The sequence below is a fragment of the Corythoichthys intestinalis genome, chromosome 18 (assembly GCF_030265065.1).
Source record: "Corythoichthys intestinalis isolate RoL2023-P3 chromosome 18, ASM3026506v1, whole genome shotgun sequence".
Classification (NCBI taxonomy): domain Eukaryota; kingdom Metazoa; phylum Chordata; class Actinopteri; order Syngnathiformes; family Syngnathidae; genus Corythoichthys; species Corythoichthys intestinalis.
Genome location: NC_080412.1, coordinates 31,305,570 through 31,377,232, shown reverse-complemented (window position 1 = coordinate 31,377,232; position 71,663 = coordinate 31,305,570). Strand labels below are relative to the sequence as shown.

At 39.5% G+C, this 71,663-nt stretch overlaps 2 protein-coding genes across 3 annotated transcripts; one reads left to right on the top strand and one right to left on the bottom strand.

The window, feature by feature from the left end:
• The first annotated feature begins 22,991 nt into the window (after positions 1-22,991).
• On the top strand, positions 22,992-37,044 carry LOC130906962 (heart- and neural crest derivatives-expressed protein 1-like). 2 transcript variants are annotated; one of them, XM_057821731.1, is made up of 3 exons: positions 22,992-23,715; positions 25,849-25,951; positions 36,515-37,044. In XM_057821731.1, the coding sequence occupies exons 1-2, from the start codon at positions 23,200-23,202 to the stop codon at positions 25,945-25,947; spliced, it is 615 nt and encodes a 204-aa protein (XP_057677714.1). In that variant the 5' UTR covers positions 22,992-23,199; the 3' UTR covers positions 25,948-25,951; positions 36,515-37,044. The 2 variants fall into 2 exon arrangements, with proteins under 2 accessions (XP_057677714.1, XP_057677713.1); XM_057821730.1 differs by lacking the exon at positions 36,515-37,044 and having other exon boundaries at positions 25,849-26,689.
• On the bottom strand, positions 27,944-40,925 carry sap30l (sap30-like). The gene is made up of 4 exons (XM_057821732.1): positions 40,316-40,925; positions 38,177-38,299; positions 37,824-37,922; positions 27,944-30,934 (listed from the first exon to the last, which is right to left on the bottom strand). The coding sequence occupies exons 1-4, from the start codon at positions 40,499-40,501 to the stop codon at positions 30,803-30,805; spliced, it is 540 nt and encodes a 179-aa protein (XP_057677715.1). The 5' UTR covers positions 40,502-40,925; the 3' UTR covers positions 27,944-30,802.
• Positions 40,926-71,663: the final 30,738 nt, after the last annotated feature.

The window sequence follows — 71,663 nt, the reverse complement described above, 5'->3', positions numbered from 1 at the left end:
CCGCATTTGTGATGTAATCCACCCTCTGGGGTCAACCCCAAATGTTGTGATCTGCTAATGCATCATTTATCGCAGGTGGGTGCGGAGGGGGCGCCCCGATGACAAGTTTCCCACCTTATCCCAGCTGCTCTGAGCTGCCAGCTGATTTAGGACGTCCCTCACCCCCACCGCTCAGTCTCACCACCGCCACCGCCCCGGTATGTAAACCATGTGCTGCAGGAATGTATAAGCAAGCCGTAAAAATGGGATTCGCCGGCGAGATGTACAAGACGGATTAGGCCGTAAAACAAGGCGCTCTTTGGGTTGTTTTGGGGGTTCGTGGGGGGATCTTGGTTCTCGAATGATGTGGAGGACTATTGTGGGTGTGGGCGGAGAGCTCGTGTGTTTAAAAAAAGCCCAGAATGGATTACAAGTTGGATAATATACGACTCTCGCGGGGAAGCAGAAGAACTTCGTCCGGCTCGCGTTCACGTCGCCTCACGCGATGTCGGGACGTTGCTCAAACGAGACGTCACCACAAAACATAACAGTACAACACACCTTACACGCTAGGCCTGTGGTTCTTAACCTGGGTTCTATTGAACCTCGGGGGTCCAAGGGGTTCCAGGAAGGTAAAGAAATGCAGAGCCCCATTTTCGTACACTGATTAAATCTAGGTAAAGTGGCTATTTAGACCAGGTTTGTACTGGTTTGCTCCCAATTTATAGGCTTAATCCGTTTCTTTTAACTGCTACTCCTCGATCTGATAGGAGGAGGAACTGGTTTGCTCAGTGGAAGGTTGACTCGCACTTAATATGAGGGAATCCAACAGACCAATGGGCAGCCTGGTCTCAAATTTTGACCTTTTTAAAAAACATGCTGCCAAAATGAGAAGAATTTTGAACGACAATTTGTTAAATATTAGCTTATTAGAGCGGGCCTATAGCTTAACCAATGCCGGGGCAGCTTTTTCACATGTAGGAAAAACAAACTCCAAGAGGAAAATGTCGGCGGTCACTCTGGAAATATTTTATAATCTCCGTCGAGTACAATGCGGCATGCAAGATTTGTGGCCTGAAAGTTTCGGGAGGTGGAGTTAAATCGGCCAGTTTCAATACCTCGACCCTGATAAAACATTTGAAGATGAAACGAACACAAAGAGTTTGAGTCTACAACAGCAGAAACTGCTACCAAAAGAAAGGGGGCTGGACCGGAGCAACAAACCCTGGTCAATTGTATACCTTGTATACTTTACTTTTATTGTCTTTTACTGAAAGAAATACCGCAGTAATTTGAGACCTGTTTCAAAAGTAGGGTTCCTAATTTCAGAAATGGAAATAAGGAACACCCCCCTCGCGCCCAAAGCCGTACAGACGACACAAAAAAAGGAACATTCCCAAAACTCCTAAAATGCATAGAAAAGCAAAGTAAGCTAAGCTTAGTGGCTAAGTGTGCGTTGCTGCTGGTGCAGAGAGAGGGAGGCTAATAGAGAGACATATTCCGTATTGGTTCAATACAGAACGCAACTTTTAAATCCCATTTCGGAACGATTCCTTATTTCAAAGGACGGGTGGCAAGCTTATTCAAAAGTGCTGTAGAAGTAAGCAAAGTAAGCTAAGCTAAGTGGCTAAGTGTTTGTTGTTGCTGGTGCACAGAAAGGGAGGCTAATAGAGAGACAGGATGTTGTACTCAATTATTATTACTTATAATTTCATGAAAGTTGCATTGTTTGGCCTTTGAGAGCCAGAACTCAAGTTTATTCATTATTCATTCATTTATTTTTACTTTCTTACTTTTGAGCTATTATTATACATGTTTTAATTTCACGAAATTAGCATAGCAGGTATGCAATAAAAAGTTTCACTGGATTCACTTTGTGTATATACTGTATGCATGTATGGATGTTTATTAATATATACATAAATGTGTGTATGTATGTATTTCAAACAAAGTGGTATCAGTATCGGCCGATACTGCACAGCCAGGTATCGGTATCGGGGACAAAAAATAGTATCGGTGCAACACTAATAAGAACCACTGCACTAGGAGCTACATGCAAATTTGATTTCTCTGCTGAAGAATGGGATAGACTACCATTTCTAGTTCAGTCATAATAATGTACATATATAGAGTACTACTCAAAAAATTAGAATATCCTGAAAATGTATTTCTTCGATTCAATTTAAAAGGTGAATTTGACATATTAAATGAATGAATGCAAAGCATATAAATATATGTCTGGCTCAATAAAATTTGTTGGTGTCATCCTTAATGTTCAATTGCCAGAATTAAACAGCTCTCACTTGATATTTTAATTGTTCGGGTTGTACTGTATACAGTATATGAATACTGTATAAATTTCTGGATTTTGAATTTATTTGTAAGTAATATTTTAATTATTACTTACTGAAGTAAACATTTTAACTAGTATTCTGTTTTAATGACTAAACTATTTGAATTTACCACAATAAATATTTATTTGATAATTTATTAAAAATTAAAAGCTGCTTTATTTGTATATTTTTGTGTTTTTCTCAGTACTTAAACAAAACAAAAAAAACATTTTATGAGTTCATGAATAGATACTACTGTACATTCCTCTGCCGTTAATGTGCATTTGTTTGCTTTTGACATCTGAGCAAATACGACTTTAAAGCAACATTTGGGTGTAGTAAAGGATGTGGTTTGTTCTTCGTGTGCGTCGTCAGCTCATTCATCTTGTTTCACATACAGTTTTGACTGTCCATCTCAAGCCTTGCGTCTCACATTCAACCAATACGATCGCTCAAATATCCCCCAAAACAAAAAAGCTCGGTGAACCGTTACAGATAAAAGCAGAATCTTGGCGGCGATACTGGGAGACTGAAGCGAACGCAAGAAGCTCATGCCGCGCAAATTTGGCTGATGGATTTTTTTATTTTGATGAAGAAAGTGTCATAAATGTTGACATATCAAACAAAGCCCCTGTGATGATGTCATTCGGATGCTTCTTGTAATAATCATGATAATCAGATCAAGATGGACAATGTTCCTCATAAACCCATAATCTCCTTTTAATCATTTAAAGCTTCCTGAATGTTGGCTTTAATGTTATATGAGTCTTTCTGCAATTTGGAGGCACATACATTTTTATTATAGATTATTTATACAGATTTTTACAGGTATTTTTTTTTCCATGGAAAAGACTTAGAATGTGCAGTTGTTCTGGCAAGGTTTTCATCACATGATTGCAAGTAGGTTAAAACAGGACTTCTGAGCATATTATGACAGGGAAAACTCATACCAGAAATTCTGAATGAAACACAATGTTAATCATATTAAATGTTTGTTGGGTTGGTGTGTCATTATGTTTAGGCTACTTATACTGTAAATGTGTTTTCAGGTGTCTATACTTTCAAAAATATACAGTAGATGGAAAAAATATATATTTTTCTCCTAAATAACATTTTATTTCAATGCTTACTTGCAACTCATTTTGTATCAATCACTTAATATTTAGGATACATGTGAATGTTCAGTCAAGGTAAATCTACAGTAAAACTATATGAATATAGTGAAGTGAAAGATGAACAAAACATAAAATCGCAAATGATCACTGACAGCCCTCCCACATCTGGGATTTTTCAGTAGCACTGAAACATTAGCATTCACAACCTAGTTTTGAATCATTTGGACGCCTATCGTTGTCAATGGCAGGCAATAGGTTTAAGTTCAAATGTCATATTAAATGTATTTGTAATATTATAATTAAAAGACATTATAATAATTCACATTTTTGCATTCAACTATGTCAAATTTTGGAACTATTATAACTATTACCCAAATTACTTGAGAAGTATTCCATACATTAAAACGAACGAACATAAAAATCGTTCTGGTTCGGCAACCCAAAATATTGAAAGAGCCATATTGGAACAAAAAATACAAAAACAAATATCGGCTTCGGCAACCCTAAATATCGAAACAGCCATATTAGACCAAAAAAAACAACAAAAACAAATATGTCTGGAGCCGCAAAAAATGAACAGCCTTATAATGATGGCAACACAAGTTGTATGTATCTATATTAGCTATTTTTGGCTACTAATACTGTACATAATAATTAAATGTGTTATTTTCCCTGCAGTGCATCCTATAGAGAATGACGCACCACGTCACTACTCTGTGGTGCGATGCCGCCTGTCTAATGTTATTACAATATTAATGAATTAGACGAATGTTTATGTCATGTTTGTCCTCCTACAGACACCATAATAAAACAAAAACATATTTCCATTTTCTTCTTCCATTTTCAAACATTTTTTAAAAAGCTCCAGGGAGCCACTAGGTAGGGCTGCAGCTATTGAATATTTTAATAATCGAGTATTCGACTGAAAATTGTATCGATTGATCGAGTAATAGGATAAAACATATTATTTTTTTCAGGTAAACAGCAATGATAAATATACATGAAAAAAAACACCCCAAGGCAATTCACCTAATATTGAACCATTTTCAGTCAATCAATGTCTTTATTTTTGATGTACATTGTTGAAAACAGCCAAAAATTGCATCTCATATGTGACTAGAAAAAAAATCCAGGCTTTCACTCAAAAAACAAAAAAACAAAAAAAATCTTATTTCTTACCTAAAATTGCCATTACGCTCGATAACACACATAACTTAAAAGTTAAGTGTTTTTCCAACGTGTTTCAATTGAATTTCCATTTGTGTCAAGCTATTTGTAAGTCCTGATGGGATTTTGAGTTTTTGCAGTGTTCAAAATAAATATATGATACCCGCCGTATTGGAGCACATTAGGCACCAGTGCTACTTGGTGTTTTATCCAGCAATAACTACTGAGCTAAAATTGACATCTTAATTTTGTTTTTATTTTACACATTCATCACTCTCCAGCGCTGTTTTTACAGATTAAATAAAGCCTGTATGTAAGACATGTTAGCCATGCATCGGCAGTAGTCATAATTAATAGAAACCTAGCCCTCCGAAGGGCTAACGTTATGTTAGCAAGGTACAGCAACGTTAATCGTATTTATTAGCGCTGAAAATACTACTGCTTTAAGATGGTGGCTGTTTATTAACGCCGTCGAGTCTGTTATTTTGCATCTAGTTCAATATACAGTGGGGAGAACAAGTATTTGATACGCTGCCTATGGGAAAACCTATTGGCAGTGTATCAAATACTTGTTCTCCCCACTGTACATGTGCTAACGCCGTCGAGTCTGTCATTTTGCATCTAGTTCCATATATATGTGATATCTATGAGCATGTGGGCGTAGTTTGTAGAAACGTTGGCATCGTTTGTAGCAGCTGTGTCAGCGCGTTGTCCCGCACTCAGCCTTTAAAAGTAGTCCAGGCAAAACGTAATGCTTCATGCTGGAAAAATTAAACGATTCCTCGAGCTGAAAAAAATTACTTGGGTCAATTTTTTAACTCGAGTTACTCGAGTATTCATTTCAGCTCTACCACTAGGGCAGCGCTAAAGTGCCGTATGTGGCTCTAGAGCCGCGGGTAGACATGTGCCGATTACCAGTTTCATAGTATGAAAACGTAAAGGTTTCAAAACCGCAAAAATTTTCCGTCATACCGTCCCTAAGGTATTGCTATTTTTTATGTCCCAAAAATGCATGGAGAAATCCCTCGCTTGCAGCTACAAGGCTCAACTCTTCCCAACCGGTTTTTGCTCAGTGTCAGTGAGTCAGCTGTGCTACACGATGGCTGGAGGAGGTGAAACTCCTGAACTTTTTCCCCCATTGAAGAAAACAAAATCACTAGTATGGGAATACTTCAGCTACAGAAATATTACAGACGGCCGTGGCTTATGGGAGGAGGGCCAAAACATGTAAAACATGTTTGCGGAGGGTGGCTGCCGAGGAGGATATACCTTCAATTTGATTTCGCATTTATACAAAATTAAAGGTTAGCAAACACTATCATGAATGTTTCCCACCAGCTACAAGAGTTAACTCCAGCTTGCTTAGTGTGTCTAGCGGTGGTAAAACTTGGTGTTTTTCTCTTTCTGGCAATTGCCTGTGTTGAGAAAGAGAGTGTGTGTATAATGTAAACGTGATAAGAGTCATACACACGTGCTTTTTATGGAAAATAATTCTATTATTTTTGTTCTGATGGTAATAATGTTGAGCTGCGGCTTTGGGTTTCGGCTTACCTAAAGGACCTTATATATTTTCTATTTAACTTTATACTTATGTTCCAATTTGTTTTGAAAAATCAAAATCCTGTTCAATGGATTTTTTCTTTTAAAACCCAGATATCTCAAAGTAACACATTTTAGAGATGTAATTGCAATCCCGTGATATTCCGGTTTGTTATCATACCGTCAGAATATCATAACGGCACATGCCTAACCACAGGTTGCTGACCCCCGTGTAAACCCAATAATGCCTGACCCCAGAAGTTATGAAAATTCAGAATTTTTAAATTTGAAAGCTTTATGTGGTCTTTAGGCATTAAAAATGTATATATATTTTTTAATTAATTTGTATATATATTTATATGTGTTTACAATTAATTCAACCCGAAAAGGGCTGACGAGAGAAGCCGAAGCTTATTGAAACCCATCCCCAGTATACCATATAGGACGCAGAAAATATCGAATATCAATTTTTGGCATTAGGCATATTTGGGAGGTTTTCTCTCTCTCGTTATCAGAGATAACGGAGCTCAGGAAAATGCGTCCTTCGCCTTCGAGTGTCAGTCAGTGACACTGCAGTTCTCGTGGTAAAACAAATATAACTAAAGGGAGATTGAACACAATAAGGTTTTAAGCAAAGTATTTTTACTGCAATGAAGTCCATTTGGCAATATAGAGTTTAACGTCTCAATTTAATGTTTTATTCAATTATACCTAGAAAAAAAATAATGAATGATATTCAAAATTTCAATACACATCTGAAAAAAAAAGTGCAAATAAATTACAATTACAGAACTTGAACTGGACATATAACACTGTTGCTGGTAGCCAATGAGTTAAAATGCATGGTAGCAAAGGGCGAGCTTCTCCTGCTTGTATATACTTATATTTGATAATAATGACATTTGTCCTCTGACTTGACCCCCCGACTTCCGCATGCACTGACGTCATTGACCTGCAAGTCACAAGTGGAAGGACCGAGAGTCTTTGAATTCACCCAACTTGGCGACAGGAAGCGCGACTCCCTCGTCGGCCAAAATGCCAAAATTAGCACTTGTCATACAGCATCACGCCAATGCTCCACAGCGTTGTACTTAAAAGCACCAGGACTCACTCAGGAGGCGTTGGGTCATCATAATTTGTGAGTTCAAAATCGCATGAAAATATGAAAAAGTCACTTTTATTTCTTATATGGCGTCTAATGCACTACTGAGGTCACGTGTTATAGAAACCCTGCCATTAAAATAAAGCCCAAGGGGCAAAAAATGGAGGGGGTTGAAAGCCAAAAAAGAGGAGGAGGAAGGGCGGCAACAGAGGGGGTGTCTGTTTTTCCTCAGAGGACAAACGGACAAGCGAAGTCGACATGCAAAAGCCGGCGGGATGAGAAAATGGTGCGCAGGGTAGCGGAATCGCGCCTCTGACTGAATCCCAGAAGCCTCGGCCAAATAACACGTTGTTGTTCGCCGCCAGTGACAGCAATAGACGTCTAATCTGTTTAAACCTGGAGGGCTAGCAGCGTAGATTGGACGTCTGTCTCCGTCAATGGCAGATATTGTCAATCTGTGTTCCCTTTAGGTTTATTTGGCTGACACTTCATGACAGTCCATTTGTTTCAAATCTAGACATGACAACGTACCTTTGACAACAAGTCATTTTCGTGGACAGCGTTTGATGATGTCATCACCGTCAGGACGTTTTGGGGGTCGGAGGGGGTCCGCTGGCACCAGCAGGGCTTATCCCAGATTGACCCCCAGCCTCTCATCTCTCCTTTCCCACATGAACGAGTGACCTGGACCGCCACAAAGCACTCAGATTCAGATTTATGGGGGCTCCGATGAGCCCGATCTCAGGTGTAATTTCAACGGGTTGCTCTTATCTTTACAAGTATTTTAACCTAGAAATCCAAGCTAATTTATATCCAACGTTATCAGCCTTTTGCTTCTTCCCACGCTACGATTACATTTGCTTGGGAAAAGCGTGGCGGCTTTCCCGCAAGGACGAGCTGCTATTTTATAGGGATGAACAAAGTGTAGTTCTGTAAAATTGAATCGTAGTATGACCAATGTTAATATGGAAAAAGATGAATTTTCAAATTGTGTGTGTGTGTGTGTTGGGTGTAAACCAGAAAAAAATTGAGCTTTCTCTGAGGTCTTACTTTCCATTAGAGCATAGGAAAATAGATGACTTTATATTTTTTGTAAAAAAAAAAAAAAAAAAAAATTAAAAAATTGAAGAGCACTTGCTTTACTTTGGATTAAAAGGAAAACAAAATAATTGCATAAAGGATAGACACGAGCTTCAAGTTATTTTAATATCTATTATAGAACATTAAAAAAAAAAAAAAAATGGTTTTAACGTCTATTTATGTTTCTTCTTTCTACCAAGAAAGGAAAAGAAAATGTTTTGGTTTATTGACTGTGAATATACTGTACATTTGTCACTAGTCAGCAACCATTTCGTAGAATATTTTGGAAGTTTGTCGCATTTGTAAAGTAACCAAATTAAAAAAAAAAAAAAAAAAAAAGATTATTCATTTTTTATCTGAAACATTAAGAAATCTTCATATTTGTTTTTTTTAAATACACAATTTAGATGTGCATGTGTACGATGTACTATACGTCTTTTTATTCCCCTGTAAGACAAATAGAATCAGTTTTTGTTTAGTTTTGGATATAATATTGGAGATCAGTGTTGTTTTCGTCAACGATGACTATAACGAAAATAAAAAAAATTTTGTCGACTAACAATTTTTTCATTAAGATGACAAGACTATAACAAACTAAACACGTGTATTGGGAGACTAAAACATAATGAGACGAATACCAGTTTATGTCTGACAAGATGAGAACGAGACGAAAATGTGCCGTAGTTTACGTCACGTGTTCACAATGTGTGACATTTTATGTGTAGCTAGCCTGCATCTTTGCAGTTTCTGGTTGTGTCACTAATGTGACGTGCTGCCCAACGCACCAGTGTCCTCTCCAGTATCCACATTGCTTGTTTTGAAACACATGTTAAGGTTGCTTTAGCCTTTAAAGGTCAATACCGAGTCATCATCACACACAAAATGTCACTCGTAGCGTTAGCATAGCATTTACGTTCGTGTTAGCATTGGGCTAATATTAACGACCAGTGTTGTTAATAACAACGTTACTAACGGCGTTATTTTTTTCAGTAGTGAGTAATCTAATACTTTTCTCACCTTGACAACGCCGTTACCATTACTGAGGATGTAAAGGCATGCGTTACTATGTGTTACTACGTTGGTTGAATGACACGAGAAAAGTCAGAGACACGTACTCACGGAGACGAGAAAGCAGAGCGGGAGTGGGGAGGAGAGAAGGGAGTTGTGACGCTGTTGCAAACGCGATGCTAGGTGGTTCCAATAATACCTGACTGTAGCCAATAGCCTACAAACTACGGCCACCCACATAATGCTACGGTAGGGATCACATACAGTGGGGCAAATAAGTATTTAGTCAACCACCAATTGTGCAAGTTCTCCTAGTTGAAAAGATTAGAGAGGCCTGTAATTGTCAACATGGGTAAACCTCAACCATGAGAGACAGAATGTGGGAAAAAAAAATAAACAGAAAATCACATTGTTTGATTTTTAAAGAATTTATTTCCAAATTAGAGTGGAAAATAAGTATTTGGTCACTTACAAACAAGCAAGATTTCTGGCTGTCAAAGAGGTCTAACTTCTTCTAACGAGGTTCTGACGAGGTCTAACAAGGCTCCACTAGTTATCTGTATTATTGAAACCTGTTTTAACTCATTATCGGTATAAAAGACACCTGTCCACAACCTCAGTCAGTCACATTCCAAACTCCACTATGGCCAAGACCAAAGAGCTGTCGAAAGACACCAGAGACAAAATTGCAGACCTGCACCAGGCTGGGAATCTGCAATAGGTAAAACGCTTGGTGTAAAGAAATCAACTGTGGCAGCAATTATTAGAAAATGGAGGACATACAAGACCACTGATAATCTCCCTCGATCTGGGGCTCCATGCAAGATCTCACCCCGTGGCGTCAAAATGATAAGAAAGGTGAACAAAAATCCCAGAACCACACGGGGAGACCTAGTGAATGACCTACAGAGAGCTGGGACCACAATAACAAAAGCTACTATCAGCAACACAATGCGCCGCAAGGGAGTCAAATCCTGCACTGCCAGACGTGTCCCCCTGCTGAAAAAAGTATACGTCCAGGCCCGTCTGCGGTTCGCTAAAGAGCATTTGGATGATCCAGAAGAGGACTGGGAGAATGTGCTATGGTCAGATGAAACCAAAATAGAACTTTTTGGTAGAAACACAGGTTCTCGTGTTTGGAGGAGAAAGAATACTGAATTGCATCCGAAGAACACCATACCCACTGTGAAGCATGGGGTGGAACCATCATGTTTGGGGCTGTTTTTCTGCCAAGGGACCAGGACAACTGATCTGTGTAAAGGAAAGAATGAATGGGGCCATGCATCGAAAGATTTTGAGTGAAAATCTCCTTCCATCAGCAAGGGCATTGAAGATGAGACGTGGCTTGGTCTTTCAGCATGACAATGATCCCAAACACACAGCCAGGGCAACAAAGGAGTGGCTTCATAAGAAGCATTTTAAGGTCCTGGAGTGGCCTAGCCAGTCTCCTGATCTCAACCCCATCGAAAATCTGTGGAGGGACTTGAAAGTCCGTGTTGCCCAATGGCAGCCCCAAAACATCACTGCTCTAGAGGAGATCTGCGTGGGGGAATGGGCCAAAATACCAGCAACAGTGTGTGAAAAGCTTGGGAAGAGTTACAGAAAACGTTTGGGCTCTGTTATTGCCAACAAAGGGTACATTACAAAGTATTGAGATGAACTTTTGGTATTGACCAAATACTTATTTTCCACCATGCGTTGCAAATAAATTCTTTAAAAATCAAACAATGGGATTTTCTTTTTTTTTTTTCACATTCTGTCTGTCATGGTTGAGGTTTGCCCATGTTGACAATTACAGGCCTCTCTAATCTTTTCAAGTAGAACTTGCACAATTTGTGGTTGACTAAATACTTATTTTCCCCACTGTAACTAGAAGCGAAATAGACTCGCCGGTGGTCGTAAACAGCCGCCACATTTGAAAACATTGAGTAAACGTCAACTAAAACTCGACAAAATTAGTCTACTTTTTGGTGACGACAACACAAAGACAAACACGTTTTCAAATGACTAAAATATGATGAAAGCTAATAAGTATTATCGTCCAAAAGACTAAGAAAATTTTAAGGGCTGCCAAAAACAACACTGTTGGAAATACATGTTTTGATGTTTGCAACTTTCTTTTTGGAGCTAGACATTTTTCATTTGTCAACATCAAATATGATTTCCATAGCATCTTTGTTCAGTGAAAAACCGTTATCTCCAAATGTTCTGTTTTCTGATGATATCCCAAACACAAAGAATACTTGACTTGTTTGAACTGTGGATGAACCAAACCTCACAAAATTGGGAGATACATGGCTTTCATTGGAGAATGGGAGCCATCACAAGCATAAGTAATGAAAAAACTTTCACTTAACTATCATTTTGCATGTTGCAGCTCATGTCAGAAGACAAGTCAAAAAGAGCCGAGGTGCGAAAACAATCTGCTGGCCAGTCCGCTGCTTCACAAGGCGGTCCCGGCATCCTGCAACTGATACTACAAAGGTCATCAGCCAACCGACTTGTACAGCCACGATAACCATCCAATGAGAGCGGGCTTTGGCCGCCATGTGCATCCAATCGGAGTTGGGAAAGCCTGGTGTGGCATTCCACGGGGCCGATCAGACGCTATCACTAAAGCTGCGAGACTATTTTTAGATATTTCCAGATAGGGCCGAGTTCCAACTAAAAGCTGGGACGCATAGGAATCGCTTAGGGGGCATTGGCACAGCAACAACTGAGTAACCACTTGCAAAAATGACCGAAAATGCATATTGTATCCTGGTTGGTAGGCAGGGTGACCAAAGAAAGCTCTTAAACTTGTGCTTTGAAAAAAAAAAAAAAAAAAAAATTCACAATCCAGGTAAAACTAATGGCACATCTGTGACCCATTGGTAGGCTTTAATGAGCCTGGATGTCGACATATATGAATGGACTTTAACTAGCTGCTGCTGCCATTAGGGGCCGTTATGTTTGGCCAAAGCACAATGACCTCCAGAGTGTTGCTGCATTTCTTCCTGATTGGATGAATAGCTTTTCGGAAGAGCGGAATCCCACTTTTACACGGTCAACGACCTCTTTGGTTTATTCGTCCGTTGAGGTGAAAAATAAGAAGGAAGGGGGAACATCCTCAGATTCTGATTTATTGATGTTTGTGCATTTTTTAAAATTCATATTTTTAGCCGACACCAGCATTTCTTTATGGCTGCACTGACCATGCATTAAATACGGTCAATGATTACATCATGGTAAATTCCATGAATATTTTCGCTTTCTGCTTGTGTTTGAGTGCTGACAAAAGGAAAGTGTTATACTGTACAACAAAACCCAAGTGGACAATAAAAGTAAATCCCTGCACCTGAAACAGTTTCAAACTGGAAGGCTAGACACAGATTTTGGAGGGCTTCTTCTGTGGATGAAGAACTATTGGGAACTCTTAATTTTACATTAAAATCATTTCATTTAAAACAGAGACATGATTTATAGCTGTCCATGCTTCACAAACCTGTTTTTCATTTCAGCTTCTAGCAACAAAAGAGCTATATGACTATGAAAAAATGACTTTTTCAGGCAAGGATTCATAAATTGTCCGATATTATCAGGCAACCCATAATATCGGCCGATAAGAGCATTTTAAAATGATATCAGATAATCTCGACGCCTTCTGCCTTTGTACAAGGGCTGGTCACAGCTTAGCACAGCAGTTATGCTTATTGACCATTAGATGTCTCTGAACTAAGATGCTTGGGATTTGTCATGTGAGCGTTGTCATTACTAAAGCATCCAATGGGGCATCACAATAAAATTACCATAAGTTTCGGACTATAAGGCGCACCTGACTGTAAGCCGCCACCACCCAAATTTGACCCAAACGGCATTTGTTCATAGATAAGCCGCATTGGACAAACCGTAGCTGTCTTCACTGTATTATGGGATATTTACACCGAAAGATATTAACCAGGAACACTTTATTTGACAGCGGCATCATAAGACTGTCATGAGACCAAATGAACCACCATGAAGCTTTGAACCAATTGGCTGTAAAGCTTCATTGCTTTAAGAAGCTTCATTCATTGCTCCCTTGGGGGAGACAGTCAATCTTTGCTGCCACCTGCTGTCAACACTGTTGTCATCTAACATGCCGCCTAGCATGCATTGCAGCGCTACAGATGTACAGTGGGGCAAATAAGTATTTAGTCAACCACTAATTGTGCAAGTTCTCCAACTTGAAAATATTTGAGAGGCCTGTAATTGTCAACATGCGCACACCTCAACCATGACAGACAGAATGTGGAAAAAAAAACAGAAAATCACATTGTTTGATTTTTAAAGAATTTATTCGCAAATCATGGTGGAAAATAAGTATTTGGTCAATACCAAAAGTTCATCTCAATACTTTGTTATGTACCCTTTGTGGGCAATAACGGAGCCCAAACGTTTTCTGTAACTCTTCACAAGCTTTTCACACACTGTTGCTGGTATTTTGGCCCATTCCTCCATGCAGATCTCCTCTAGAGCAGTGATGTTTTGGGGCTGTCGTTGGGCAACACGGACTTTCAACTCCCTCCACCGATTTTCTATGGGGTTGAGATCAGGAGACTGGCTAGGCCACTACAGGACCTTGAAATCCTTCTGAAGAAGCCACTCCTTTGTTGCCCTGGCTGTGTGTTTGGGTTCATTGTCATGCTGAAAGACCAAGCCACGTCTCATCTTCAATGCCCTTGCTGATGGAAGGAGATTTTCACTCAAAATCTCTCGATACATGGCCGATTCATTCTTTCCTTTACACAGATCAGTCGTCCTGGTCCCTTTGCAGAAAAACAGCCCCAAAGCATGATGTTTCCACCCCCATGCTTCACAGTGGGTATGGTGTTCTTCGGATGCAATTCAGTATTCTTTCTCCTCCAAACACGAGAACCTGTGTTTCTACCAAAATGTTCTATTTTGGTGTCATCTGACCGTAACACATTCTCCCAGTCCTCTTCTGGATCATCCAAATGCTCTCTAGCGAACCGCAGACGGGCCTGGATGTGTACTGGCTTCAGCAGGGGGAAACGTCTGGCAGTGCAGGATTTGAGTCCCTGGCGGCGCATTGTTTTACTGATCGTAGCCTTTGTTACTGTGGTCCCAGCTCTCTGTAGGTCATTCACTAGGTCCCCCCGTGTGGTTCTGGGATTTTTGCTCACCGTTCTTGTTATCATTTTGACGCTAGCCAGGACCGAGCAGTCGCGTCCTGGTGAGGACAGTATATTCGCATTTCGTTGTTCATGCACTGTACACTTATTCAGCCTTTTGTTCTCTATTGTATTTTTATATTAAATTGCCTTTCTAGATGACATATCTGTTCTATGTGTTGGATTTTATCAAGTGAATTTCCCCCAAAAATGCGACTTATACTCCGGTGCAACTTAAAGTCCGAAAAATACGGTAGTTGCTTCGGGGTTTAATTTTTGAAAGATTCACTGGCACCAGTGCCATGGAAAATGCCCTAAAAATTACATTAGGTTGAGTTTTTGAGTATGGAAATCCCTCGAACAGCGACACAATAATTTTAAGTGGACTGTTCTCCCATTACCCCATAATACCAATATTTGGGAGCTTGGAGAAAGGCTCCAAAATGCTTTTAACGACTTTGGGATCCCCGAATTGTCTCCACCTGAAGATCCGCTGGGGGTCAAGCCTTTAGCCCCCCCCACCCGTGTTTTGACTGTCAGCCTGGCCGCAATCCTCACGGGCTCGTCTGACACAGAGCAGCTCCCCACCGCCACCAATCCCCCTGTTAAAGCTGCTGCTGTGAAATCATTAGACCCCCGGCCCGCCCGGTGGTCCACCACACGACGCCATGTTCAAGCACGGGCAACAAACCCAGGATCAACTTCCATAAAAATAACCACTTTTATTGCATATTAAGCAATGAGTCATTTTTACTGGTTTCATATTTTCTTCTGTTTTCAATTGTTTTCTTTGTTAAAAAATTGTGTGCTGCAATAATAATTATGCTTACTAGCAAACAACTAAACACTGCATTCATGAAACTACAAACAACTCATTTTGTTGTCGAATTAAAAAATACGCTCTTTATTTTTGTACAATGTACCGACTTTGCATCCTTCTTTGTGGATTACTTTTTTTTATTGTTGTTTTGAGTGCGCAACATAAATGCAACCTGCAGAGGCGCAGATGAGTCACCCTGCGCTCATTATCCATTTTTATTTTATTTTTGTTCATTTTGAAAGTAAAACAAAGTATTAACACAAACAAGCCTAGATTAACCCTGTAATCTTGCAAAGTACATTTGATAAATTCCTCCTAATGAACACTTGAAATATCAAAATGCTTACGGAGTCGCTTGTGGTATGTCACGGTGCGTCTTTTTCTTCTTTAGTCACCTTCCTGTGGCATTCCAGACGTGCGCCTCTTATCTTTATTGGCTGCGGACGGGCAGAATTACAGCAGACGGGTCCTGCTGGATCACAGACGGCCCACAAAGTCCTTATCAAAGGCCTGCCGGATGAAATATAGATGTAAATGAGCCGCTTTGGTGATGGCCAGCATCGGCAAGGCCGGGCAACACCCTCGACGGCCCAGAGTGGAGTGAAGTGGCTGCCGTAAAAGCTAAAGCTGCCAGATGAGCAGCAGTTGAAAAAGTCTTAAGTTTCTCTTGAGGAAGGCTTGAGAACTGTCTATCAAGCTGCTATTCAATGAAAAGTACAGAAAGAAAAAAATGCACTATTTTGTTTGAATATCATTTTTCTATTAAGCTTTTTTCCCCTAAATGAATGAGCCACTGAAGAGATTTGGGTTTGATATAAAATTAGCTCAATTTAAAAATTCCTATTATGTGTGCAATGATTCACCAAACAGTTACACTTTTTTTTTAAATATTGGGAGACAAAAATGCATTTTTATTCTCAATGAGCGGCTATGAATTTTTAAAAAATTGTCAAATTTATGGTAGCACTAGCAGCAGTATGGCTCGGCGTTGCTGGGCATGCTACATGTGCTGGGTTGTTCGGGCTAAGGTTTGTTAAATTGACACATAAGAAACCTTGAAATGTCAGCTTTCCCATTATTTTTTTAAAATGTATGCTGGGTGGGTTTATCAAGCATAATGACCCTGCGTTCCTCAGGTGAAAAAGGAAACATTTTTTGGATTTTCGAATAAATTTTCCACACTTAAAGGAGACATACAGAGGTCAAACCCATTAAGGACAAGCACGGACACGTAAAATACAAATGTGTAAAATTTCGTCAAAATCCGCCCAGCCGTTTGGGAGTCCGTAGGCAACGAACACACCTAGACACATACACAGACAGTTCCATTTACAGTATATACATACACAGACAAGGCCGAAAAAGCAGTTTCTGCTCTTGCACCCCTCTTTAAAACATACTGCTGTATTTTAAGCCAAAAGAACTGTTGTGTTTGATAGAACAACGTGTCTATATGCTGCCATAACTGATTCATGGTGCAATACGCCCCCGAATTAATTTTAATTTGTCCATTTTACCCTGGAAACCCCTGTTTACAGACGTGGTGCAACGGCTTTTGTTTCAACCCAGCCATAAAAAGAAGGTAAGTAATCGTATTTATTATTCGAAATGTCTGTCATTTTTAGCTTAGAATTATTAATTGATGTCTAATATTTAGTTAAAAAAAAAAGACTTAAAAAAATTATTCACTCGCATATTTTAAACTTTTAAACAAATTACGCCACAATGAAAAAAATTGGCGTCTGTAAAAAAGTCACAGATATCTTATAACTATCGCTTAATTGTATTTTTTTCATTACTGTCGCATTTCCCACAATATTTTAGATGATAAATAATCGATCCAAACAAAGAAAAATTGAAAAAACGTTTAAAAGGGTAAATATATAAAAAAGAAAATCTCAACCATTCCTTGATGTCTGCGATTTCTGCATCGTGACCCTTGTTATATTACCATGTTCACCCATAAAATCCGCAAAAAATCCAGCTGTGGCCATTCACAGCTGTGTCTTGACACTCAGTGATACATGCGACATGGAGTTTTTGGATCAAAACAAGGTAAGTGCGCGATAATATCTCGTTAAAGTCATTGTGTCTGTAATTCTGCTCTCGCGTGCTCTCACCTCCAGATAGGGTTTCGCTGTTTAAAAAAAAAAATGCCCTCCTTATTATTATTATTTTTTTAATTCTTATTTTTCCTTAAATTTTCTTGCCCCAGAAAATTGAGATTTTAAGCTTTCCAATGATGTATCACACATGCATATCGGACAAATTTGAAATTTGGCCAAATTGGGGGTCTCAGAGCGGAACTTCATGTCACCTGAGTGTTTCTTACCTTGTTTGTAAGTCGAAATGGTCGTATGTCGAGCAGGATTTTCCTAAAAGAATACATTATAATTCCATTAATTCGTTCCACAGCCTGAAAGCCTACACTAAATCCTTAATACCGGTAAATACTGCTGGTACGATTGCAAATAGCAATTACACAGAGCAAAACAAATAAATTATGAATAAAAATCCGAATAATAATATGATAATGGTAATAATAATAATAATAATAATACCTTTAATAATGTAACGAATCAGGTTCTAATGTGGTGTATGTGTTTTACATGGTGTACCTGAACGCACCACGTGGCTGACGTGACAGAGTGAGAAAGGACTTTTTACCTTCATTGTTCATGTTCAGCTGCAGCAGACAGTAGGGATGTTGTGTTGTGTTGCACAAGTTCTTTTTTTGGGACAAGCGATTTTTTTGGGGGCGATGTTAAAATAATAATAATCGTCACCTTAACTTATAAAAATTGGTGAACGGAGGTCAGAGGAGGACCGCCGAGATCGTAGACATTCTACGGCCGTATTGTCGAGCCAGTTCACGGACACACTCATATTTTCTATCAGGTCCATCTTCATTTCAGTGGTAAGCCTCACCTTTTTACTTATTTCACCAACTGCACTAACATTCTTGGAACCAGTGTTGATTTCTCGCACAAGAAAATCCGCAAAGAAAATGTGTCTGTCTAGCAGGAAAACAAAGAAACTGCGTCATCGTCATAAATCGTCGTATTTTAAGCATGTCATCCGACGTAGAAACAAATGTCTTATCACGTTTTACCTCAAAGTCAAAAAGATCGTGTGTCGCAGCAATCGTATGTCGAGGTACCACTGTATTCATTGTTTCCCATAAAACCGATATTTTTTTGTGAAAAATTTGCGGATGAATTTAAACAAAATCGCACATAAGAAAATGCATGATTATTTTACGCTTGCACACATTTCTTTCTACAAAAGCAAAATTTTACATTTGCAAAATTTGTGTCAGGATTCACCTAACCGTTCAGAATAATGGGATGTGGGTATTCATTTCAATGTGTAATGAGCTAGCATTAGCGAAATTAGAAAGAAGGCCATTTTTTTTCCCGCAAGTCGACTCGCCAGCAACTGTCGACACGGCGCCACCAGTCGTCTCGATAACCCCGACTCGCCCGTCTGACCTAATACGATCGTAACGTTTGGATAGAAACTTGACAGGATTTTTTTAGGTACATCTAAGGGAGACCGCCGCCGTGACGTGACTGCCGCTTTTTCCCAGAACGGCCAGCTAGCCGCGGTGGCGTCTAATTGAAGCAGTTAGATTGAATTAGCCTAGCGTGGTGTGTTGTAGCGGCGGGTAAACACACTTTGACTCAAGGGCCCGATTATTTGTTTGGGGATGTAGAGTGGAGAGTAAGCACCCTAAATAGTCGGGAAGCGGCGTCTGTTGAAAAGTCGACGCCACGACACAAACAATTACGCCGGGAATTCATAACATGGCCAAGATGGCTGCTCAGGGCCTTTTTAGGTCGTTTCCCGTGGCGATATGGCAAAAAGGGGGGCGTGAGTGTACGTTGGAGTGGGGGGAAACTTCTGCACTCACCCTTTTCAGCACCTCTACGAACTGATATCAAATCCAAAAATATCATCAAGAGAAGTTTGGTTTCGAGAACAAAAAAGTGACGCAACGGGATGTAGGATAAAAGATTTCAAGGAGTGATTCGGGGAATGATGGTGAAATTGTTTTGGGGGTGGAGGCTTATATTTCATGTCTGCGTAGTCCATGTCTTAATCAACAGTGTCAGGTTTGCTTTCTGGACACCGCATGGACTTCTTCAGGCTGACAGCGACGGGGAAGAAGCAAGGCAGCGGCAGCCTTCGCCAAAATATGGAAAATTCTTTCATGTCAACATTCAGATGACTAAGAGTGCTGTAAAAGCAGATAACTACGAATTTGGTGATATCAAATGATCTTTTTTTTTTCAACCAAAAATTTTCAGTAAGCACATTCGTCAGTCGCAAAATGTTGACATGCGTTGTTTTCATGTGAAGAAAAGGCTCGCAGGGAGAGCAAAGGAAATTTTTGTTGTGATTTGTCATTGTGACAAACCAAAGGCACACAGCAACACATTTGCTGTTTATATTTGCAGTTCAATTTCAGTTATTGCAGTTCCTCCAAATATTTTGATTGTACAATCCCAATTATATATACATGTTTTCTAGTTTTTGAATTACATGTTTTCATGCTAAATATATGGCAAGGCTCCTCAAAAATAGCACGTTTTAAACCAAAAAAATCTAAAATTCTGTTTTGGAGTTGGATTCATGAAAAACATTGATGTTTCGAAATTTTTAATTTTTGTTTATGGCAATTATAATGAATGTCTACTTGCTGATTTTATCTACATGAGGTTGGTCCTTATGCCCTGTAACTAAAGTACTATTTTCTTCTCCTATATCTTAAAAAAAAGAATAACTTTTGGGCGGTTTGAGATTTTTGGGAGGAAAAAAAAAAAAAAAAAAAAAATCACAAAACTTGTATATTGAATCTTTTTGTTTAACAGCAACATGTTACGACTAGGAAATATGCTAATGCGAGTATCTGATTAACAGACGAACTGCATGCCAGTAATGAATTCTGCTAACCTTTTTTCCTGGCATGACAAATAAAACATATGAACACCCGGAGCTACAAAGGTTTCGCCAACTTAATTTAGAGGTCATTATAAGTAAATTATGTCTATAAAAAGAAAAGCACAATATGAAACAATCTTTGATTTAAAAAATGACTTGATTTTGCTAACTTTAACCCCCCCCCAAATTGATTTTCTTCAAGAAGGAATAATATGGACCAACTCCCTCAATGCAGTCACCCTGTTGAATTAACAGTGCATGAAAGTGTAAGCAGCACTAAGGGGTTCAACTAACTACAGCTTGTTAGTCACGCGCATCAGCACTTTAAAGGACGCTTTTTATCTCAACGTTCAGAAAGCTTTGTTTTGCTCTTTAACTATAGTGAGCGCGTAAACCTCCCTAAGGTCCTCAAAAAGCAACCCCAGATATAAAAATGGAAGCACAGTTCCTTACAAACTCACCCTAAAGTCTTGACAGATGATTATTTAAAAGAAAAGGCAGCAAAGTGCCGATGCATAAACACAGTAAGGAGAGAGTGAGCAGCTTTTATGGAATATAGAAAAAGACATGGAAGAAGAAAAAAACAGCCGAGGTGATTTATGATTGTATTTAGATATGCAGCCCTTAATGGTTTGAAAATAGCACGAAGGTCGCGCAATGGTTTTTCTTTTGGGATGCCATCAAGATAGGACTGCGGCCAGGAAGAATAAGAGGAGGAGGAGGTGCAACAACTTAATCCCAAAAAATAATTACCCTGGAAAAGCAACTAAGTCAATGGCCGCCATTGACAGCAATTAACGTCCTGTTCATTTGAACTGGGAGAGGAGGACAGGACTAAATGTCCATATCAATGTAAAGTCTTTAATTTTTAAAGTATGGTAAGTGGAGAGTACTTACATAGCGCATTTATCTACATTGTTACAAAAAGCCCTTTACATTAGCACACATTTACCCTTTCACGCACACATTCACACATCAAAGGTGCTGCTCCCATGCAAGGCGCTGTCAAACCATTAGGGGCAAATTAGGGTTCAGTGCCTTGCCCAAGGGCACTTCGAGAGTGGGCAGTCGTAGCTGGGAATCGAACAGCTTTGGTCCCAGGACAACTTGAGCTACCAACTGTTCCATGGTAACCATATAAAAATGGCGGAAAACACTCAGGTGACTTGAAGTTCTGTTTTGAGACCCCCAATTTGGCCAGATTTCAAAATTGTCCTATTTGCATGTGTTATACATCATTGAAAAGCCTAAAATCTCAATTTTCTGGGGGAAGAAACATTTTGAACAGGAGTGCATTTTAAAAAAAACCCTCTAAACCCAAACTCGAGGTGAGAGCATGAGAGTGCATAATCAAAGACAACATGATTTTAACGAGATATTATCGCATACTTACCTTGTTTTGATCCAAAAACTCAGTGTAGCACGTATCACCGAGTGTCAAGACACAACTGTGAATGGTCACAGCCGGACTTTTTGGAGATTTTATGGGTGAAACACGGTAATATAACAAGGGTCGCAATGCAGAAATCGCAGACAGCAAGGAGTGGTCCAGATTTTTCAAATATTTACCCCTTTAAACATTTTTTTTTTCATTTTTCTTGATTTGGATCCATTATTTATCATCTAAAATATCTGGGACAATGCGACAGTTACAAAAAAAAAAAAAAAATCCAGCGATAGTTATGAGGTAGATAGGTAGATACACATATATATATATATTTTATTTTTTTCATTGTGACGTAATTTGTTTAAAAGTTTAAAATATGCGAGTGAATAATTTTATAAAGTGTTTTTTAAAAACTAAATATTAGACATCAATTAATAATTCGAAGCTAAAAATGATAGACATTTCGAATAATTAATATAATTACTTCTTTTCATGGCTGAGTTGAAACAAAAGCGGTTGCACGGTGTCTGTAAAAGGGGGTCACCAGGGTAAAACGGACAAATTTAAAAGAGTTTGGGGGCTTAATGCGTCATGAAACTGCCATGGCAGCATGTAGACATATTTCTATTAAACACAACAGTTCTTTTGGCTTAAAATACAGCAGTTTATTCTAAAGTGGAGTGCAAGAGCAGAAACTGCTTTTTCAGCTTTGTGTTTTCCACCATATATAATATACATAATGTATAATATATAATATAAATAATCATTCACTATCAGCCAGTTTAAACAGATTGGACCCTATCCCTGCCAATGGTTGTGGATGCTGAAAGGATCATTCAATCCTCAAACTGCATCATGTTAAAGCAAATTCATCTTATTTTTTGATCCAGTTAAATGCACAAGTACTTAAGCATACTATTTAAGTATGGATTGATTTCAAACATTTATTGAAGTACATTTTTATTGATTTTTTTTTCAAGTGTTGTTTTTGTTGGACATACACATATTAGTATATTTGGGCATTGTTAAAACTGGACTGTACCTCATTATTAATTAACAAACTGGCCTGTCATGTCAGCCCTGATGATGGTATTTGTTTTTTGTTTTTTTTAAATAAACCTATGTTGGTATATTATATGTAAATTATAAAATTTTTAATATGTACGTATGTTGGGAATTTTGTTTTAAATCTTCAATGTATTTCTATCATCCAAACAAACAGTGATGACGTCGAGCGGCGAGCTCAACAGTGCGTCAAAATTGGAAGGAAAAACAACCCCTCCCACTCTATACAACGCTCCATTCCATTGGCTACCTCCGGGACACACACTTATAAACCTGGGGGGCTCGCACCTTCACCCGGGTCAAATGTTTCCGACCAACCGGTAGGACATCAACGTGTGCGCGAAGCAAAGCAGAGATTTTGGGGAATTTAAAAAAAAAAAATTGGGAATCTTTTTGTGTATTAAAAAAAAGCCAACATGTTGGATAAACACCTGAGTGGCGAATGACTTACGGAGGTCAAGAAGTGAGACGTCAACCGAGAGCAGCAGCAGCAGAGGCCGGGCCAGGATGAACCTGATCGGGGGCTACCAGCACCACCACCACCATCATCACCACCACCTCATGCACGAACCCTTCCCGTTCGTGCAGCGCTGCCACCAGGATGCGCCCTACTTCCAGAGTTGGGTGCTCAACCACGGCGAGGTGCCTCCAGACTTCCAGATCCAGACGCCCTACCCGGCCGGCACGGATCTCACGCCGGCCGCCTCCGTCGCCGCCGCCTCGCAGCACGATCACGGCCGCCTGGAGGGTCTGCAATCGGGCATGACCAAGCGTCGGACGGCGGGGCCCAAAAAGGAGCGCCGACGGACAGAGAGCATCAACACGGCGTTCGCCGAACTTCGGGAGTGCATCCCTAACGTGCCCGCTGATACGAAACTGTCGAAAATCAAGACGTTACGCCTGGCAACCAGTTACATCGCGTACCTGATGGACGTGCTGGCCAAAGACGCCGGAGACACGGAAGGCTTCAAGGCCGAAATTAAGAAATTTGAAAACCGGGATCTGAAACGGAAAAGGGACATGGTAAGTGCATGTGGACGTTTACACGGCCCGCTCCCAAGGAAATTATTGTCAATCATCAACTTTAATCACAGGTTTTCTTTAATTCTCTTATTGTATAACAAAGCTCTGATATGTAAAAACATACAGATTGTTAAATAGGGATGCAAAATGAAAGCTTAATTTTACTTAATAATTTTCTAGAAATAAGTTATTTCAACCGTTTTGATAAGATGTAAACTCTTATTTTTAATATCATCTAAATTAATAGTTTGTTTTTATATTTGCAGGGGATCGCAGCCTCTATTTTTCTAATAAGAGCTTTGTGTTTCAAAATAATTTCAAATTCTAAAATATAGGGGACATTTTTCAGTGCATTTTAAATGCAGCGAGGTAAATATTACATGTACGCTGTATTTTAAAATATTGTAAGCATGCTCTTTAAATTGGGTATTTTTAATGAGTAATAAATAAGCATAAATAAGTTTGTTAGCCTACTGATTTTGTTTGGTTTTTAAAGTTTGAACATCGACACACACTTATAGCTTGCAAATAATAGAGCTTCGCTTTTTACATATGTCAAGTCATCAGATTTTGAAAACCAATCTTTATTCTAATAAGTTGGAAGTTTTTATTGTAATTATTTTTGCCAGATAGGTGTAAATGGCAGTGTCTCTTTAAAATGTCACTTTAAAATTAAAGACTAAATTTGAAAAATTGATCTGAAAAAAGAAAATGGCAATTGTAAATTTGGACGTTTGAATTCCCCACTTCATTGGAAATGAGACCAAGTAAATTTCATTTACTGTTCAATAGAGTCGTTTTAACTGAGGTTTTCATACATCGGCAGATTTCTAATGGGACTCTATAAATGTCATTGAAATCTGGGATCTGAAGGCAAAACAGGGATGGTAAATTTGGACGTTTACATGCTCCACGTTTAAGGAAACAGTAGTGAATATATTCAACTCGATACTATGTAAATGGCAAGGTTTGATTGGAATTTTGGTTAACGTTGGCTAATTTTATCTGTCTGGAACTTACAAATTGTTGCCACGTTTAAGCATTTGGATCTGTAGAGAGAGAAATGTATGAGAAATGTATAGCTGGCATGGTCCCCCATGATTAAAAAAATAATAATTTAACGGTCGTCGAAAACTCAAATTCGAAACCTGACATAAAAAATTTAAATAAAATAAAAATTAAATTAAAATAAAAAAGAAGGTGCCCAGTTTGACAGTTTACATCCACCGCAGTTTGATTATCGAGTATGGACGGAGTTAAATGTCTCTCAATAGTGGCATATTTTTTACATTTTAATTAAATTGAATAAGTCTCCTATCCTCAAATAGCATTAAAAAAATATGCGCAAAAATGTGCAGAAATAAATGTGACGTTTTCTCAGGACCTTTTAAATAGATGTTTGAACTTATAGCAACCATGAATGGAGGTCTGATATTAAAATGAGTCAAAATAAGGAAGCGGAGCATAGACATTTACATGTTCCACTTCTTTAAAAATAATTGACAATACATGTACATAATCGATACATGTTATATTTTTAGCAGAGATTTACTTTCAAATCACAAGATTTTAAATGTAAGCGTGGTGTTAATACAACTTGGACATTACTTTCGGTTAAAAAACCAACAACTCCACTTGAAACATGTTCTTTTTTTTAATCTAGTCCAATTTGGAAATTAATGTTAGTATTACCATGTCATATAGTATTTCGTTTTATTCTCAAAAACGTGCAAAATAAAGCAAATCAAAGCAATCAATGACATTGTAAACATGTGTTTTTGTTGGTATATCTCTATAGACTCTTTAAATGATGATTAAAAAAAACTGTTTTATACTGTATGTTAAAATATAGGCAATGAAGATAATGTGTTTATTTTAATCTGTTATGATAAATATGAGTATAGGCCTAGAATGGATTTTCAAATTTTTTGAATAAAGGATGATTCAAATGTTTTATTTTATCTTATTTTATTACAACTATTGATCAGATAAACTCAATCAATTTATTTGAAAGCCATGTGCAGATATAAACAAATGATTTTCCAAACATTTTGACCATTGGATATTTCCTGTGTGTTTGTGCTTTATGTCGTCACTAATTACGATTTTTGTGGTTGTCTTCCTCTGAACCAGAACGAAGGTCCACCACAGGACTCGTTCGGCACCGAGAAGAAGGTGAAGGGTCGGACCGGGTGGCCGCAGCAGGTTTGGGCTTTGGAGCTCAACCAATGACACCGTACGTTCCCAATAAAAGAGCGTAAAAACCACTTGTGCGAACGTACGTGAACGCATTAATCGCCTGAGCAAAAAGGACCGTTATCCGTCTGTACTGCTTTGTTTGTTTGATAAAAAAAGGGAATGACTTATCCCTCAGTCTTGTTGTAATGCAAACATCCCATGGAATAAGTTTAAGTTATGGTTAAAACAAAAAAAAAAGTAAATTATTCTTTTTCTTTTATCACAAGTTTTGTAATTGCATCACGTGTACTGTCTTTTTCGCAACTTTATTTTGGGATTTAGATTAATCTGTACGTTATTTTTGTGGGGCACATCTTCTTTCATGGTATATTATTGGTCATTTTTTTGTGAATTCTGTGTTCATTACACATATTCAAGTTGCTCAGTTATGTTAAAAGAATCGAACGGTAAATATCAAAGGACAGTGTTCGTGCTATTTTCATAGGAGTGTGAAACCATACTCAGGCAAAAATACATAATTGTATTGTTTTTTTTCTTTTGGCTGTTATTGTATTTGTTGTATAATAAGAACGCCAATCTACCTCAACGTGCTTACTGTCCGCTTGAATCGACTGACCCACGAGAATGTTGTTCACGTTAAACAGCCGCTTGCCACTCCCAAATGACAAGGAAAACCACCATTTCAACTGTTTATGTGTATTAATTGTGCGAAATGTGGATTTATGGGAATGTACGTTAGACGTGAAGTTATATAATAAATTGATATTTTATGGGGTCTGTCATTTGGTGACGTGTTTTGGTTTTGTTCAACAATCTAATGACGGGGTCATTAGAAAAGAAATCTATATTTTGGAGTGCTTGGTTTGTTTTTGGAATTTCAGAAGGACTACGACTCGAGATTTATTTAGATATACTGTATATCGCGCATTATGGTTTGGGAATTTGGAAAGTCATATGAATTTTAACAAGCAACATTGTAATTTTGCAAGAACGTGCTTGGGCGTCCTGTTCAATATATTTGAGGTAAAAAGGCCAAAACGTGCACTGCTGGTATCATATATATCAAATGTTTTAAATAATGTCTAATTGTAACACTTTAAAACAAGGGTGTAGGTTTGCATAGGGACGGTAGGGACGTAACACTACCGCCTTTTCAGGATGCTCAAATTGTCCCCACCAACTTTTAAGGAACCTTATTTGCATTTCATAATGAGTTCAGTAATTTTGATAATCTTCCCATATGTTGTAAAGACAGAATTGACCCTACTGCTGTTAAGTGAATTATTTTTCATTATGTTCAGACTTACATTTACCCATTTTCAATTGTAGCTTTTGTAACACAATTGTAACACAACACTAATTTTCTTACTGAAAGTCCGACGTGCATCAGAGTCAAGGGTGTAGGTTTGGGCTCAACATTGGTAGGGACAATATAAAGGCATAACATGCATGTACACTTTTTGCTGGGGACGGACATTATTACGACCAAACAGAATGGGTGAACGGGTGTCAGGGCTTAATTTTTCCACGAATATGAACCTAGTTAGATTGATAGTTGATAGGCTAACTGATCATTGCAAAAATAAATCTGTATTGAGTTATACCATTGCTTCTCAATTATTTTCTGTTACGCCCTCATAGGAAGACACTATGCGCTGGTCCTCATGAGAAACGCAGTCTTCAACAAACTACCGCTTTTGTCCACCAGCGTCTCAAAAATTGACCAAAACTGAAGAGTTACCAAGTGCTGCTTTAAGACCACATAAACAAAATAAAAATAAAAATTGGGTAGAAGGGGGTAAACCTCAGTTCATTACATTTCTCAGTTTAATTAACGTTGACAGCAGAAAACACATACAAAAGTGGAGGACACTTCTCTTTTAGCAAATTCACACAGTTTAATCTTATGCAAACTCTGATGCAGGTTGTAGCAAAATTTCAGTAGCAAAATTAGTGGTGTGTTCCCCACCTCCATAACATTGACATCTTTTACATTACTTACAGTGGCTGCTGCTGGCTGAAAAAAACAACAACCTTCTAATATCCCTCCTCTTTGAAGGGGGCGGAGGAGGCGGCATGTTGGCGACATGTTGTCAATACAGATTTATGTTGCATTGATCATTTGGCCTATCAATTTACTAGGTTCATATTCGTGAGCAATGTAGCCCTGACCCCCGTTCACCCAATCTGTTTGGTCTTATTAATGTCCCGTCCCCAGCAAAAAGTGTACATGCAGGTTATGCTGTTATGTCGCCCCTACCAATGTTGAGACCAAACCTACGCCCTTGCTTTAAAATCAGTGAAGACAAACTACACTCACAGGCCACTTTATTAGGTTCACCATGCTAGTAACGGGTTGGACCCCCTTTTGCCTTCAGAACTGCCTCAATTCTTTGTGGCATAGATTCAACAAGGTGCTCAGAGAGTTTGGTCCATATTGACATGATGGCATCACACAGTTGGTGCAGATTTGTCGGCTGCACATCCATGATGCGAATCTCCCGTTCCACCATATCCCAAAGATGCTCTATTGGATTGAGATCTGGTGACTGTGGAGGCCATTTGAGTACAGTAAACTCATTGTCATGTTCAAGACACCAGTCTGAGATGATTCCAGCTTTATGACATGGCGCATTATCCTGCTGAAAGTAGCCATCAGAGGTTGGGTACATTGTGGTCATAAAGGGATGGACATGGTCAGCAACAATACTCAGGTAGGCTGTGGCTTTCCAATGATGCTCAATTGGTACCAAGGGGCCCAAAGAGTGCCAAGAAAATATTCCCCACACCATTACACCACCACCACCAGCCTGAACCGTTGATACAAGGCAGGATGGATCCATGCTTTCATGTTTTTGATGCCAAATTCTGACCCTACCATCCGAATGTCACAGCAGAAATCGAGACTCATCAGACCAGGCAACGTTTTTCCAATCTTCTATTGTCCAATTTCGATGAGCTTGTGCAAATTGTAGCCTGTTTCCTGTTCTCAGCTGAAAGGAGTGGCACCCTTGGAATGGTCTTCTGCTGCTGTAGCCCATCTGCCTCAAAGTTCGACGTACTGTGCGTTCAGAGATGCTCTTCTGCCTACTTTGGTTGTAACGGGTGGTTATTTGAGTCACTGTTGCCTTTCTATCAGCTTAAACCAGTCTGGCCATTCTCCTCTGACCTCTGGCATCAACAAGGCATTTCCGCCCACAGAACTGCCGCTCAATGGATATTTTATCTTTTTCGGACCATTCTCTGTAAACCCCTAGAGATGGTTGTGCGTGAAAATCCCAGTAGATAAGCAGTTTCTGAAATACTCAGACCAGCCCTTCTGGCACCAACAACCATGCCACGTTCAAAGTCACTCAAATCACCTTTCTTCCCCATACTGATGCTCGGTTTGAACTGCAGGAGATTGTCTTAAACCACGTCTACGTGCCTAAATGCACTGAGTTGCTGCCATGTGATTGGCTGATTAGAAATTAAGTGTTAACGAGCAGTTGGACAAGTGTACCTAATAAAGTGGCCGGTGAGTGTAGATTCAGTCATAGATTGAGCATTCAGTTACATCAAAATAGTCAAAAAACGTGTTTGGAAGGCTATTTAAAAATAAATAAATAAAAATAATGGAAAGTGATTGCTTAACAATGCTGTCACCTAGTGGTGTTGGATAGGTACTGTTGACGTTTCCCCTAAATCTCACATTTTGAAGCAAAATGAAGTAAAACTACTTCAGTACATCCAAATGAAGGAACAAAAAGTGTTTGGTTAGCTATCGTTTTGTCCAGTTATTGCATAATAATAAAAGAAATAGTAATAAAGCAAGGGAAGTTCATTTCAACACAAAAAGGGACAAAGTACAAATATTCACTTACTCCCACATACAAGCCTGTACATTTATTAGAAGGAGCAATAAGAAGCCTTATTTAAATACAAGTTAAATTTCTAATACAATAGTTATATGCTGATGTTGTCACTTAAGTGTGAAGAAAGACATTCCATGAAAGGACAAGATGAGACAATCCCTCGGACTGTGTGTGAAGAAAAACTGATGTTATTTTAAACGTGAAGCTAACAGAAAAATAGAAAGTGGCAAAAACAACACCCCCCCCCAAAAAAAACAACAACAAATAAGTGTGTACAAGGACCCACGCGGTGAAAAGCATACAATTAGAAGATTTAGCGTTTAGAACGGTAAAGAGCAAGCCAATCAAAACCCTTGACTAGCCCAGAATTTTACCAAGCATGTAGCATCATCAACCCCTGCAGACAGAATATCATCACAGGTGTATTCGACCCTCTGGTTTAACGTTGGTTTCTCAAGGAAAGTGGGAGAAAGGATCAACTGACCTATAATCCAAAAAGTGACAAAAGAAATATAAAAAAGAAAGATGGCTTTAGTCATTATTCATTTTATTCCTTACTATTCCAATCACTACTGTAGTATTGCATTTAGCTACTGTGCTTAATACTTTTGACACGTAACATAACAAGAGGGTTTGAAACCGGGCTGAGGGCTTTTAGCGTCTCAGTGCTAACAATTTACAAATACATTACATATCTCAGGAGCGGGCGTGAACACATGCAAGATGTCAGCAGTCCTGTCCAGGGTCCCTTCGTTTGTTAAAATTTGTGATAGTAGCTTTCCAGACAAAGTAAAAGTGGTACGTCAGTTGGTGGGGAAGTGAGTCGTTTTCAGTCAGAATTTCTAAAATACAGTTAGCACAGGATCAAGGCGAATCCTGGTGCTAGAGTAGCAAAAAGTTCAGGAAAAGTGAATGATGATCTGTGGCTGCCGGTGGGAGGGGGAAAAAAAAGTCCTTGCAAAAGTGTCAACTTTTTGGTTGTTTTTTGATGTCTCGTTATGCTTGTTGTTTGAGGTTTTTTTTTTGTTTTTTTTTTAGTCCAGGGGTTTGCTGCTGCTGTCGGCTTTCTGGTCCAAGCGGCTTTTGCTGCTCTTCACCATGTAAATAAAGTAGGTCAGCGTTTCCTTCTCGTTCACCGGAATGTTCCTGAAATGACGACTCACCGTCTGCGGATGCACAGGCAATCAGTCAGATTAACACTCTCTTAATTGTTAGTTGACATTGAGGTGCAACAATCGTCAAAATTGACCGTTTTTAGCATCTATTCTTAACTCTAAACATTGTCCTGTGTCATGTGTTCTGTTCAGAGCTAAAACGAGTTCTAGAATAATTCGAGTGACTCGATTTTAAAAATCGATAGAGGAATTTTCTCCGCCTCAAAGAATCGTTTAATTTTGCCAGCTCCAAGCATGACGTTTTGCCCCGACTACATTTAATGCGGCACAAAGCGCTAACATCACGTGCATACAGGAAAAAGACAAAACCTAAAAAACGGAAACTTAAAAGAAAACCTAAAACGGATCCATTTGATTTCAACCATGTATTAATACGACAAAGAAGCTGACGAAATCCAAGGGAAAGGCACCAGGAAAAAGCAGAAAATGTCAAAAATGTGAGCATTTCAAGCTGGAGACCAAGACGAACGCTGTTTCATGTATTCACTGTAAGACAGCGCTAGCATAACACTACCCCCGCCAGGCCCTGGCTACCCGCGGCCCCGCAACCGATGTCCGCCTCCGAAACCTGGGACGGGCGCCACCGCGTGAACCGCCCGCCTAGCCCTCGCTCCACCGAAGGCACCCAGTTTACTCCAAGAGCGGAGGAGTGATACTCGGCAGAAAGCGCTAATAAATAAGATTTAACGTTACTGTACCTTGCTAACGTAATGTTAGACCTGCGGAGAGCTATGTTTCTATTAATTATGAATACTGTCGATGCTTGGCTAACGTGTCTTTCGTACAGGCTTTATTTACACTGTAAAAACAGCACTGTAGAGTGATGAGGGTGTAAGATAAAAACATAATGAAGCTAACTGCCAATTTTAGCTCAGTAGTCATTGATGGATAAAACACCAAGTAGCACTGGTGCCAAATGTGCTCTAATACAGCAGGTATCATACATTTATTTTGAAGACTACAAAAACTCAACATCCTATCAGGTCTTACAATTTAGACTTAAAAACTTAACTAGAACTTAAAAATAGCTTTACACAAATGGAAATTCAATTGAAAAACGTGGGGATAAACACCTAACTTTTAAGTGATGTGTGTCATAAAGCATAATGACATATTTAGGAAAGAAATTAGGATTTAAAAAAAAAAAAAGATCTCAAGTTTTTTGAGGGAAAGCAGGCAGTGAATTTGTTATTTTTTTTCTAGGCATATCTGAGATGCAATTGTTGGCTGTTTTCAACAATGTACATCTTAAATTAAACCATTGACTGTCCAAAAATGGTTCAATATTAGGGGAAATCTCGTTTTCTCATGTATGTTTACAGTGTATCACAAAAGTGAGTACACCCCTCACATTTCTGCAGATATTTAACTATATCTTTTCATGGGACAACACTGACAAAATGACACTCTAACACAATGAAAAGTAGTCTCTGTGCAGCTTATATAACAGAGTTAATTCATTTTCCCCTCAAAATAACTCAAAATATAGCCATTAATATCTAAACCCCTGGCAACAAAAGTGAGTACACCCCTTAGAAACTACATCCCTAAATGTCCAAATTGAGTACTGCTTGTCATTTCCCCTCCAAAATGTCATGTGACTCGTAACAGGAGTGCTGTCAGCATTGCTGCAGAGATTGAAGAGGTGGGGGGTCAACCTGTTAGTGCTCAGACCACACGCCGTACTCTACATCAAATTGACTGTCACCCCAGGAAGAAGCCTCTTCTGAAGACTGTACACAAGAAAGCCCACAAACAGTTTGCTGAAGACATGTCAACAAAGCACATGGATTACTGGAACCATGTCCTATGGTCTGATGAGACAAAGATTAATTTGTTTGGTTCCGATGGTCTCAAGCATGTGTGGTGGCGACCAGGAGAGGAGTACAAAGATAAGTGTGTCATGCGTACAGTCAAGCACAGTGGTGGGAATGACCCCTCATCTCTTCAATCTCTGCAGCAATGCTGACAGCACTCCTGCAACGAGTCACATGACATTTGGGAGGGAAAATGACAAGCAGTACTCAATTTGGACATTTTGGGATGTACGTAGTTCCCATGCGGTGTACTCACTTTTGTTGCCAGGGGGTTGGATATTAATGGCTATATTTTGAGTTATTTTGAGGGGAAAATAAATTAACTCTATTATATAAGCTGCACACAGACTACTTGTCATTGTGTCAAAGTTTCATTTTGTCAGTATTGTCCCATGAAAAGATATACTTAAATATCAGCAGAAATGCGAGGGGTATCCTCACTTTTGTCATACGCTGTATAAATGCTGTTTACCTAAAAAAATGTTTCATCTGATTACTCGATTATTCGATGGAATTTTCAGTAGAATACTCGATTACTAAAATATTCGACAGCTGCTGCCTTAGTCAAGTCGTTCTCCATGAAAGTAGACATCTTGACATACTTCTGTCCTAGTTAAAGAAAATTCCCTGGTTGACAATCTATACTGGCAGTGTGAAAGCAGCCAATCTTTGCCTATCATTGACTATAAACTTTATTAACATTGGATCAGGAACGACTTATTTCCTTCTGTTCTGAATAAATCACTCCAATGGATGTTGATTTAGCTTATTGGCTGTTTGTAGGCTGAGATTTTAAGGCTCTGCCTTAGAGGCGTTTCTGACATTTGCTCGACAGCACCTTAGCTTGGTGGACAAAGTCTAGCTTTTTTTTTCCTTTTCAAAGAAAAGGTAAACAAACAATCAACGTGGCTAAACGCTACGGCGGCCACTGACACAGCTGCGGGTGCTTGTTGGCTGTCGACCGACGCTGTATTAATGACGTGCGGGTCTCGTAAAAACCATGTCCCGAGGCCCCCCGAGTCGGCGCGTCTGGGGAAACATTCAACTTGCGGCCGGTGCCATTCATCCACCATACCAATCTGACGCTAACCCCTCCCTACCGTGAGTCGGAACGCATACAGGAGGTTTTCATAAGGCGTCTGCGTAAAAGCCACCTGTCGATGTGGCAAATTACTCTAACAATCTTTCAGTCAGCAATTACGACTGAGTGGGTGCCGTGACACTGCGTACGTCAAAGTGAAACGCCACTAGTTGACAGTGGTGTCGCGCCAATAATGAGGGCAACATGGTTAAGGTTAGAGTCTGGCTGAAAATCTAATTTCATGTAATAGTACGCATTAGCAATGTGATTTAGCCTCTGCTGCTACAAAACTGTGTTAATGATATCGAGGATATGGAATAAAAGCTCCAACGGTGATCCAGGTACTATCATCCCCTTTGCCTAACGAGTCAATCGAATCAAAATGGTGGGATCACAATACTTTGTATCCCAAAGGGTTATCGATATGCTCCCACCAAGAATTGATATATCATTTTAAAAAGGTCTAGCACCGTCAATGGCACTCAAACACGACCACTTTCCGGTTATGGGGGCATTTAAAGGTCAATTCCTCTTCATTTTAGGGCATTTACAGCTCATTACCTATTCATTGTGATTCACTTCCTATTCCTTTGGAGACATTCCTGGGTCACCCAAAATCAAATGGAAGTGACTAGGGCTGCAGCTATCGAATATTTTAGTAATCGAGTAATCGACTGAAAATTCTATCGATTAATCGAGTAATCGGATAAAACAAATATATTTTTAGGTGAAGAGCAATTATAGATATACATGAGAAAACAAGACATTTTATCATTTTCAGTCAATCAATGTCTTTATTTTTGATGTATATTGTTGAAAACAGCCAACAATTGCATCTCAGATGTAACTAGAATTAAAAAAAAAAAAAGACTAATTCACTGCTTTCACTCAAAAAACCTTTAGATCTTATTTAAAAAAAAAAAAAAAAAAAATATATATATATATATATATATACACACCTAAAAATGCCTTTATGCTTGATAACACACATCACTTAAAAGTTAGGATTTTTCCCCGCGTTTTTCAATTGAATTTCTATTTGTGTCAAGCCATTTTTAAGTTCTAGTTAAGTTTTAAGTTAGTCTAAACTGTAAGTCCTGATAGGATTTTGAGTTTTTGCACTGTTCAAAATAAATGTATGATACAGGCTGTATTGGAGCACATTAGGGACTAGTGCTACTTGGTGTTTTATCCAGCAATGACTACTGAGCTAAAATTGATAGTTAGCATTATTGAGTTTTTATTTGACACCCTCATCACTCCACAACGCTATGTTATGTTAAAGCCTGTATGTAAGATGAAACCTAGCCCTCCGCAGGGCTAACGTAAGATGAGCTAGTAGTGACAGTAACGTTAATCTTACATATTAGCGCTTAGCGCTCTTTATTAGCGCTTAGCGCTCTACTGCTTTAAGAAGGCTGCTGTTTGCTAACGAGGCCCAGACGCGGCCTAGTCTGTCATTGCGCATCTAGTTCAACATACATGTGATCTCTATGAGACTCATCAGACGCTAGCTGCAACTAACGTAGCATGTGCGGGCTAGTATTTAGCAACGTCGGCGTTGTCATTGTCGTCGGTTGTCGGCTGCAGTAAGTTTTTTTTTTTTTTTTTTTGCTTCTTCCTCTACGCACGTGACATTAGCGCGTTGTCCCGCATTAAAAGTAGTCCGAGCAAAACGTGATGCTTAGAGCTGTCAAAATAAACGATTACTCGAGGTGAATAAAACTACTCGGATCAGTTTTTAAACTCGAGTTACTCGAGTTGCTCGAGTATTCGTTTCAGCTCTAGAAGTGACCCAGAAATGCACAAAAATCAATAGAAATTGATGGAAAAATCAACAGGAAACGATATGAATTTCCCCCAAGTAAACTCATTGGTTGCCATAGACGGCCATAAATGTCCGATTCATTTGAAATGGGAGGAATGGCAGCAATCACTCGCTGCCACCCTCCCAGTTCAATTGGATTGGAAGTATACCTATAGACTTCACCATCAGTTGACAAGACAGCTCCTACGGACATTGCACCACGCCAGGCAGAGCGTCGAGCAGCTTTCACTGCTATAAACTCAAACACACGCTGTGCTCAAACGCCGAATTTAGGTGGAAATGGACGACGGTTTTACTGCATACAAGCAGGCAGGTGTGTCTCAAGAGTGATTTGGTCACGGATTCAAGGTAATTAGGGTTACGGTTTAGCAATCAGTAATAGGGTAGTAATTTAGACATTTCTGCGTCTGTACAGAAAAAACTCAAATTTTGCTTTTCTTGAGTAAAATTAAGATGATTTTGCATGCTTTCCTCAAGTATTAAGTTTCTGATTTGAAAATTCAGTGATTTATTAGCTGTTGAAAACTTGCACTGAATTAAAACAAAAATAAACAAAAAAAACTAATAAACAGAAAGACAAGCTTCTGCTGTGAATTGAAATTCGTTTATCACTAGTAGACGTCCAATCCATTTGAACTGGGAAGGTGGCAGCAATGAACATCGTTCATTCGCTGCCATCCCTCCCACTTCAAACGGATTGAACGTCTATGGCCGTCAGTAGCAGCCAATGCCAGGCAATTAGGTAATTTTGGGCCATTTAAGGTCATTTACCAGCTGATTTTCAGTTACTTCCTGTTGATTTTGGGGTATTTTATGGGTAACTTACTGTTCATTTTGTGTTACAGAACAGGAAGTGACCTGGGAATCACCCAAATGAATAGGCAGTGACTCAAACACAACAGGAAATGCCCTAAAATGAACAGCAAGTGACCTATAAATGCCCTGAAAATCTGACAGAATGACTGAATGCTTTGGCTTTGAATGAACGTTCCCATTCTAAATGGATTGAGTATCGAGCACTGTCAAGGCAGCCTTAAAGTTAACCAAGACACTGTTATGGTGGAAGATTTTGTTAGCAACTTGTTGGTTCCTTTTTTTAATTTAATTTAATTTTTTTAAGACATTGACACCTTTTTAAAATGATATCTCGATTTTTGCAGGAGCATATTGATAACCTTTTGGGATACAAAGTATCACGATATATCACCGTTTCGACATTTTGTCACACTCCTATTACAGACAAAACAATGTTAATAAAGTTATATTTTATTTCAAGTTGATTATATTACTTTTTTCCTTTAATATAAAGAAAGGGCAATGTTATGCAGAGGTGTGCTTATAATAATAATTTTAGAGACAAATGGTACTATTTAAAGTGGCGGCAGAGAGTTGGGAGGGACACAAAACTTTTACGTCTTCATGGGGGGGGGGTGTAACAGAAAATAATTAAGAAGCACTAATCTAGCGGAAAATTTGAGAATTTTATAGCCATTTTAAGTTTTGTTATACATATATAAAAATAATAATTGGGATTTCATGAAGGAACGACTTTGAATTTCTTTTATGTTGGTGCTCATGGAGACTCATATATGACTAAGGGAGGTGCCAGTTTTGGTTTTAGGTCGCTGGCAGCCTTGTTTTTGAAAATATATGAAGTTTTTGAAAATAGGCCCCCTACGGATCGGCCTCGAGCCCCGTGTCCCGTCAACTGACAGTGAAGTCTATGGTATTTTAGTGATTGACTAATTTCAATTTACAGCTGTTTATTAGTTGTATTGTCGAGTATAGTTGTAGAGTATCATAGAATGATTTCCTGACCCATGTATTGATAATTGTTGTATCGTCTTATTGTGATATAATCACTATCATGAGCCTTGTATCGCAAATCGTATCATATCGTGAGCTACCCAGAGGTTCCCCACACCTACTAACGAGTAGAACAATTTTGGCAGAGCAGCAGGACAACTGAATGTTACATGTGAGGCAAAACTGTGCTCATTTCAGGGATAAAAATCAGCACAGTTTGGACTCCAACCCTAGTAAGGTGAAGCAAATTCAATACTGCCAACTATTATTTAAAACAGATCACGCATACATATTTGTAGTTGCGCAATGGCATTTCATTGAATTAGCGGAAGTGAAATGTGAAGTCACCTCGGCCAGCTGGGCTTTGTTGAGGCCGGGCCTGGTCTGCAGTTTGTAGTGTCGCTTGTAGCGTCGCAATGTGTTCACCTGCAACTGGAACAGGTCCACCTAGAAAGACACAATAAGTCAGTCTACCATCTCTTGAGTGGCTATGTTGTACTTGGAACACTTTCCAACAAATAAGAAACGGGAAGAGGCAAAAGAGTGAAACGGTAATGATCTAATGGCACATTATCAGTCTTTTCTGAGTGCAAAAGTATAAATTCTACTGCCTAACCAACAATTTTAACATTCCAAACCTTACCGGGAGAAACTTAATTGTGGTGGTTTGTGTGGTAAAAGCGTCATAATGGAAACTTTACCTCTGGCACCTCCACATCATGATCCGGGGACTCGCCGCCATCATCACTTGTCTTCCTCTTTCTCTTGTTGCGCACGCTCTGAATGAAATTCTTGTGGAAGTCGCAGATGTACAAATGGCGCACCTGCAAAAAAATAGTTGGGCATAATCTATTGAAGTGCAGTAACACAACTCTCTTGACTAATACGCACAGTTAGCCCACTCTATAATCTGCAGTGTATCAGTTGCACGACTGAAAAATAAATGAAACATCCCCACGTGCATGTGTCATCCACACTATAGAATTAAACGAGCTGGCTAGTGAAGACCGCCCACCGGAATGTTCCTTTTACCGTGTCCTCCCACGACCTTGATGATGTTGCAAGCATGCCATTTCTCTGTCACAGCCTGCAACATGTGATGGCACACGTGTTCTTAAAAGTTACTGGGTCTGGAAAGCATCGCACGTGGAGTTCCAATGTTTTGTTCCAAAGCCAATCTCTGTCCATGCGGAAACACAGGCTATGTTTAAACAATGTCAATGGATCCATTTTCAGCTCATGACAAACTTGTGTAAACAACTGCTCCTATTTTTTTTTGTCCAGTACAAATATCACTAAATCAGTAGTTTTTATCTGTTCCCATTTTTAAAAAAGGCAATATTTAATTTCTCGCCAGCTCTCCCAGTTAAAACGGATTGGAAGGATATCACAGTCAAAGGCAACAAATTGTTGGCTGTTCCCTGTTAAGACCAACATAAGGTTGTAAGTTTTTGTTTGAGCTAAAATGATTGTTTATGCATTCGTAATTTAGCTTACATGTATATTTAGCAGTTTTTTTTGAGGGGATATGTGTTTGAACGCTTTGCTAAGAGCGTTGTAAAGAAAACATTAGCATTTTATAGCATTTAAGCTAGCAGACTTTTGCTTTACAAGTTAGCCAATTGTTCTTTTGTTGTACATGGATCCTCATTTATTGATGTTTTTATATCGTTCGAGGCTAAACTCAGGTAATTTGATTTGATTTTTAAATGCCTTTATTGCTCTTGTGAAATGAAAGTGCAATTCTGCATAGTTTGAAAAATACCCGGGAATTTTATTTTGTATTCTCGTTTAATGCTCTTTTGAAAGTGCAATCTTAGATAGCCTTTGTTTGTTTTTACATGTCCTAAAATTTAATCTGCAACACATTAATTTTTCCTAATCCGATTACTCGATTATTTGAACTAATTGATTAATCGATTACTTTCGATAGCTGCAGCCCTAAATGATTCAGATTTTGTCAGTAATACCTCTAGAACCCATGACATACCTTTTGAAGGGCAAACAACAGACTTTTGGGGACTTGCGGACACCTTTTATGAGTTATGTCAAGAAGATCTGATCAAACTGTGGACTGTGATTTGGTGTTTATGGGGGATAAGGGGGGGGGGGTGAAGTTGGAGTTTAATAATGGTCGAGGAACAATTTTTTTTTTTTTTTATTCCTGGTGTGGTCTCTTTATGGTATTGTTTTGATGGTGTGGATTATTAGTTTGAAAATAAAAAAAAAATGTAGGGGGAAGCTTTCAAATCTTTTGAATATCTATGCTGATGTTGATTGAAAAACGATTTTGTTTTAAGAATAGTGAAAATCGGTTTCAACTTCACTTGATGAGTAAAATTTGGCAGGACTTTGACATTAAATGTGCTTAATTTACCATGGTGGGGGGAAAGCCCTTCAGTTTCATAAAGTAGTGAAGTTTAGTCATCTGAACCAAACCACGCCAAGTACAGTTGTGATGGGGGGTAGTGGTGGTCTTGCTCATTGTTCCAATAGTTTTGAAATAATTACTTCAGAATATTAATTAGTGGCCAGTGTTACTTTGTACGAATACATATTTTAAAGTGCAGCTAACGATGTTAGCACAGTTGTTTAAACTCACTTGTTTTTCGAAACGAACAACAAATAAAATCTAACGAAGTGCGACTGACCCAAAAAAATAAGTAAATAAAAATAAATAAATAAATAAGTAGCCAAACTGCATTAAAATGACGAGGTTTGGGCACCCCATTTTCGCTTAGCATTAGCTGTCAATCAACCGGCTAACATGTAGTTTTCTCCTGTCGGCGAGACCCAACATGTGGGAAAAGTACCCATTGTGGTTCTTTAATGTCACTCACGCTCTTGTCGATGTCCAGCTTGAGCTTCTTCTGCGAAATGCTCTTCTGAATCCGCTTGCTGAAGGAGGCGTTGCCGGCGGAGCGGCCGCAGCGCTCGCCGTCCTCGATCAGGCAGCAACTCTGGCCGTAGAGGGGCGGCGCGGGCGGCCCATCGTGGCTGTCCTCTTCGGTACTGAAGCCATTCATCCTGGAGGCAACTACTCCGTTGGGGATTCGGTGAAATACTGTGGGGGGGAAACACCCGACACCACCAAATCCCCTATCAAAAGTACTCGTCCGATGAGTAATTGAGCTCGGGTTGGTTTTGCCGAATGTGGCGTTTCAAAGCCAAATTCCTCCGTGGTGACTTGAAATCATGCTCCCGTCTCTCAGCGAACCGCGGCCGGCTAACGTGTGCTAGCCCTGACTAGTTGGCGCAATCGCAAGGTAAACTGGATATTCTCAAACAGCTCACGTTGCACGTATGACAGCAATCCCACACGACACTGGGGTTGGTAAAGCTAAAACTTGACGAGCAAAAAGACTTTGTTTTAGGTTAAAAACAAATGCGGGGTTTAAATCGAGACAATCGCATCCTACAATGGACGTGCTGTAGTGTCAGGAACGGAAGTTTCCCTCCCTTGTCACGATTGGTCATTTTTTTAATAAAGGCGGGTTAGTGGCAAAATGAAGTTATATGATTGGCTATGAGGAACGCCGGTCATGGCCTGGCACCTCCCTATACATTACTCCGGTGTTTTCCACACAGCTTGTAAAGATGTCGTTGTTGTTAGCTCAAGTTGAATATTAAAACTACCCATTTGGCAAAGTAAGAGCTAGTTGACCCATTAGAACCGCAAAGAATGCTCAGTAAATCGCTTGACTCGCCTAGTCAAATAATTATGAATGAAATTCAAGAATTGCTTAACCGTTAAACAACCTGTTAACGCGAGGTTAACCCTCCTACGCTCGTCATTGTGATTAGATTATCTGAATCTATCAACGATTCTAACTTATTCTAACTTAATTTATGAAAGCTTTTCTTCCAGAATTCGGTGCATTCATTTATATCACGTATTCTAACATCACTGTGTCAGATGCACTGCATGCTTTCTGTTCTGTTTTGTTGCATCACTGTTATGCGATTTCATCGTTGACCTTTAGGGGGCAACAGAGTCTGCTAAATGGAAAACGGGATTGTAATCTTCGGCTGACAAAACATCAAAAAACAAAACGATTCTAAAACACTTAGCAGCATTTGCGAACTTGACTTTATGTACACAATTTAAAAATCTAAACACGATAATAGTGAATTTATATATTGTGTTTGAATGCTGACTCTTCGTCAATTATAAAAATATTTCTTGTGCAAACCCGTCTTAATTAGAACACTTAATGATTCCATTTCGCTTATTATCATACTGTAATAGTATTTGACTACAAATTCTCCCTCAGATGATGTAGTGGGTTCAGGCTGAGGACACCATTAAAAAAGCGCAGCAGAAAGCAAATTAGATTATTACGAAGATGAGGCCAATAAATGTTCTAATGGGGCGTTAAGATGTGATGCGACTGTCATAAAGACATGTGGGGATGGACTGGCATTAGATGATACAACAAACAATAACATGAGTTTCTATGTGGTTTATATGATTGTGGTAATGCCTCTAATGAGGTCATAACATGGACAGCTGACATATCTGGAAGGTAGGCAACGTAAAATGCACTTTAGTGGATGAATTCCCTACAGGAAACGTTTAAATATCCATTTTAAGATTGTCAAAGCACAACACACACTGGAATCTACTAGAAATGGTTGCTTCGAACCATAATGGTTGACTTTAAATTTAATGCTTTCAGTAATTTCCCTATTTTTTTTTTTTTTTTTTGTGTGAACACTACAATGCTAGTTCCTGGGCATCATTAATTGCCACCACTAGCATTCATGGTTTTGCTGATTTTGGTGAGCTTTAGAGCAGTTGTTCTCAACCAGTTCAACCATGGACCGTTGTAATGAAGGCCTTTTTTTCAACCGGCAATGTGTAGCAGAAAATTAAAGTAAATATAAAATAACACAATGCGTCTAAAATTGAATACTAAGAGCTAGTGCAGGGAAAATGTAACTCAAAATACACTGAATCAACCTTTTTTTAAACAGCGGCCTCTCCTAAAACTTGATGGCAAATATCCTTGGTCGCAGGCATAATCAGTTCTTCTCCAATATTTGACCGTTTTTGAAATTTTGAAAAAATGCGTAAGCACCCCCCCTTACAAAAAAGTCAAAAATGGACTTTTCTCAAAAGTAAACTTTTTTGGCATATTTGGGCCGTGCCGAGAGTCCTGACATGTTTTTAGAACGTTTCCCGGCGCTCCTTGGCTCAAAAGTGTTTTTTGACCGTTTTTGAAATTTTGAAAAAATGCGTAAGCATCCCCCCTTACAAAAAAGTGAAAAATTGACTTTTCTCAAAAGTACAATATTTTGGCATATTTGGGCCGTGCTGAGAGTCCTGACATGTTTTTGGAACGTTTCCCGGCGCTCCTTGCCCCAAAAGTGTTTTTTTTGACCATTTTTTGAAATTTTGAAAAAATGCGTAAGGACCTCCCCTTACAAAAAAGTCAAAAATTGACTTTTCCCAAAAGCCAACTTTTTTGGGATATTTGGGCTCTGCCGAGAGTCCTGACATGTTTTTAGAATGTTTCCCGGCGCTCCTTGGCCCAAAAGTGTTTTTTGACCGTTTTTGAAATTTTGAAAAAATGCATAAGCACCCCTCCTTACAAAAAAGTCAAAAATTGACTTTTCCCAAAAGTCAACTTTTTTGGGATATTTGGGCTCTGCCGAGAGTCCTGACATGTTTTTAGAACGTTTCCCGGCGCTCCTTGGCCCAAAAGTGTTTTTTGACCGTTTTTGAAATTTTGAAAAAATGCGTAAGCACCCCCCCTTACAAAATAGTCAAAAATGGACTTTTCTCAAAAGTAAACTTTTTTGGCATATTTGGGCCGTGCCGAGAGTCCTGACATGTTTTTAGAACGTTTCCCGGCGCTCCTTGGCTCAAAAGTGTTTTTTGACCGTTTTTGAAATTTTGAAAAAATGCGTAAGCATCCCCCCTTACAAAAAAGTGAAAAATTGACTTTTCTCAAAAGTACAATATTTTGGCATATTTGGGCCGTGCTGAGAGTCCTGACATGTTTTTGGAACGTTTCCCGGCGCTCCTTGCCCCAAAAGTGTTTTTTTTTACCATTTTTTGAAATTTTGAAAAAATGCGTAAGGACCTCCCCTTACAAAAAAGTCAAAAATTGACTTTTCCCAAAAGCCAACTTTTTTGGGATATTTGGGCTCTGCCGAGAGTCCTGACATGTTTTTAGAATGTTTCCCGGCGCTCCTTGGCCCAAAAGTGTTTTTTGACCGTTTTTGAAATTTTGAAAAAATGCATAAGCACCCCTCCTTACAAAAAAGTCAAAAATGGACTTTTCCCAAAAGTCAACTTTTTTGGGATATTTGGGCTCTGCCGAGAGTCCTGACATGTTTTTAGAACGTTTCCCGGCGCTCCTTGGCCCAAAAGTGTTTTTTGACCGTTTTTGAAATTTTGAAAAAATGCGTAAGCACCCCCCCTTACAAAATAGTCAAAAATGGACTTTTCTCAAAAGTAAACTTTTTTGGCATATTTGGGCCGTGCCGAGAGTCCTGACATGTTTTTAGAACGTTTCCCGGCGCTCCTTGGCTCAAAAGTGTTTTTTGACCGTTTTTGAAATTTTGAAAAAATGCGTAAGCATCCCCCCTTACAAAAAAGTGAAAAATTGACTTTTCTCAAAAGTACAATATTTTGGCATATTTGGGCCGTGCTGAGAGTCCTGACATGTTTTTGGAACGTTTCCCGGCGCTCCTTGCCCCAAAAGTGTTTTTTTTGACCATTTTTTGAAATTTTGAAAAAATGCGTAAGGACCTCCCCTTACAAAAAAGTCAAAAATTGACTTTTCCCAAAAGCCAACTTTTTTGGGATATTTGGGCTCTGCCGAGAGTCCTGACATGTTTTTAGAATGTTTCCCGGCGCTCCTTGGCCCAAAAGTGTTTTTTGACCGTTTTTGAAATTTTGAAAAAATGCATAAGCACCCCTCCCTACAAAAAAGTCAAAAATTGACTTTTCCCAAAAGTCAACTTTTTTGGGATATTTGGGCTCTGCCGAGAGTCCTGACATGTTTTTAGAACGTTTCCCGGCGCTCCTTGGCCCAAAAGTGTTTTTTGACCGTTTTTGAAATTTTGAAAAAATGCGTAAGCACCCCCCCTTACAAAATAGTCAAAAATGGACTTTTCTCAAAAGTACACTTTTTTGGCATATTTGGGCCATGCCGAGAGTCCTGACATGTTCTTGGAACGTTTCCCGGCGCTCCTTGGCCCAAAAGTATTTTTTGACCGTTTTTGAAATTTTGAAAAAATGCGTAAGCACCCCCCTTACAAAAAAGTCAAAAATGGACTTTTCTCAAAAGTAAACTTTTACGGCATATTTGGGCTCTGCCGAGAGTCCTGACATGTTTTTAGAACGTTTCCCGGCGCTCCTTGGCTCAAAAGTGTTTTTTGACCGTTTTTGAAATTTTGAAAAAATACATAAGCACCCCCCTTACAAAAAAAGTCAAAAATTGACTTTTCCCAAAAGTCAACTTTTTTGGGATATTTGGGATGTGCCGAGAGTCCTGACGTGTTTTTGGAACATTTCCCGGCACTCCTTGGCCCAAAAGTGTTTTTTGACCGTTTTTGAAATTTTGAAAAAATGCATAAGCACCCCCCCTTACAAAAAAAGTCAAAAATGGACTTTTCTCAAAAGTCAACATTTTTGGCATATTTGGGATGTGCCGAGAGTCCTGACATGTTTTTGAAACGTTTCCCGGCGCTCCTTTGCCCAAAAGTGTTTTTTGACCGTTTTTGAAATTTTGAAAAAATGCGTTAGCACCCCTCTTACAAAAAAGTCAAAAATTGACTTTTCCCAAAAGTCAACTTTTTTGGGATATTTGGGATGTGCCGAGAGTCCTGACGTGTTTTTGGAACATTTCCCGGCACTCCTTGGCCCAAAAGTGTTTTTTGACCGTTTTTGAAATTTTGAAAAAATGCATAAGCACCCCCCCTTACAAAAAAAGTCAAAAATGGACTTTTCTCAAAAGTCAACATTTTTGGCATATTTGGGATGTGCCGAGAGTCCTGACATGTTTTTGAAACGTTTCCCGGCGCTCCTTTGCCCAAAAGTGTTTTTTGACCGTTTTTGAAATTTTGAAAAAATGCGTTAGCACCCCTCTTACAAAAAAGTCAAAAATTGACTTTTCCCAAAAGTCAACTTTTTTGGGATATTTGGGCTCTGCCGAGAGTCCTGACATGTTTTTAGAACGTTTCCCGGCGCTCCTTGGCCAAAAAGTGTTTTTTGACCGTTTTTGAAATTTTGAAAAAATGCGTAAGCACCCCCCCTTACAAAAAAGTCAAAAATTTACTTTTCCCAAAAGTGAACTTTTTTGGCATATTTGGGCCGTGCCGAGAGTCCTGACATGTTTTTGGAACGTTTCCCGGCGCTCCTTGGCCCAAAAGTGTTTTTTGACCGTTTTTGAAATTTTGAAAAAATGCGTAAGCACCCCTCCTTACAAAAAAGTCAAAAATTGACTTTACTCAAAAGTACAATCTTTTGGGATATTTGGGATGTGCCGAGAGTCCTGACAGGTTTTTGGAACGTTTCCCGGCGCTCCTTGGCCCAACAGTGTTTTTTGACCGTTTTTAAATGCCGAGAGTCCTGATATGTTTTTAGAACGTTTCCCAGCGTTCCTTGGCCCAAAAGTGTTTTTTGACCGTTTTTGAAATTTTGAAAAAATGCGTAAGCACCCCCCCTTACGAAAAAGTCAAAAATTGACTTTTCCCAAAAGTCCACTTTTTTGGCATATTTGGGCCATGCCGAGAGTCCTGACATGTTTTTGGAACGTTTCCCGGCGCTCCTTGGCCCAAAAGTGTTTTTTGACCGTTTTTGAAATTTTGAAAAAATGCGTAAGCCCCTTACAAAAAAGTGAAAAATTGACTTTTCTCAAAAGTACAATATTTTGGCATATTTGGGCCGTGCTGAGAGTCCTGACATGTTTTTGGAACGTTTCCCGGCGCTCCTTGCCCCAAAAGTGTTTTTTTTGACCATTTTTTGAAATTTTGAAAAAATGCGTAAGGACCTCCCCTTACAAAAAAGTCAAAAATTGACTTTTCCCAAAAGCCAACTTTTTTGGGATATTTGGGCTCTGCCGAGAGTCCTGACATGTTTTTAGAATGTTTCCCGGCGCTCCTTGGCCCAAAAGTGTTTTTTGACCGTTTTTGAAATTTTGAAAAAATGCATAAGCACCCCTCCCTACAAAAAAGTCAAAAATTGACTTTTCCCAAAAGTCAACTTTTTTGGGATATTTGGGCTCTGCCGAGAGTCCTGACATGTTTTTAGAACGTTTCCCGGCGCTCCTTGGCCCAAAAGTGTTTTTTGACCGTTTTTGAAATTTTGAAAAAATGCGTAAGCACCCCCCCTTACAAAATAGTCAAAAATGGACTTTTCTCAAAAGTACACTTTTTTGGCATATTTGGGCCATGCCGAGAGTCCTGACATGTTCTTGGAACGTTTCCCGGCGCTCCTTGGCCCAAAAGTATTTTTTGACCGTTTTTGAAATTTTGAAAAAATGCGTAAGCACCCCCCTTACAAAAAAGTCAAAAATGGACTTTTCTCAAAAGTAAACTTTTACGGCATATTTGGGCTCTGCCGAGAGTCCTGACATGTTTTTAGAACGTTTCCCGGCGCTCCTTGGCTCAAAAGTGTTTTTTGACCGTTTTTGAAATTTTGAAAAAATACATAAGCACCCCCCTTACAAAAAAAGTCAAAAATTGACTTTTCCCAAAAGTCAACTTTTTTGGGATATTTGGGATGTGCCGAGAGTCCTGACGTGTTTTTGGAACATTTCCCGGCACTCCTTGGCCCAAAAGTGTTTTTTGACCGTTTTTGAAATTTTGAAAAAATGCATAAGCACCCCCCCTTACAAAAAAAGTCAAAAATGGACTTTTCTCAAAAGTCAACATTTTTGGCATATTTGGGATGTGCCGAGAGTCCTGACATGTTTTTGAAACGTTTCCCGGCGCTCCTTTGCCCAAAAGTGTTTTTTGACCGTTTTTGAAATTTTGAAAAAATGCGTTAGCACCCCTCTTACAAAAAAGTCAAAAATTGACTTTTCCCAAAAGTCAACTTTTTTGGGATATTTGGGATGTGCCGAGAGTCCTGACGTGTTTTTGGAACATTTCCCGGCACTCCTTGGCCCAAAAGTGTTTTTTGACCGTTTTTGAAATTTTGAAAAAATGCATATGCACCCCCCCTTACAAAAAAAGTCAAAAATGGACTTTTCTCAAAAGTCAACATTTTTGGCATATTTGGGATGTGCCGAGAGTCCTGACATGTTTTTGAAACGTTTCCCGGCGCTCCTTTGCCCAAAAGTGTTTTTTGACCGTTTTTGAAATTTTGAAAAAATGCGTTAGCACCCCTCTTACAAAAAAGTCAAAAATTGACTTTTCCCAAAAGTCAACTTTTTTGGGATATTTGGGCTCTGCCGAGAGTCCTGACATGTTTTTAGAACGTTTCCCGGCGCTCCTTGGCCAAAAAGTGTTTTTTGACCGTTTTTGAAATTTTGAAAAAATGCGTAAGCACCCCCCCTTACAAAAAAGTCAAAAATTTACTTTTCCCAAAAGTGAACTTTTTTGGCATATTTGGGCCGTGCCGAGAGTCCTGACATGTTTTTGGAACGTTTCCCGGCGCTCCTTGGCCCAAAAGTGTTTTTTGACCGTTTTTGAAATTTTGAAAAAATGCGTAAGCACCCCTCCTTACAAAAAAGTCAAAAATTGACTTTACTCAAAAGTACAATCTTTTGGGATATTTGGGATGTGCCGAGAGTCCTGACAGGTTTTTGGAACGTTTCCCGGCGCTCCTTGGCCCAACAGTGTTTTTTGACCGTTTTTAAATGCCGAGAGTCCTGATATGTTTTTAGAACGTTTCCCAGCGTTCCTTGGCCCAAAAGTGTTTTTTGACCGTTTTTGAAATTTTGAAAAAATGCGTAAGCACCCCCCCTTACGAAAAAGTCAAAAATTGACTTTTCCCAAAAGTCAACTTTTTTGGGATATTTGGGCTCTGCCGAGAGTCCTGACATGTTTTTAGAACGTTTCCCGGCGCTCCTTGGCCAAAAAGTGTTTTTTGACCGTTTTTGAAATTTTGAAAAAATGCGTAAGCACCCCCCCTTACAAAAAAGTCAAAAATTTACTTTTCCCAAAAGTCAACTTTTTTGGGATATTTGGGCTCTGCCGAGAGTCCTGACATGTTTTTAGAACGTTTCCCGGCGCTCCTTGGCCCAAAAGTGTTTTTTGACCGTTTTTGAAATTTTGAAAAAATGCGTAAGCACCCCCCCTTACAAAATAGTCAAAAATGGACTTTTCTCAAAAGTACACTTTTTTGGCATATTTGGGCCATGCCGAGAGTCCTGACATGTTCTTGGAACGTTTCCCGGCGCTCCTTGGCCCAAAAGTATTTTTTGACCGTTTTTGAAATTTTGAAAAAATGCGTAAGCACCCCCCTTACAAAAAAGTCAAAAATGGACTTTTCTCAAAAGTAAACTTTTACGGCATATTTGGGCTCTGCCGAGAGTCCTGACATGTTTTTAGAACGTTTCCCGGCGCTCCTTGGCTCAAAAGTGTTTTTTGACCGTTTTTGAAATTTTGAAAAAATACATAAGCACCCCCCTTACAAAAAAAGTCAAAAATTGACTTTTCCCAAAAGTCAACTTTTTTGGGATATTTGGGATGTGCCGAGAGTCCTGACGTGTTTTTGGAACATTTCCCGGCACTCCTTGGCCCAAAAGTGTTTTTTGACCGTTTTTGAAATTTTGAAAAAATGCATAAGCACCCCCCCTTACAAAAAAAGTCAAAAATGGACTTTTCTCAAAAGTCAACATTTTTGGCATATTTGGGATGTGCCGAGAGTCCTGACATGTTTTTGAAACGTTTCCCGGCGCTCCTTTGCCCAAAAGTGTTTTTTGACCGTTTTTGAAATTTTGAAAAAATGCGTTAGCACCCCTCTTACAAAAAAGTCAAAAATTGACTTTTCCCAAAAGTCAACTTTTTTGGGATATTTGGGATGTGCCGAGAGTCCTGACGTGTTTTTGGAACATTTCCCGGCACTCCTTGGCCCAAAAGTGTTTTTTGACCGTTTTTGAAATTTTGAAAAAATGCATAAGCACCCCCCCTTACAAAAAAAGTAAAAAATGGACTTTTCTCAAAAGTCAACATTTTTGGCATATTTGGGATGTGCCGAGAGTCCTGACATGTTTTTGAAACGTTTCCCGGCGCTCCTTTGCCCAAAAGTGTTTTTTGACCGTTTTTGAAATTTTGAAAAAATGCGTTAGCACCCCTCTTACAAAAAAGTCAAAAATTGACTTTTCCCAAAAGTCAACTTTTTTGGGATATTTGGGCTCTGCCGAGAGTCCTGACATGTTTTTAGAACGTTTCCCGGCGCTCCTTGGCCAAAAAGTGTTTTTTGACCGTTTTTGAAATTTTGAAAAAATGCGTAAGCACCCCCCCTTACAAAAAAGTCAAAAATTTACTTTTCCCAAAAGTGAACTTTTTTGGCATATTTGGGCCGTGCCGAGAGTCCTGACATGTTTTTGGAACGTTTCCCGGCGCTCCTTGGCCCAAAAGTGTTTTTTGACCGTTTTTGAAATTTTGAAAAAATGCGTAAGCACCCCTCCTTACAAAAAAGTCAAAAATTGACTTTACTCAAAAGTACAATCTTTTGGGATATTTGGGATGTGCCGAGAGTCCTGACAGGTTTTTGGAACGTTTCCCGGCGCTCCTTGGCCCAACAGTGTTTTTTGACCGTTTTTAAATGCCGAGAGTCCTGATATGTTTTTAGAACGTTTCCCAGCGTTCCTTGGCCCAAAAGTGTTTTTTGACCGTTTTTGAAATTTTGAAAAAATGCGTAAGCACCCCCCCTTACGAAAAAGTCAAAAATTGACTTTTCCCAAAAGTCCACTTTTTTGGCATATTTGGGCCATGCCGAGAGTCCTGACATGTTTTTGGAACGTTTCCCGGCGCTCCTTGGCCCAAAAGTGTTTTTTGACCGTTTTTGAAATTTTGAAAAAATGCGTAAGCACCCCCCTTACAAAAAAGTCAAAAATGGACTTTTCCCAAAAGTCAACTTTTTTGGGATATTTGGGCTCTGCCGAGAGTCCTGACATGTTTTTAGAACGTTTCCCGGCGCTCCTTGGCCAAAAAGTGTTTTTTGACCGTTTTTGAAATTTTGAAAAAATGCGTAAGCACCCCCCCTTACAAAAAAGTCAAAAATTTACTTTTCCCAAAAGTGAACTTTTTTGGCATATTTGGGCCGTGCCGAGAGTCCTGACATGTTTTTGGAACGTTTCCCGGCGCTCCTTGGCCCAAAAGTGTTTTTTGACCGTTTTTGAAATTTTGAAAAAATGCGTAAGCACCCCTCCTTACAAAAAAGTCAAAAATTGACTTTACTCAAAAGTACAATCTTTTGGGATATTTGGGACGTGCCGAGAGTCCTGACAGGTTTTTGGAACGTTTCCCGGCGCTCCTTGGCCCAACAGTGTTTTTTGACCGTTTTTAAATGCCGAGAGTCCTGATATGTTTTTAGAAAGTTTCCCAGCGCTCCTTGGCCCAAAAGTGTTTTTGGACCATTTTTGAAATTTTGAAAAATTGCGTAAGCGCCCCCCCTTACAAAAAATAAAAAATTGACTTTTCTCAAAAGTCAACTTTTTTGGGATATTTGGGCTCTGCCGAGAGTCCTGACATATTTTTAGAATGTTTCCCGGCGCTCCTTGGACCGAAAGTGTTTTTTGACCGTTTTTGAAATTTTGAAAAAATGCGTAAGCACCCCCCCCCTTACAAAAAATTCGAAAATTGACTTTTCTCAAAAGTCATCTTTTTTAGGATATTTGGGCTCTGCCGAGAGTCCTGACATATTTTTAGAACGTTTCCCGGCGCTCCTTGGCCCAAAAGTGTTTTTTGACCGTTTTGGAAATTTTGAAAAAATGCGTAAGCACCCCCCTTACAAAAAAGTCAAAAATTGACTTTTCCCAAAAGTCAACTTTTTGGGGATATTTGGGCTCTGCCGAGAGTCCTGACATGTTTTTGGAACGTTTCCTGGCGCTCCTTGGCCCAAAAGTGTTTTTTGACCGTTTTTGAAATTTTGAAAAAATGCGTAAGCACCCCCCCCCTTACAAAAAAGTCAAAAATGGACTTTTCTCAAAAGTCAACTTTTTTGGCATATTTGGGCCGTGCCGAAAGTCCTGATATGTTTTTAGAACGTTTCCCGGCGCTCCTTGGCCCAAAAGTGTTTTTAGACCGTTTTTGAAATTTTGAAAAAATGCGTAAGCACCCCCCCTTATAAAAAAGTCAAAAATTGACTTTTGCCAAAAGTCAACTTTTTTTGCATATTTGGGCTCTGCCGAGAGTCCTGACATGTTTTTAGAACGTTTCCCGGCGCTCCTTGGCCCAAAAGTGTTTTTTGACCGTTTTTGAAATTTTGAAAAAATGCGTAAGCACCCCCCTTACAAAAAAGTCAAATATTTACTTTTCTCAAAAGTCAACTTTTTTTGCATATTTGGGCCGTGCCGAGAGTCCTGACATGTTTTTAGAACGTTTCCCAGCGCTCCTTGGCCCAAAAGTGTTTTTTGACCGTTTTTGAAATTTTGAAAAAATGCTTAAGCACCCCCCCTTACAAAAAAGTCAAAAATGGACTTTTCTCAAAAGTCAATTTTTATGGCATATTTGGGATGTGCCGAGAGTCCTGACATATTTTTAGAACGTTTCCCGGCGCTCCTTGGCCCAAAAGTGTTTTTTGACCGTTTTTGAAATTTTGAAAAAATGCGTAAGCACCCCCCCTTACAAAAAAGTCAAAAATTGACTTTTCTCAAAAGTCAACTTCTTTGGGATATTTGGGATGTGCCGAGAGTCCTGACATGTTTTTGGAACGTTTCCTGGCGCTCCATGGCCCAAAAGTGTTTTTTGACCGTTTTTGAAATTTTGAAAAAATGCGTAAGCACCCCCCCTTGCAAAAAGTCAAAAATTGACTTTTCTGAAAAGTCAACTTTTTTGGGATATTTGGGCTCTGCCGAGTGTCCTGACATGTTTTTGAAACGTTTCCCGGCGCTCCTTGGCCCAAAAGTGTTTTTTGACCGTTTTTGAAATTTTGAAAAAATGCGTAAGCACCCCCCCCCCCCATTACAAAAAAGTCAAAAATGGACTTTTCCCAAAAGTCAACTTTTTTGGGATATTTGGGCTCTGCCGAGAGTCCTGACATGTTTTTAGAACGTTTCCCAGCGCTCCTTGGCCCAAAAATATTTTTTGACCGTTTTTGAAATTTTGAAAAAATGCGTAAGCACCCCCCCTTACCAAAAAAGTCAAAAATTGACTTTTCCCAAAAGTCAACTTTTTTGGCATATTTGGGATGTGCCGAGAGTCCTGACATGTTCTTGGAACGTTTCCCGGCGGTCCTATGCCCAAAAGTGTTTTTTGACCGTTTTTGAAATTTTGAAAAAATGCATAAGCACCCCCCCTTACAAAAAAGTCAAAAATGGACTTTTCTCAAAAGTCAACTTTTATGGCATATTTGGGATGTGCCGAGAGTCCTGACATATTTTTAGAACGTTTCCCGGCGCTCCTTGGCCCAAAAGTGTTTTTTGACCGTTTTAGAAATTTTGAAAAAATGCGTAAGCACCCCCCCCCCCCCCCCCTTGCAAAAAGTCAAAAATGGACTTTTCTGAAAAGTCAACTTTTTTGGGATATTTGGGCTCTGCCGAGAGTCCTGACATGTTTTTAGAACGTTTCCCAGCGCTCCTTGGCCCAAAAGTGTTTTTTGACCGTTTTTGAAATTTTGAAAAAATGCTTAAGCACCCCCCTTACAAAAAAGTCAAAAATGGACTTTTCTCAAAAGTCAATTTTTATGGCATATTTGGGATGTGCCGAGAGTCCTGACATATTTTTAGAACGTTTCCCGGCGCTCCTTGGCCCAAAAGTGTTTTTTGACCGTTTTTGAAATTTTGAAAAAATGCGTAAGCACCCCCCCTTACAAAAAAGTCAAAAATTGACTTTTCTCAAAAGTCAACTTCTTTGGGATATTTGGGATGTGCCGAGAGTCCTGACATGTTTTTGGAACGTTTCCTGGCGCTCCATGGCCCAAAAGTGTTTTTTGACCGTTTTAGAAATTTTGAAAAAATGCGTAAGCACCCCCCCCCCTTGCAAAAAGTCAAAAATGGACTTTTCTGAAAAGTCAACTTTTTTGGGATATTTGGGCTCTGCCGAGTGTCCTGACATGTTTTTGAAACGTTTCCCGGCGCTCCTTGGCCCAAAAGTGTTTTTTTACCGTTTTTGAAATTTTGAAAAAATGCGTAAGCACCCCCCCTTACAAAAAAAGTCAAAAATGTACTTTTCTCAAAAGTCAACTTTTTTGGCATATTTGGGCCGTGCCGAGAGTCCTGACATGTTCTTGGAACGTTTCCCGGCGGTCCTATGCCCAAAACTGTTTTTTGACCGTTTTTGAAATTTTGAAAAAATGCGTAAGCACCCCCCCTTACAAAAAAGTCAAGAATTGATTTTTCCCAAAAGTCAAGTTTTTTGGGATATTTGGGCTCTGCCGAGAGTCCTGACATGTTTTTAGAACGTTTCCCGGCGCTCCTTGGCCCAAAAGTGTTTTTTCACCGTTTTCGAAATTTTGAAAAAATGCGTAAACACCCCACCTTACAAAAAAGTCCAAAATGTACTTTTCTCTAAAGTACACTTTTTTGGCAGATTTGGGCCATGCCAAGAGTCCTGACATGTTTTTGGAACGTTTCCCGAAGCTCCTTGGCCCAAAAGTGTTTTTTGACCGTTTTTGAAATTTTGAAAAAATGCGTAAGCACCCCCCCTTGCAAAAAGTCAAAAATTGACTTTTCTGAAAAATCAACTTTTTTGGGATATTTGGGCTCTGCCGAGTGTCCTGACATGTTTTTGAAACGTTTCCCGGCGCTCCTTGGCCCAAAAGTGTTTTTTTACCGTTTTTGAAATTTTGAAAAAATGCTTAAGCACCCCCCCTTACAAAAAAAGTCAAAAATGGACTTTTCTCAAAAGTCAACTTTTTTGGCATATTTGGGCCGTGCCGAGAGTCCTGACATGTTCTTGGAACGTTTCCCGGCGGTCCTATGCCCAAAAGTGTTTTTTGACCGTTTTTGAAATTTTGAAAAAATGCTTAAGCACCCCCCCTTACAAAAAAGTCAAGAATGGACTTTTCTCAAAAGTCAACTTTTATGGCATATTTGGGATGTGCCGAGAGTCCTGACATGTTTTTAGAACGTTTCCCGGCGCTCCTTGGCCCAAAAGTGTTTTTTGACCGTTTTTGAAATTTTGAAAAAATGCGTAAGCACCCCCCCTTATAAAAAAGTCAAAAATTGACTTTTGCCAAAAGTCAACTTTTTTGGGATATTTGGGCTCTGCCGAGTGTCCTGACATGTTTTTGAAACGTTTCCCAGCGCTCCTTGGCCCAAAAGTGTTTTTTTACCGTTTTTGAAATTTTGAAAAAATGCGTAAGCACCCCCCCTTACAAAAAAAGTCAAAAATGTACTTTTCTCTAAAGTACACTTTTTTGGCATATTTGGGCCATGCCAAGAGTCCTGACATCTTTTTGGAACGTTTCCCGAAGCTCCTTGGCCCAAAAGTTTTTTTTGACTGTTTTTGAAATTTTGAAAAAACGCGTAAGCACCCCCCCCCCCCTTTACAAAAAAGTAAAAAATGGACTTTTCTCAAAAGTCAACTTTTTTGGGATATTTGGGCTCTGCCGAGAGTCCTGACATGTTTTTAGAACGTTTCCCAGCGCTCCTTGGCCCAAAAATGTTTTTTGACCGTTTTTGAAATTTTGAAAAAATGCGGAAGCACCCCCCCTTACAAAAAAAGTCAAAAATGTACTTTTCTCAAAAGTCAACTTTTTTGGCATATTTGGGCCGTGCCGAGAGTCCTGACATGTTCTTGGAACGTTTCCCGGCGGTCCTATGGCCAAAACTGTTTTTTGACCGTTTTTGAAATTTTGAAAAAATGCGTAAGCACCCCCCCTTACAAAAAAGTCAAGAATTGATTTTTCCCAAAAGTCAACTTTTTTGGGATATTTGGGCTCTGCCGAGAGTCCTGACATGTTTTTAGAACGTTTCCCGGCGCTCCTTGGCCCAAAAGTGTTTTTTGACCGTTTTAGAAATTTTGAAAAAACGCGTAAGCACCCCACCTTACAAAAAAGTCAAAAATGGACTTTTCTCAAAAGTCAACTTTTTTGGGATATTTGGGCAGTGCCGAGAGTCCTGACATGTTCTTGGAACGTTTCCCGGCGGTCCTATGCCCAAAAGTGTTTTTTGACCGTTTTAGAAATTTTGAAAAAATGCGTAAGCACCCCCGCTTACAAGAAAGTAAAAAATGGACTTTTCTCAAAAGTCAACTTTTTTTGGATATTTGGGGTCTGCCGATAGTCCTGACATGTTTTTGAAACGTTTCCCGGCGCTCCTTGGCCCAAAACTGTTTTTTGACCGTTTTTGAAATTTTGAAAAAATGCGTAAGCACCCCCCCTTACAAAAAAGTCAAGAATTGACTTTTCCCAAAAGTCAACTTTTTTGGGATATTTGGGCTCTGCCGAGAGTCCTGACATGTTTTTAGAACGTTTCCCGGCGCTCCTTGGCCCAAAAGTGTTTTTTCACCGTTTTCGAAATTTTGAAAAAATGCGTAAGCACCCCCCCTTACAAAAAAAGTCAAAAATGTACTTTTCTCTAAAGTACACTTTTTTGGCATATTTGGGCCATGCCAAGAGTCCTGACATCTTTTTGGAACGTTTCCCGAAGCTCCTTGGCCCAAAAGTTTTTTTTGACTGTTTTTGAAATTTTGAAAAAACGCGTAAGCACCCCCCCCCCCCTTTACAAAAAAGTAAAAAATGGACTTTTCTCAAAAGTCAACTTTTTTGGGATATTTGGGCTCTGCCGAGAGTCCTGACATGTTTTTAGAACGTTTCCCAGCGCTCCTTGGCCCAAAAATGTTTTTTGACCGTTTTTGAAATTTTGAAAAAATGCGGAAGCACCCCCCCTTACAAAAAAAGTCAAAAATGTACTTTTCTCAAAAGTCAACTTTTTTGGCATATTTGGGCCGTGCCGAGAGTCCTGACATGTTCTTGGAACGTTTCCCGGCGGTCCTATGGCCAAAACTGTTTTTTGACCGTTTTTGAAATTTTGAAAAAATGCGTAAGCACCCCCCCTTACAAAAAAGTCAAGAATTGATTTTTCCCAAAAGTCAACTTTTTTGGGATATTTGGGCTCTGCCGAGAGTCCTGACATGTTTTTAGAACGTTTCCCGGCGCTCCTTGGCCCAAAAGTGTTTTTTGACCGTTTTAGAAATTTTGAAAAAACGCGTAAGCACCCCACCTTACAAAAAAGTCAAAAATGGACTTTTCTCAAAAGTCAACTTTTTTGGGATATTTGGGCAGTGCCGAGAGTCCTGACATGTTCTTGGAACGTTTCCCGGCGGTCCTATGCCCAAAAGTGTTTTTTGACCGTTTTAGAAATTTTGAAAAAATGCGTAAGCACCCCCGCTTACAAGAAAGTAAAAAATGGACTTTTCTCAAAAGTCAACTTTTTTTGGATATTTGGGGTCTGCCGATAGTCCTGACATGTTTTTGAAACGTTTCCCGGCGCTCCTTGGCCCAAAACTGTTTTTTGACCGTTTTTGAAATTTTGAAAAAATGCGTAAGCACCCCCCCTTACAAAAAAGTCAAGAATTGACTTTTCCCAAAAGTCAACTTTTTTGGGATATTTGGGCTCTGCCGAGAGTCCTGACATGTTTTTAGAACGTTTCCCGGCGCTCCTTGGCCCAAAAGTGTTTTTTCACCGTTTTCGAAATTTTGAAAAAATGCGTAAGCACCCACCCTTACAAAAAAGTCAAAAATTGACTTTTCTCAAAAGTACACTTTTTTGGCATATTTGGGCCGTGCCGAGAGTCCTGACATGTTTTTGGAACGTTTCCCGGCGCTCCTTGGCCCAAAAGTGTTTTTTGACCGTTTTTGAAATTTTGAAAAAATGCGTAAACACCCCACCTTACAAAAAAGTCCAAAATGTACTTTTCTCTAAAGTACACTTTTTTGGCAGATTTGGGCCATGCCAAGAGTCCTGACATGTTTTTGGAACGTTTCCCGAAGCTCCTTGGCCCAAAAGTGTTTTTTGACCGTTTTTGAAATTTTGAAAAAATGCGTAAGCACCCCCCCTTGCAAAAAGTCAAAAATGGACTTTTCTGAAAAATCAACTTTTTTGGGATATTTGGGCTCTGCCGAGTGTCCTGACATGTTTTTGAAACGTTTCCCGGCGCTCCTTGGCCCAAAAGTGTTTTTTTACCGTTTTTGAAATTTTGAAAAAATGCGTAAGCACCCCCCCTTACAAAAAAAGTCAAAAATGTACTTTTCTCAAAAGTCAACTTTTTTGGCATATTTGGGCCGTGCCGAGAGTCCTGACATGTTCTTGGAACGTTTCCCGGCGGTCCTATGCCCAAAAGTGTTTTTTGACCGTTTTTGAAATTTTGAAAAAATGCTTAAGCACCCCCCCTTACAAAAAAGTCAAAAATGGACTTTTCTCAAAAGTCAACTTTTATGGCATATTTGGGATGTGCCGAGAGTCCTGACATATTTTTAGAACGTTTCCCGGCGCTCCTTGGCCCAAAAGTGTTTTTTGACCGTTTTTGAAATTTTGAAAAAATGCATAAGCACCCCCCCTTACAAAAAAGTCAAAAATGGACTTTTCTCAAAAGTCAACTTTTTTGGGATATTTGGGCCGTGCCGAGAGTCCTGACATGTTCTTGGAACGTTTCCCGGCGGTCCTATGCCCAAAAGTGTTTTTTGACCGTTTTAGAAATTTTGAAAAAATGCGTAAGCACCCCCGCTTACAAGAAAGTCAAAAATGGACTTTTCTCAAAAGTCAACTTTTTTTGGATATTTGGGGTCTGCCGATAGTCCTGACATGTTTTGAAACGTTTCCCGGCGCTCCTTGGCCCAAAACTGTTTTTTGACCGTTTTTGAAATTTTGAAAAAATGCGTAAGCACCCCCCCTTACAAAAAAGTCAAGAATTGACTTTTCCCAAAAGTCAACTTTTTTGGGATATTTGGGCTCTGCCGAGAGTCCTGACATGTTTTTAGAACGTTTCCCGGCGCTCCTTGGCCCAAAAGTGTTTTTTCACCGTTTTCGAAATTTTGAAAAAATGCGTAAGCACCCACCCTTACAAAAAAGTCAAAAATTGACTTTTCTCAAAAGTACACTTTTTTGGCATATTTGGGCCGTGCCGAGAGTCCTGACATGTTTTTGGAACGTTTCCCGGCGCTCCTTGGCCCAAAAGTGTTTTTTGACCGTTTTTGAAATTTTGAAAAAATGCGTAAACACCCCACCTTACAAAAAAGTCCAAAATGTACTTTTCTCTAAAGTACACTTTTTTGGCAGATTTGGGCCATGCCGAGAGTCCTGACATGTTCTTGGAACGTTTCCCGGCGGTCCTATGCCCAAAAGTGTTTTTTGACCGTTTTTGAAATTTTGAAAAAATGCTTAAGCACCCCCCCTTACAAAAAAGTCAAAAATGGACTTTTCTCAAAAGTCAACTTTTATGGCATATTTGGGATGTGCCGAGAGTCCTGACATATTTTTAGAACGTTTCCCGGCGCTCCTTGGCCCAAAAGTGTTTTTTGACCGTTTTTGAAATTTTGAAAAAATGAATAAGCACCCCCCCTTACAAAAAAGTCAAAAATTGACTTTTCCCAAAAGTCAACTTTTTTGGGATATTTGGGCTCTGCCGAGAGTCCTGACATGTTTTTAGAACGTTTCCCGGCGCTCCTTGGCCCAAAAGTGTTTTTTGACCGTTTTTGAAATTTTGAAAAAATGCGTAAGCACCCCCCCTTACAAAAAAGTCAAAAATTTACTTTTCCCAAAAGTGAACTTTTTTGGCATATTTGGGCCGTGCCGAGAGTCCTGACATGTTTTTGGAACGTTTCCCGGCGCTCCTTGGCCCAAAAGTGTTTTTTGACCGTTTTTGAAATTTTGAAAAAATGCGTAAGCACCCCTCCTTACAAAAAAGTCAAAAATTGACTTTACTCAAAAGTACAATCTTTTGGGATATTTGGGATGTGCCGAGAGTCCTGACAGGTTTTTGGAACGTTTCCCGGCGCTCCTTGGCCCAACAGTGTTTTTTGACCGTTTTTAAATGCCGAGAGTCCTGATATGTTTTTAGAACGTTTCCCAGCGTTCCTTGGCCCAAAAGTGTTTTTTGACCGTTTTTGAAATTTTGAAAAAATGCGTAAGCACCCCCCCTTACGAAAAAGTCAAAAATTGACTTTTCCCAAAAGTCCACTTTTTTGGCATATTTGGGCCATGCCGAGAGTCCTGACATGTTTTTGGAACGTTTCCCGGCGCTCCTTGGCCCAAAAGTGTTTTTTGACCGTTTTTGAAATTTTGAAAAAATGCGTAAGCACCCCCCTTACAAAAAAGTCAAAAATGGACTTTTCCCAAAAGTCAACTTTTTTGGGATATTTGGGCTCTGCCGAGAGTCCTGACATGTTTTTAGAACGTTTCCCGGCGCTCCTTGGCCAAAAAGTGTTTTTTGACCGTTTTTGAAATTTTGAAAAAATGCGTAAGCACCCCCCCTTACAAAAAAGTCAAAAATTTACTTTTCCCAAAAGTGAACTTTTTTGGCATATTTGGGCCGTGCCGAGAGTCCTGACATGTTTTTGGAACGTTTCCCGGCGCTCCTTGGCCCAAAAGTGTTTTTTGACCGTTTTTGAAATTTTGAAAAAATGCGTAAGCACCCCTCCTTACAAAAAAGTCAAAAATTGACTTTACTCAAAAGTACAATCTTTTGGGATATTTGGGACGTGCCGAGAGTCCTGACAGGTTTTTGGAACGTTTCCCGGCGCTCCTTGGCCCAACAGTGTTTTTTGACCGTTTTTAAATGCCGAGAGTCCTGATATGTTTTTAGAAAGTTTCCCAGCGCTCCTTGGCCCAAAAGTGTTTTTGGACCATTTTTGAAATTTTGAAAAATTGCGTAAGCGCCCCCCCTTACAAAAAATAAAAAATTGACTTTTCTCAAAAGTCAACTTTTTTGGGATATTTGGGCTCTGCCGAGAGTCCTGACATATTTTTAGAATGTTTCCCGGCGCTCCTTGGACCGAAAGTGTTTTTTGACCGTTTTTGAAATTTTGAAAAAATGCGTAAGCACCCCCCCCCTTACAAAAAATTCGAAAATTGACTTTTCTCAAAAGTCATCTTTTTTAGGATATTTGGGCTCTGCCGAGAGTCCTGACATATTTTTAGAACGTTTCCCGGCGCTCCTTGGCCCAAAAGTGTTTTTTGACCGTTTTGGAAATTTTGAAAAAATGCGTAAGCACCCCCCTTACAAAAAAGTCAAAAATTGACTTTTCCCAAAAGTCAACTTTTTGGGGATATTTGGGCTCTGCCGAGAGTCCTGACATGTTTTTGGAACGTTTCCTGGCGCTCCTTGGCCCAAAAGTGTTTTTTGACCGTTTTTGAAATTTTGAAAAAATGCGTAAGCACCCCCCCCCTTACAAAAAAGTCAAAAATGGACTTTTCTCAAAAGTCAACTTTTTTGGCATATTTGGGCCGTGCCGAAAGTCCTGATATGTTTTTAGAACGTTTCCCGGCGCTCCTTGGCCCAAAAGTGTTTTTAGACCGTTTTTGAAATTTTGAAAAAATGCGTAAGCACCCCCCCTTATAAAAAAGTCAAAAATTGACTTTTGCCAAAAGTCAACTTTTTTTGCATATTTGGGCTCTGCCGAGAGTCCTGACATGTTTTTAGAACGTTTCCCGGCGCTCCTTGGCCCAAAAGTGTTTTTTGACCGTTTTTGAAATTTTGAAAAAATGCGTAAGCACCCCCCTTACAAAAAAGTCAAATATTTACTTTTCTCAAAAGTCAACTTTTTTTGCATATTTGGGCCGTGCCGAGAGTCCTGACATGTTTTTAGAACGTTTCCCAGCGCTCCTTGGCCCAAAAGTGTTTTTTGACCGTTTTTGAAATTTTGAAAAAATGCTTAAGCACCCCCCCTTACAAAAAAGTCAAAAATGGACTTTTCTCAAAAGTCAATTTTTATGGCATATTTGGGATGTGCCGAGAGTCCTGACATATTTTTAGAACGTTTCCCGGCGCTCCTTGGCCCAAAAGTGTTTTTTGACCGTTTTTGAAATTTTGAAAAAATGCGTAAGCACCCCCCCTTACAAAAAAGTCAAAAATTGACTTTTCTCAAAAGTCAACTTCTTTGGGATATTTGGGATGTGCCGAGAGTCCTGACATGTTTTTGGAACGTTTCCTGGCGCTCCATGGCCCAAAAGTGTTTTTTGACCGTTTTTGAAATTTTGAAAAAATGCGTAAGCACCCCCCCTTGCAAAAAGTCAAAAATTGACTTTTCTGAAAAGTCAACTTTTTTGGGATATTTGGGCTCTGCCGAGTGTCCTGACATGTTTTTGAAACGTTTCCCGGCGCTCCTTGGCCCAAAAGTGTTTTTTGACCGTTTTTGAAATTTTGAAAAAATGCGTAAGCACCCCCCCCCCCCATTACAAAAAAGTCAAAAATGGACTTTTCCCAAAAGTCAACTTTTTTGGGATATTTGGGCTCTGCCGAGAGTCCTGACATGTTTTTAGAACGTTTCCCAGCGCTCCTTGGCCCAAAAATATTTTTTGACCGTTTTTGAAATTTTGAAAAAATGCGTAAGCACCCCCCCTTACCAAAAAAGTCAAAAATTGACTTTTCCCAAAAGTCAACTTTTTTGGCATATTTGGGATGTGCCGAGAGTCCTGACATGTTCTTGGAACGTTTCCCGGCGGTCCTATGCCCAAAAGTGTTTTTTGACCGTTTTTGAAATTTTGAAAAAATGCATAAGCACCCCCCCTTACAAAAAAGTCAAAAATGGACTTTTCTCAAAAGTCAACTTTTATGGCATATTTGGGATGTGCCGAGAGTCCTGACATATTTTTAGAACGTTTCCCGGCGCTCCTTGGCCCAAAAGTGTTTTTTGACCGTTTTAGAAATTTTGAAAAAATGCGTAAGCACCCCCCCCCCCCCCCCCTTGCAAAAAGTCAAAAATGGACTTTTCTGAAAAGTCAACTTTTTTGGGATATTTGGGCTCTGCCGAGAGTCCTGACATGTTTTTAGAACGTTTCCCAGCGCTCCTTGGCCCAAAAGTGTTTTTTGACCGTTTTTGAAATTTTGAAAAAATGCTTAAGCACCCCCCTTACAAAAAAGTCAAAAATGGACTTTTCTCAAAAGTCAATTTTTATGGCATATTTGGGATGTGCCGAGAGTCCTGACATATTTTTAGAACGTTTCCCGGCGCTCCTTGGCCCAAAAGTGTTTTTTGACCGTTTTTGAAATTTTGAAAAAATGCGTAAGCACCCCCCCTTACAAAAAAGTCAAAAATTGACTTTTCTCAAAAGTCAACTTCTTTGGGATATTTGGGATGTGCCGAGAGTCCTGACATGTTTTTGGAACGTTTCCTGGCGCTCCATGGCCCAAAAGTGTTTTTTGACCGTTTTAGAAATTTTGAAAAAATGCGTAAGCACCCCCCCCCCTTGCAAAAAGTCAAAAATGGACTTTTCTGAAAAGTCAACTTTTTTGGGATATTTGGGCTCTGCCGAGTGTCCTGACATGTTTTTGAAACGTTTCCCGGCGCTCCTTGGCCCAAAAGTGTTTTTTTACCGTTTTTGAAATTTTGAAAAAATGCGTAAGCACCCCCCCTTACAAAAAAAGTCAAAAATGTACTTTTCTCAAAAGTCAACTTTTTTGGCATATTTGGGCCGTGCCGAGAGTCCTGACATGTTCTTGGAACGTTTCCCGGCGGTCCTATGCCCAAAACTGTTTTTTGACCGTTTTTGAAATTTTGAAAAAATGCGTAAGCACCCCCCCTTACAAAAAAGTCAAGAATTGATTTTTCCCAAAAGTCAAGTTTTTTGGGATATTTGGGCTCTGCCGAGAGTCCTGACATGTTTTTAGAACGTTTCCCGGCGCTCCTTGGCCCAAAAGTGTTTTTTCACCGTTTTCGAAATTTTGAAAAAATGCGTAAACACCCCACCTTACAAAAAAGTCCAAAATGTACTTTTCTCTAAAGTACACTTTTTTGGCAGATTTGGGCCATGCCAAGAGTCCTGACATGTTTTTGGAACGTTTCCCGAAGCTCCTTGGCCCAAAAGTGTTTTTTGACCGTTTTTGAAATTTTGAAAAAATGCGTAAGCACCCCCCCTTGCAAAAAGTCAAAAATTGACTTTTCTGAAAAATCAACTTTTTTGGGATATTTGGGCTCTGCCGAGTGTCCTGACATGTTTTTGAAACGTTTCCCGGCGCTCCTTGGCCCAAAAGTGTTTTTTTACCGTTTTTGAAATTTTGAAAAAATGCTTAAGCACCCCCCCTTACAAAAAAAGTCAAAAATGGACTTTTCTCAAAAGTCAACTTTTTTGGCATATTTGGGCCGTGCCGAGAGTCCTGACATGTTCTTGGAACGTTTCCCGGCGGTCCTATGCCCAAAAGTGTTTTTTGACCGTTTTTGAAATTTTGAAAAAATGCTTAAGCACCCCCCCTTACAAAAAAGTCAAGAATGGACTTTTCTCAAAAGTCAACTTTTATGGCATATTTGGGATGTGCCGAGAGTCCTGACATGTTTTTAGAACGTTTCCCGGCGCTCCTTGGCCCAAAAGTGTTTTTTGACCGTTTTTGAAATTTTGAAAAAATGCGTAAGCACCCCCCCTTATAAAAAAGTCAAAAATTGACTTTTGCCAAAAGTCAACTTTTTTGGGATATTTGGGCTCTGCCGAGTGTCCTGACATGTTTTTGAAACGTTTCCCAGCGCTCCTTGGCCCAAAAGTGTTTTTTTACCGTTTTTGAAATTTTGAAAAAATGCGTAAGCACCCCCCCTTACAAAAAAAGTCAAAAATGTACTTTTCTCTAAAGTACACTTTTTTGGCATATTTGGGCCATGCCAAGAGTCCTGACATCTTTTTGGAACGTTTCCCGAAGCTCCTTGGCCCAAAAGTTTTTTTTGACTGTTTTTGAAATTTTGAAAAAACGCGTAAGCACCCCCCCCCCCCTTTACAAAAAAGTAAAAAATGGACTTTTCTCAAAAGTCAACTTTTTTGGGATATTTGGGCTCTGCCGAGAGTCCTGACATGTTTTTAGAACGTTTCCCAGCGCTCCTTGGCCCAAAAATGTTTTTTGACCGTTTTTGAAATTTTGAAAAAATGCGGAAGCACCCCCCCTTACAAAAAAAGTCAAAAATGTACTTTTCTCAAAAGTCAACTTTTTTGGCATATTTGGGCCGTGCCGAGAGTCCTGACATGTTCTTGGAACGTTTCCCGGCGGTCCTATGGCCAAAACTGTTTTTTGACCGTTTTTGAAATTTTGAAAAAATGCGTAAGCACCCCCCCTTACAAAAAAGTCAAGAATTGATTTTTCCCAAAAGTCAACTTTTTTGGGATATTTGGGCTCTGCCGAGAGTCCTGACATGTTTTTAGAACGTTTCCCGGCGCTCCTTGGCCCAAAAGTGTTTTTTGACCGTTTTAGAAATTTTGAAAAAACGCGTAAGCACCCCACCTTACAAAAAAGTCAAAAATGGACTTTTCTCAAAAGTCAACTTTTTTGGGATATTTGGGCAGTGCCGAGAGTCCTGACATGTTCTTGGAACGTTTCCCGGCGGTCCTATGCCCAAAAGTGTTTTTTGACCGTTTTAGAAATTTTGAAAAAATGCGTAAGCACCCCCGCTTACAAGAAAGTCAAAAATGGACTTTTCTCAAAAGTCAACTTTTTTTGGATATTTGGGGTCTGCCGATAGTCCTGACATGTTTTTGAAACGTTTCCCGGCGCTCCTTGGCCCAAAACTGTTTTTTGACCGTTTTTGAAATTTTGAAAAAATGCGTAAGCACCCCCCCTTACAAAAAAGTCAAGAATTGACTTTTCCCAAAAGTCAACTTTTTTGGGATATTTGGGCTCTGCCGAGAGTCCTGACATGTTTTTAGAACGTTTCCCGGCGCTCCTTGGCCCAAAAGTGTTTTTTCACCGTTTTCGAAATTTTGAAAAAATGCGTAAGCACCCACCCTTACAAAAAAGTCAAAAATTGACTTTTCTCAAAAGTACACTTTTTTGGCATATTTGGGCCGTGCCGAGAGTCCTGACATGTTTTTGGAACGTTTCCCGGCGCTCCTTGGCCCAAAAGTGTTTTTTGACCGTTTTTGAAATTTTGAAAAAATGCGTAAACACCCCACCTTACAAAAAAGTCCAAAATGTACTTTTCTCTAAAGTACACTTTTTTGGCAGATTTGGGCCATGCCAAGAGTCCTGACATGTTTTTGGAACGTTTCCCGAAGCTCCTTGGCCCAAAAGTGTTTTTTGACCGTTTTTGAAATTTTGAAAAAATGCGTAAGCACCCCCCCTTGCAAAAAGTCAAAAATGGACTTTTCTGAAAAATCAACTTTTTTGGGATATTTGGGCTCTGCCGAGTGTCCTGACATGTTTTTGAAACGTTTCCCGGCGCTCCTTGGCCCAAAAGTGTTTTTTTACCGTTTTTGAAATTTTGAAAAAATGCGTAAGCACCCCCCCTTACAAAAAAAGTCAAAAATGTACTTTTCTCAAAAGTCAACTTTTTTGGCATATTTGGGCCGTGCCGAGAGTCCTGACATGTTCTTGGAACGTTTCCCGGCGGTCCTATGCCCAAAAGTGTTTTTTGACCGTTTTTGAAATTTTGAAAAAATGCTTAAGCACCCCCCCTTACAAAAAAGTCAAAAATGGACTTTTCTCAAAAGTCAACTTTTATGGCATATTTGGGATGTGCCGAGAGTCCTGACATATTTTTAGAACGTTTCCCGGCGCTCCTTGGCCCAAAAGTGTTTTTTGACCGTTTTTGAAATTTTGAAAAAATGCATAAGCACCCCCCCTTACAAAAAAGTCAAAAATGGACTTTTCTCAAAAGTCAACTTTTTTGGGATATTTGGGCCGTGCCGAGAGTCCTGACATGTTCTTGGAACGTTTCCCGGCGGTCCTATGCCCAAAAGTGTTTTTTGACCGTTTTAGAAATTTTGAAAAAATGCGTAAGCACCCCCGCTTACAAGAAAGTCAAAAATGGACTTTTCTCAAAAGTCAACTTTTTTTGGATATTTGGGGTCTGCCGATAGTCCTGACATGTTTTGAAACGTTTCCCGGCGCTCCTTGGCCCAAAACTGTTTTTTGACCGTTTTTGAAATTTTGAAAAAATGCGTAAGCACCCCCCCTTACAAAAAAGTCAAGAATTGACTTTTCCCAAAAGTCAACTTTTTTGGGATATTTGGGCTCTGCCGAGAGTCCTGACATGTTTTTAGAACGTTTCCCGGCGCTCCTTGGCCCAAAAGTGTTTTTTCACCGTTTTCGAAATTTTGAAAAAATGCGTAAGCACCCACCCTTACAAAAAAGTCAAAAATTGACTTTTCTCAAAAGTACACTTTTTTGGCATATTTGGGCCGTGCCGAGAGTCCTGACATGTTTTTGGAACGTTTCCCGGCGCTCCTTGGCCCAAAAGTGTTTTTTGACCGTTTTTGAAATTTTGAAAAAATGCGTAAACACCCCACCTTACAAAAAAGTCCAAAATGTACTTTTCTCTAAAGTACACTTTTTTGGCAGATTTGGGCCATGCCGAGAGTCCTGACATGTTCTTGGAACGTTTCCCGGCGGTCCTATGCCCAAAAGTGTTTTTTGACCGTTTTTGAAATTTTGAAAAAATGCTTAAGCACCCCCCCTTACAAAAAAGTCAAAAATGGACTTTTCTCAAAAGTCAACTTTTATGGCATATTTGGGATGTGCCGAGAGTCCTGACATATTTTTAGAACGTTTCCCGGCGCTCCTTGGCCCAAAAGTGTTTTTTGACCGTTTTTGAAATTTTGAAAAAATGCATAAGCACCCCCCCTTACAAAAAAGTCAAAAATTGACTTTTCCCAAAAGTCAACTTTTTTGGGATATTTGGGCTCTGCCGAGAGTCCTGACATGTTTTTAGAACGTTTCCCGGCGCTCCTTGGCCCAAAAGTGTTTTTTGACCGTTTTTGAAATTTTGAAAAAATGCGTAAGCACCCCCCCTTATAAAAAAGTCAAAAATTGACTTTTGCCAAAAGTCAACTTTTTTGGGATATTTGGGCTCTGCCGAGTGTCCTGACATGTTTTTGAAACGTTTCCCAGCGCTCCTTGGCCCAAAAGTGTTTTTTTACCGTTTTTGAAATTTTGAAAAAATGCGTAAGCACCCCCCCTTACAAAAAAAGTCAAAAATGTACTTTTCTCTAAAGTACACTTTTTTGGCATATTTGGGCCATGCCAAGAGTCCTGACATCTTTTTGGAACGTTTCCCGAAGCTCCTTGGCCCAAAAGTTTTTTTTGACTGTTTTTGAAATTTTGAAAAAACGCGTAAGCACCTCCCCCCCCCCCCCCCCCTTTACAAAAAAGTAAAAAATGGACTTTTCTCAAAAGTCAACTTTTTTGGGATATTTGGGCTCTGCCGAGAGTCCTGACATGTTTTTAGAACGTTTCCCAGCGCTCCTTGGCCCAAAAATGTTTTTTGACCGTTTTTGAAATTTTGAAAAAATGCGGAAGCACCCCCCCTTACAAAAAAAGTCAAAAATGTACTTTTCTCAAAAGTCAACTTTTTTGGCATATTTGGGCCGTGCCGAGAGTCCTGACATGTTCTTGGAACGTTTCCCGGCGGTCCTATGGCCAAAACTGTTTTTTGACCGTTTTTGAAATTTTGAAAAAATGCGTAAGCACCCCCCCTTACAAAAAAGTCAAGAATTGATTTTTCCCAAAAGTCAACTTTTTTGGGATATTTGGGCTCTGCCGAGAGTCCTGACATGTTTTTAGAACGTTTCCCGGCGCTCCTTGGCCCAAAAGTGTTTTTTGACCGTTTTAGAAATTTTGAAAAAACGCGTAAGCACCCCACCTTACAAAAAAGTCAAAAATGGACTTTTCTCAAAAGTCAACTTTTTTGGGATATTTGGGCAGTGCCGAGAGTCCTGACATGTTCTTGGAACGTTTCCCGGCGGTCCTATGCCCAAAAGTGTTTTTTGACCGTTTTAGAAATTTTGAAAAAATGCGTAAGCACCCCCGCTTACAAGAAAGTCAAAAATGGACTTTTCTCAAAAGTCAACTTTTTTTGGATATTTGGGGTCTGCCGATAGTCCTGACATATTTTTGAAACGTTTCCCGGCGCTCCTTGGCCCAAAACTGTTTTTTGACCGTTTTTGAAATTTTGAAAAAATGCGTAAGCACCCCCCCTTACAAAAAAGTCAAGAATTGACTTTTCCCAAAAGTCAACTTTTTTGGGATATTTGGGCTCTGCCGAGAGTCCTGACATGTTTTTAGAACGTTTCCCGGCGCTCCTTGGCCCAAAAGTGTTTTTTCACCGTTTTCGAAATTTTGAAAAAATGCGTAAGCACCCACCCTTACAAAAAAGTCAAAAATTGACTTTTCTCAAAAGTACACTTTTTTGGCATATTTGGGCCGTGCCGAGAGTCCTGACATGTTTTTGGAACGTTTCCCGGCGCTCCTTGGCCCAAAAGTGTTTTTTGACCGTTTTTGAAATTTTGAAAAAATGCGTAAACACCCCACCTTACAAAAAAGTCCAAAATGTACTTTTCTCTAAAGTACACTTTTTTGGCAGATTTGGGCCATGCCAAGAGTCCTGACATGTTTTTGGAACGTTTCCCGAAGCTCCTTGGCCCAAAAGTGTTTTTTGACCGTTTTTGAAATTTTGAAAAAATGCGTAAGCACCCCCCCTTGCAAAAAGTCAAAAATTGACTTTTCTGAAAAATCAACTTTTTTGGGATATTTGGGCTCTGCCGAGTGTCCTGACATGTTTTTGAAACGTTTCCCGGCGCTCCTTGGCCCAAAAGTGTTTTTTTACCGTTTTTGAAATTTTGAAAAAATGCGTAAGCACCCCCCCTTACAAAAAAAGTCAAAAATGTACTTTTCTCAAAAGTCAACTTTTTTGGCATATTTGGGCCGTGCCGAGAGTCCTGACATGTTCTTGGAACGTTTCCCGGCGGTCCTATGCCCAAAAGTGTTTTTTGACCGTTTTTGAAATTTTGAAAAAATGCTTAAGCACCCCCCCTTACAAAAAAGTCAAAAATGGACTTTTCTCAAAAGTCAACTTTTATGGCATATTTGGGATGTGCCGAGAGTCCTGACATATTTTTAGAACGTTTCCCGGCGCTCCTTGGCCCAAAAGTGTTTTTTGACCGTTTTTGAAATTTTGAAAAAATGCATAAGCACCCCCCCTTACAAAAAAGTCAAAAATTGACTTTTCCCAAAAGTCAACTTTTTTGGGATATTTGGGCTCTGCCGAGAGTCCTGACATGTTTTTAGAACGTTTCCCGGCGCTCCTTGGCCCAAAAGTGTTTTTTGACCGTTTTTGAAATTTTGAAAAAATGCGTAAGCACCCCCCCTTATAAAAAAGTCAAAAATTGACTTTTGCCAAAAGTCAACTTTTTTGGGATATTTGGGCTCTGCCGAGTGTCCTGACATGTTTTTGAAACGTTTCCCAGCGCTCCTTGGCCCAAAAGTGTTTTTTTACCGTTTTTGAAATTTTGAAAAAATGCGTAAGCACCCCCCCTTACAAAAAAAGTCAAAAATGTACTTTTCTCTAAAGTACACTTTTTTGGCATATTTGGGCCATGCCAAGAGTCCTGACATCTTTTTGGAACGTTTCCCGAAGCTCCTTGGCCCAAAAGTTTTTTTTGACTGTTTTTGAAATTTTGAAAAAACGCGTAAGCACCTCCCCCCCCCCCCCCCCCCCCTTTACAAAAAAGTAAAAAATGGACTTTTCTCAAAAGTCAACTTTTTTTGGATATTTGGGCTCTGCCGAGAGTCCTGACATGTTTTTAGAACGTTTCCCAGCGCTCCTTGGCCCAAAAATGTTTTTTGACCGTTTTTGAAATTTTGAAAAAATGCGGAAGCACCCCCCCTTACAAAAAAAGTCAAAAATGTACTTTTCTCAAAAGTCAACTTTTTTGGCATATTTGGGCCGTGCCGAGAGTCCTGACATGTTCTTGGAACGTTTCCCGGCGGTCCTATGCCCAAAACTGTTTTTTGACCGTTTTTGAAATTTTGAAAAAATGCGTAAGCACCCCCCCTTACAAAAAAGTCAAGAATTGATTTTTCCCAAAAGTCAACTTTTTTGGGATATTTGGGCTCTGCCGAGAGTCCTGACATGTTTTTAGAACGTTTCCCGGCGCTCCTTGGCCCAAAAGTGTTTTTTGACCGTTTTAGAAATTTTGAAAAAACGCGTAAGCACCCCACCTTACAAAAAAGTCAAAAATGGACTTTTCTCAAAAGTACACTTTTTGGCATATTTGGGCCGTGCCGAGAGTCCTGACATGTTCTTGGAATGTTTCCCGGCGGTCCTATTTCCAAAAGTGTTTTTTGACCGTTTTAGAAATTTTGAAAAAATGCGTAAGCACCCCCGCTTACAAGAAAGTCAAAAATGGACTTTTCTCAAAAGTCAACTTTTTTTGGATATTTGGGGTCTGCCGATAGTCCTGACATGTTTTTGAAACGTTTCCCGGCGCTCCTTGGCCCAAAACTGTTTTTTGACCGTTTTTGAAATTTTGAAAAAATGCGTAAGCACCCCCCCTTACAAAAAAGTCAAGAATTGACTTTTCCCAAAAGTCAACTTTTTTGGGATATTTGGGCTCTGCCGAGAGTCCTGACATGTTTTTAGAACGTTTCCCGGCGCTCCTTGGCCCAAAAGTGTTTTTTCACCATTTTCGAAATTTTGAAAAAATGCGTAAGCACCCACCCTTACAAAAAAGTCAAAAATTGACTTTTCTCTAAAGTACACTTTTTTGGCAGATTTGGGCCATGCCAAGAGTCCTGACATGTTTTTGGAACGTTTCCCGGCGCTCCTTGGCCCAAAAGTGTTTTTTGACCGTTTTTGAAATTTTGAAAAAATGCGTAAGCACCCCCCCTTGCAAAAAGTCAAAAATTGACTTTTCTGAAAAGTCAACTTTTTTGGGATATTTGGGCTCTGCCGAGTGTCCTGACATGTTTTTGAAACGTTTCCCGGCGCTCCTTGGCCCAAAAGTGTTTTTTGACCGTTTTTGAAATTTTGAAAAAATGCGTAAGCACCCCCCCTTACAAAAAAAGTCAAAAATATACTTTTCTCAAAAGTCAACTTTTTTGGCATATTTGGGCCGTGCCGAGAGTCCTGACATGTTCTTGGAACGTTTCCCGGCGGTCCTATGCCCAAAAGTGTTTTTTGACCGTTTTTGAAATTTTGAAAAAATGCTT

Excerpts from the sequence above, each read along its gene's own strand:
- LOC130906962 (XM_057821731.1), top strand. The coding sequence starts at position 23,200 with ATGAACCTGATCGGGGGCTACCAGCACCACCACCACCATCATCACCAC. Across the intron at positions 23,716-25,848 it reads TGAAACGGAAAAGGGACATG|AACGAAGGTCCACCACAGGA; the intron begins GTAAGTGCATGT and ends CCTCTGAACCAG.
- sap30l (XM_057821732.1), bottom strand. The coding sequence starts at position 40,501 with ATGAATGGCTTCAGTACCGAAGAGGACAGCCACGATGGGCCGCCCGCG. Across the intron at positions 38,300-40,315 it reads AGCTGGACATCGACAAGAGC|GTGCGCCATTTGTACATCTG; the intron begins GTGAGTGACATT and ends ATTTTTTTGCAG. Across the intron at positions 37,923-38,176 it reads ATGATGTGGAGGTGCCAGAG|GTGGACCTGTTCCAGTTGCA; the intron begins GTAAAGTTTCCA and ends GTGTCTTTCTAG.